The following is a 56205-nucleotide window of genomic DNA, read 5'->3' on the forward strand; positions in this document are numbered from 1 at the left end:
GTTCTCACAGTGATTTCTGTGTATTAATGGGAATGTCACACTCACACACAGAGCAGGGCAGAATGGTCCCTGAAGTGTTTTTACTCAATTTCTCCTGGTGGGTGAGTTTGTCCTCATAACCATAATAAAGCTGTGGTACTTTATAAAATGCAAAAGGTCTCCTGAAGGTTGGTACACACTCTAATTCTAACCCCCATTTGTGAAATTTCATCCAAATTAGAAAAATCCAGTAACTGAAACATATTCAGACAGTAGAGTTCTAGACTCCAAAGCACAAGCTATTAACTCTGCCCAGGCACTTTTTTGTTTGTTTGTCTTTTTAAATAACTTTAACAGCAAAAGGTATATAGGAAATTATTTGGAGGTAGGCTGCTTGTTCATCAAGGCAAAGTCATCATTTGGAAAAAATGCTCCAAGTTATATCATTGTTTAGTTAATCCTGCTCTTGCAAATGGTATTCTGGTTTCTCAACTAAACTCTAAGGTAACTGAAGTGAAAAACAGTACATGCTTCATATTTTCTGGTGTAAGATTCTCATTTCCAGGCAGTGAGAATCCCTGCAACCTTAACCTTCAAAAAACCACCCTCCTGAACATAACCAATATATTCCAAATTCCAAGGTGAGCAGATCCATTCTGAGTTTGTCCAGAATTATTACCCCAACGCATTGCTGAGAGACACTGCTGCAAAAAGCAGTCCTTTAAATGACATTTCCACAGTTTAGAGGTACTAATTTATCCCAAATGTTTGTTACAGGATTGTCTCTATCTTGATAGATATAGGAGCATCTATTGTTATGACAGAAGTCTTAACTGTTCTCTTACCTCAGGGTCTTTTCAGTCTGCAAGCAAATTGTGAGTCTTCAAAGCCATTTTCTATTGTTGTAGGTTTGTTATAAACTAACCCTTGAGAAAATTTACAGCAAGTGTAAAAAATTTATCCACTCTCTTTAGATCCAGATTTGAACAAAAATCCTTGAAGACAACAGACTTGGAGGTAAATGGAAAAAAAAAAAAAATTTATCATGAATTTAACAGAGTTGTAGGATGCAAGGGAAACCTTGAAGGGAGTTATGATAATTTAATTTTAGATAAATAAAATGCCATATATCTAGTTTAATCTATATATCCAAGCATTTATTTTGATACCACAGATATTTCCTTATCTCACTGGAGAAGACAAGGATGGTGGTAAGGAATGGCTGAGGAGTGAACAGTTGCACTTCTCACCAGTCAGTCCTGGCAGTGTTCAACACTCCCCAAAACCAGCAGTGGCAGATGCCAAATAAAGCACATAATTCTGGCAATCTGTGTTCAAAAATATTCACCAAAACTGCAAGGAGGGCTAAAAAGACAGGCAGAGGGGAGAAAAAAAGGACAGGAAGAAGCCACAGTTATTTTATGCCCACTGAAATGTCACCTGGATGAAAGGAGAGGAATCAGGGTCATCCTGATGAGGGACAAAACACACAGTTGAGAAATAAGATATAGGTATAATCAGGATATGAACTAGTTCAGCTTGGATATTAATATATCATCAGAGAAATGAGTGTCTGCAATTATCTTTGTTTGAAACTGTATGGAAAGACATTGCCACAGAGCAAGAGGATTATTCTCTGAACCAGGACAGGAGAGTGTCTGTCCAAACAAAACCCTGGGCGTGGTGATCCACAAGATTCAGCCCCACAAAAGCTGAACAGTGAGGACAGACTGAGGTGGAAAAGAGATGGTGAGGATTGCTGCCTACAAAAACTGCTCTTCTAGAAGCAGCAGTTAAACTGTCCCAGAGAGAACACAGCAAGGATCTGAGGCACTGATCTCTTACAGAGCAGCTGGCACAGATGATAATTCTGCTGCCTCTCAGCAGAAGGGCAGAGCTGGTGTCAGATGCCAGAAAACAGCATTGGAAGCAGCAGAAGTCCTCCAGAAAAACAGACAGGCACACATCACAGCATCTGAGAAATGAGTCAGAAAAAGCTGTAAATCGACCCAAGATCCTCTGGAACAAAGCTTCTTTAGGAATATAAAATCTCTCATGGGCTGGGCTTCTAGGAAGACAAGTCATTTATTTGGGCTGTATTTCATAATCCCATGCTACCAAATTTACATTGTAGTTTTCCTCTTTCCTCAGTGACAACAAAAGCACCTTCCAGGGGGCTGTTTCAGGGTTCCATCCTGCACCCCTTTGGGGTAGGACTGAATTAGAGAAGTTTTGGTTTTGTTCTCATTTCCACCACAAATCCAGTGTATGGCCACTGGAAAGTAACTTATTTTCTTTGTCTTTAGCTTCAAAAACTTTTCTATGAAACTCTTTTTTCCCCACCTAGAACATCTCAGCAATGGTTTCAACTAAGCATCACCATAGAGCACTTACCAAAATAAATAAATTCCAGTTATGGGTCAACACTGTAAAAATAGCAAATGAAAAGCAGCTTCCCTGATGGAACAGTGAATATATATGCAGATAAACAGTAGAAATAGTAAAGGTAATTTTAAAATTTAATCAGAAAATCAAAACAATGGAAAAATATTGGGAATGTAGAGCTCATTAGGGTAAGCAGAGTCTATTAACTGTTCAGCTGTCCAAGCACAGAGCAGAAAATCTCCTGTTTGCTTATCACTGAGTACAGTGACCACTATGATCCCAGCTATAACCAAAGACGTAATTGCAAGTGACCCAAACCAAGGAAATCAAAACCAAGAAACAAACACAGGGCCAGATCTTTCCACCACTGACTCTGGTGGAATTAACTGGCTGAATGCTCCCACTCACTCCAGCAAACCAGAAGTTAATAATTATAACCCTGAACAGCTTCCCACTGCTGATGGGATCTTTCCCATTCACTAGAAAGCTTATACACAATGAATTACATTAGTACAAGACACCATTTTTTTTTTTTTCCACCTTTCTGTCTATATAAAAATTGGATGTGCATTGTTACCCCAATATTTACATAAAGCATAACAATGACTTCTGTCTCTGGGTCACCAGCAGATCATCTGCACCACTGCACTTCAGTCTGCTGCAAGGTCAGGGGAAACAGACTGGCTACAGCTTCACCTCTACCCTCTATGCTATTTATGAAAACTGATGACAAAAAACTCAAACAGGCAAATAAGAAAAAAAGCATGAAATGCATCTACAATAATAGGGAACAATTATGTGTCTCAAAATGTAACCACTTGGAAATTCAGTCTGTCAAGGAACTGGACATTTAATTATTATAATCATTCTAAACAAGAACTAATTGAAACTGAAGATTCACTTTTATCTAGAATTTTGCTTATGAATTTTAAGTATGTTACCTATTAGGATATAACCAAAGCTATGAAAATCCAAACAAATTATTCTCCTTCCAGTAAGCCTTCCTTATGCAGTGCAAGCCTGCTCTCCTTTTTTTGAGGCATCTCAATGAATATTTCTAGCTAATGGCTAAATTCTTTTCCATATCTAGATTCAAAGAGGCAAGGAATATGTATACTTTGCTATTCCCCTAGAGAATGGATTTATTTTAGGACAAGAAAAACTATGCCTGCTTTCAAATTTTATCTCTTCCTCATGCTTTCCTGCCATCACTTATGAATGTAAAGGTTAAACTACCTCAAACTATCTAAGGAAATAAATCTAATTGCACAGCCATAACCAAAGTTTGCCCTACAATAATTGCTACTAATTCTATAAGTTCCTTCTTCTCACCTTCATACCACCTCGATAGGTACTAAATTACAGTTGAAAATACACTAAGACATAATTTACTAACACAGTCCCATCAATTCACTGGGATCAGCTTTGTATTTTTATGTTGTACTGTATGCAAGAAACACCTCAGACAAATCCATAGAATCATATAGGTTGAAAAGACCTTAGAGATCATCTTTACCAGTTCTAACATCAGCATTTTCTTTCTATGATCCCCTAAGTTACATTCATAGCCTAAACTCATTTAAAACAATTTTACATATCTTTGTGTCATTAAGAAAGTCTTATCCCTGGTGCACCACAAGAAGCTCAGGTGTGTTCTTCCACACTTTTCAGCCAGGTCTCAGATCCTTGGGAATCCAAGGTGCATTTCAGGTAGAACCAAATCTCCTTGTTTTTCCTTGTGAAATTATCATGTACCAGGGAATAGCAAAATCCAGGTTCAGGAACTGCAGCCGCAGTTGGAAGGAGAAGTGCTGTCCTTTTTCCCAGCTCCTTTGCAAGTTCAAAGGATTAAGTCAACAACATCATGACAAAAAAGGGTCTCTGTGTAAGAGCCAAGGAAGAGTTCCACATGCCATAGTTCTGGGAGTGACCCTCAGGTTTAGCCTTTGCTACCGTGTTACCTATAAAAGAAGAGGAAGGAGTTACTCACACAGAATTGACCAAAGAAAGGATGATAGCAGGTGCATTGTTACTGCAAAAGAACTGCACAAGGATAGACAATGAATGAACTTTTATACCACACTTTTATACCACACAGAGAAGCAGAATCTCTATAGAAATGTTAATTACACTGTCATTTGATAGCATGAGGAGGACTTGCAGATAAAAAAATGGCAGTTCACCATTAAATTTGCCACCACCATCTCCTATTTTACTTTGCCTCATGTCATTGCCAACACCAATGCTTCCAGCACAAGTGTAGGATTTACATCCCAAGGGGCCATTCATGCAAACTGCTGCCCATTCCCACTGCTCCATCCTATGGGAGGCAATCAGGAACCAGGCAGCACATGGGGGAATAAACTGTTCTTGCAGCAGAAATCTCCCCCCGACAGCAGAACTCCCACAGGAGCCTGGAGGGGCTGCAGGGATGTGTTCAAGCCTTGATGCACACACAGGGCACAAACCCAGCAGCTCTGGCTGCACAGTGAGGAGGCTCCTGTTGGATTTCCTGTCCTGGAAATGGATGAGAACAGGCAGCTGGAAGGAGGAAAGCTTTGTCAGCTCTGCTCTGCAGTGTCTACATGTGTCACAAAACTAAACAGACACTCAGCATAGAGAAGTTTTTATTTCCTTCCCTGAGGGAACTGATGGAAGATGCAAATTCCTCAGCTTTGCACATTTTACTGTCCCACTCAGACACTAACTATTCATCTGAGTGCTGAGTAGTGTCAGCAGTCTCCTGTGCTTCAAATATTTTAGTTACACGATTTTTACTTTTTTTTGTGGAATGAAAAGATAGAGGACTTAAAGTTGATTAAATGGCATTTCCTCTTTTAGTGTATAATTAACCTGTGGAAGCCACTGTCCCACATAGCACTGATCCCAGGGTCTTAAAAAGCTTTGAAAATTGATTACAAATTTAAATGGTAATGAGATCATATCTGCTGCATAACACAGAAAAAAAATAGCATCGAATGGATCTCAACTATTGTGTTTTAGACATAAGGCAACTATTAAATTGGAAAAAATTCATGGATGTGTACATTCTCTGCAATTGTCCCAAAGGGTTTTGCTGTGTCTGATTTGAGCATCCCCTTGCTGAGGCTCACAGGTGGCTGAACAGTTTGGGCTATGGGTCTGACAGTTCAAACAGTTCTCTTTGTGTAAAATTTTAATAATATACCTAAGAAATATTTTATTTATTGATCTGAGTCAAGTCTTTGGTTCATTTTCAAAATAAAAATATTAGTTACTCCACACTTCCCTTTTGCCTGTCCATTCTAGTTTCCTTCCAGCTGTCCAAAGGAAGGAAGAGGCAGATGTATGAATGAGGATTTGACACCCCAGGCCTTCAGTTATCAGTGCCAACATAAAAGTTTTTATTCTGTTCCCACCCCTAGAAGGCATCAAGGATAATTAACCCTCACTCAAAGGATAATTAACCTGACCAATAAGGTGCTTTTGATATAAATTGTCAGCTCTCTTCTGGTATGTCCAGAGATGAAGTTGTCTTGTACAATATCTAGAACTCCTAATTCACCTGTCTCACCCTTCAGAGTGATGCTACCATGCTACTCCTTGTCTATAAATGAGTATTTATAAAAAAGCACTGGGAAAAAAGCTGAAAGGCTGAGGGTAATCTTTATCTTATAATAACTGAGTCCCAGTTATCCACACTGATTGCAGAGTTTGCAGGCCTGATTGCAGGTGTGGTGTCCACCAGAGAACAGCAGGACCCAGGCATGCTGTAGACTACATCTTTGGTAACTGATAAATAACACTGGCCACAGAATCACAGAAAGGTTTGGGTTGAAAAGGCTCTTGAAGGTCTTCTAGTTCCAGCCCCTCTGCCTCGTGCAGGGGTGCCACTGTGCAATGTCTGTAGACCACCAGTATCACACCACAGCTGCCCAAAACATCCAATTTCCTCTCACCCATCCAGAAATTAGAGCAGTTTTCACTCCTCAGAACAGCCTTTACTAAACAACATTTGGTGACAGTATTGCTTATTAACTCAGACTGTAACCTAATGAACAACATTCTTTCCCAGCTAGAAGAGGCTGTAAAGGGAAAAGCTGAGCATATGTCTCTCCTTGCTATTGCCTGCTAAAGACTCCTGCTTTATGATGTATTTAGACATGCAGTTTGCTGAACTTCAATGCACTGAACTCATTTTAAATTGCCAAGCAGATAGAGAACATGATATTTTCTGTCCATTAATTAATAAATAAGATGACATAGCAAAGGTTTGGTTTAAAAGAAAAGAAATCAGGCCAGCTACAGGGTGGTCTGTAATTAGAAATATTCTGAACCAACCTGATTTCCAGCGGTGCCCAGTGTGGCACAGTGGTGTCAGTGCAGGCTCCCAACAACTCCCAAGCCAGGCTGGTACTTCCAAAAGGTAAAAGGCTGTCCAGCACAGGAATCTAACTCTATGTGACAATAAAGGGAAAGATCTTGGATCCCTGTACTCAGTCTGCAGATTGAAGGATTGGTTCTGGAACATGATTATCCCTCTAGCACTGAGCACAATGAAATAGTTTCTTTGGCTCACTGAAGGCTGAATCAGGACCATTTTCAGTTTGACTGCAAGAGTGAAGGGGCAGTTCTAACCTCATATTTCCTCTCTGAGAACAACTACATTAATCACAGCTTTCCAAAACTTTGAGAAGGCCAAGACTGGTGCTCAAACCCACAGACACAATGCAATAAGAGCAATCAGCAGACTGGCACCTTTAAATAGAGGTGATCTCTATACTTGCCTTTGTGGTTTTGACTTTATTTCCACTGCTGCAAGACCAACCTGAATAGTCTGGTAGTACTTTACAGTCCTCTCCATCCAGACAGGGGTTCATGTGACACCACCACTTCTGCAGGACAATGGAAGCTAGAAAAAAAGAAGCAGGAAAGAAAAACAATACCTTTTTTATCACTGTTGCTTTTTTGCAGGGAGGTTGTTTGTGCCATGTTCAACTGGTTGATTTCAAAAGGTAGAAACAACAATTACTGGTTTAACATGAATTACATGGAGAGTGTTAGAGGTTAAAAAGTGGCTAAACACTTCACCAGTCCTCAGAAGGATAAATGCCATATTGAAATGGTGAAGAGGCAGGCACCACCAGAGACTGACTCTGAGCTGACCTCTGGAGGTGCCTTTCCATCTCCACTGACTACAAAAATTACTTGTCTCCTTCATTTGCATGCTTCAGTCAAGTACCAGCTGTAATAGGGAATGAAGCTGAGGCTTCTTGTGTAACCCATATACACATATGAGAGACTGGACAGAGAAATGCCAGTTTCTTCCTTCACTGGGTAAGAAAATAGAATTACACAGAGATGCAAACCCATGAGGTGTGTCCATAAATACTGCAGGTAAGAATAGGAAACCTCTGGAAAACATTAGAATATCAATTAAAAATCAACTTGCAGTCACACTGCCACTTTTTCAATATGTTTTGGAAGGCTATAGTTGTACACTTTAACTAGGCAAATGTATTAATTTTCTACTCTTAAGCCAATTTCTTTTAAGACCATGGCTATTACTTTTAGAAATGTAGTCATGACTTTATAAACCTGCTGTTAACAACAGCACAAACCCCTGCATGCATTTCTCAGATTTGAACTGTTTGTGGCACTCATCAAATCCCATAAAATTATTATGAAATATATCACTACACAATCCTACATAATCTCTATTGGATTTCAAAATAAAACACGGCTTAAAATGATTCAGCTAGTCTGCATTATGCTACTATGTGCACAAACTATTGAATTGCATGCCTTAAAAGATAACACATTCAGAAGAGATGAGCAAAAATAATGGACTCTACTTCTTGTAAAGCACTTTTTTCTCCTTTTAATTTCAAGATATATTTGTTCTTCTGCAACCTTTAAATTAGGGTGTCAAGCAGGCAAGCTGACATCAGGATATTGCCAAAATGTTCATTCAATCACTTTTGTTTTGCACTCTTACTGAAGAGCGTTATGAAAAAAATACATTTCTGGAGCACTGCTTTGGCTTTTGTAAACTAATCTTTCAGTCTTGTAACATTACAAAATAAATGTATGAACTTCCACCAGTCATTTGGGTCTCAGATCATTTGCTTTGATACTGATTGATTGTGGACATCAGGTTGTGGACAAGAAATGGGTGAAACCTGACTGTGCTGCCTGAGAGGTGAGAGATCATTCCTGACAAGGTCAGTAAGGATGGAATGAAAAACACCCAGGGGAGATGGCAGCACCCAACAGGCACAGAGACAGACAAAACAAGGGAGTGTGGGATGGAAGGAGGCACCTTGATCCTTCCTGGAGGAGTGGGAGGAGGAATGGCAAGCCACAGGTGTGCTGGGCAGATTCGAGGTGGGAACACCAGGTACCAGTGACCACCAGCAGAGAAAATTGCTGCCCTGATGCAAATGAGCACCACTGCTGGGTAAGGCCTGAAGTTCAATGAAAATAAAAAACACCTACAAGCCAATTGCATTATAAAATTATTATTTTTTTTTTTTCAGTTGGACAAGTAACTCTGTGCTTTGGGTGTATCCCTCCCCTTAAACTCCGAGCAAATTAAACAGTCCTGAATTCAGGACAAAGGTGCTGGAAAAAAACCCTAAATGTCTGTATCAGTCTGTAATATGCAAATTCAAGACCTGAACAGTTTCTTGCTTTCACAGTGTAGGAGTCTACTGAAGGGTGTGTATAGAGTGGGAGAAAATACAGCTAATCCTGAGGCTAAGAAAAGAGAGTTAGAGTTTCTGTAAAGCAGCAGCTCACTGCAGCACAAATGCTTGCAAAAATAAGCAAAGCCTGCTAAAGCATTACCCTAAGGAGTGAGGGGGAATCAAAGGCTTCCACTTTAAAAGTCCAAATCCCACCTTCACAATATTTTGTTTCACTTAATTGTAACTATACTTGAAGAAAACAACAGCTATTAAATTATTTCAGCAGCTGTTGACTGAATCAAGCTTCTGCAGTATTTATGTATTTCTGCCATAGAATGACAGTGACACCTTTGCAGTCTTTAAGTGAGTTTAAAATAATGCCTGACTTCTATTATCTGTTATATGTAAAAGTATTTCTGCTATTTGTTGTGTCACCTAAAAATGCAGAAGATACTTCTGATGTAACAAGAAAACCGCCTAAGAAAATGCACAGTTCAACTTAACTGTATTGCTGAATTACAAAGCATAAAAACACAAGGCATGTAAAAAACTTTTAAAAAAATCTACTTTTTAAACATCTATTTTGACAGCTTCATAATAGGGAAAAAAACCCTCAAAAAACAGATTCACATATATTTAGAGTTTTATGTCTGACATTAAATATTTCTGAATATTAGATTAGCATTAGACTTTGAAGCTTTTTGTTTTATGTTTAAGTAAACCAGTTGCAATTTAACGTGCAAAAGAATGAAAAGAGGATCTTGCTTATGGATTAATGAAAATGAGGGATTTTGGTAGCTTTAAGATTAAAAAAAAGTCTTGGAGTAGATTTACTAACGTAACAAGAGCAACAACCTCTACAAAAAATAGGCACATTAAACGGTGAAATATTGATTTAGAGAAAAACTCTCCATACCAGATGTCCCAGCAGCACCTGCATGCCCAGGCTTAGGCTTGCATTTATTATCCAGTGAATTTTTAGCCAAGCTACTAAGTCTTAAGACATCTGGAAGCGTTAATATTATAATCATGAATTTCTTGGCTTATGGTGTTTTCAAACTAGTTTTAGAGGAGAATTCTTGTGAGAAAAAATTAAGAAGTTTTATTGGCACAGACACGAAATGGACCAGTACATATATTAAGAGGATTAATTACACCAAGATTTATGCACAGGCTCATTATCATCAACGCACAGAGATGTTCCCAAAATTAACAAAAGGAAGGATTATGCTTTTTGAGGCGGTGGGAAGTCAGGCACCAAGGAGACTGAACTTCTCAAACAGTTTTAAGGAGCCAGGAGCGAGCAGAGGCTCTCACCTTCCACGCAGGAGGGCTGAGCCCGTGTGGTGCCGGCCACCTGTCCCGGGAAGCAGGAGCACTTCACCGTCTGCGATCGCTCCTCGATCCGGTTCTTGTTGCAGCACCGGTGCACGGCCACCACTTCACACGTCCCCTGCTTCACTTGGTGCTGCCCTAATCATTCCACAGGTAAGGGGTGGAGAGAAAAAACACATCAGTGCCTCAAGAAGGAGCCAGGTTGTGCAGTCCTACAAGATACTGAATCTCCCCAGCGCCAGCTTAAATCCCGGGAATGCAAAGAAGCGAAGCGTCTTGTAGGATCTGGCTTGTTCCCTGAGTTTATATAATATTCTTTCTTATAAAATTAGTTTTTGTAAGTCAGTTTTTCAGTCTATGTTCCCTCAACCTTACAAAGCCACAGGGTGAAGAGCAGGTTGGAGTATTCAGTTAGATGATGAAGGCAAAAAGACAGAGCACACCCATCTTCCTTTGCCTTCCTGACATCCATTAGGTTTTATATTTCATTCTTTCCCTTCATAAATAGACACAATAGATAGGATAATATTTAATATAAGAGACACTTCTTTAATAGGAGGGAAACTTTTTAACACATCAACATGTAAGCACTGCTTGCTGTGCTTGTCATCACAGACAGGCTGAGAACAAAGTAGGCTGAAAAGTTGTCATGGATACTCAAGTTTTGTCCAAAAGGAAAAAAAAAACACTCCCAAACTGTATGGATTTCTTCAGCTGTCTCCCAGACCATTCTGAGCAAACCTCTGATAAATATTGTGTCCTCTTGCTTTTCTGATGATTCACTGTCCAAGTTTATTTTTCCCCTTCTCTTCCTTGCTCTTGTCTTCACGTCTCACTCCGCTGTTCCTTGCAGCTGATCATTTTCCTCCACTGCCAAACCTCCTCTCCATCCTGCCTAAACCCCCTCTCAGAAACTCCACAAGCCCCTCAGCTCCTTGCATAAGTCATTTCCATGTCCTCACTTTCCTGAACAGCCTTCAAGTGCTTCATCTGGCACCTGTCTTGTCTTATTTAGAGTAGAGCCTTGGATGGCTCTTATCTGTGTTTGTAAAGCACCTTGTAAATTAACAGCACTACAGAGAAGGGTGGGTTATTTCACAAGAGAGCGAGACAGAGAGACAACACTGAGAATAATAAAAATAGTCACCATCAAAGCAGCACAGAGTATGGGAAGGGAGACAGCGCAGATATTGGTGTAGGTGTGGCTGATATCAAAGGCACAGAGAATAAAGAGATGCAGGGGGAAGGGAGAGAACTCTCCATGAACAGACAGTCCTCCAAGTGACAAACCTGAGAATTTTCCTGCTTCCTTCTCACTTTGTGTTTGCCCTTTTTGGAGGTTTTTGTTTGGATGATCTGGGGTTTTTGGTTTTTTTACAGTTTTTGCTGCTAACTAACATTGGACACACCTTTATAAATGAAATTTTACTGAGGGATTAAGATCACTGTGATTTTTGTGCAGAAAGTGTTATGACTTGATTAGGTGTGAAATATTAACCTTCAAAAAGAGTTAGCAATGCAATTTAGGCTTCTATGTGGGTTCTTAAAAAACAACAGCATTAAATACATATCTATAACTTTTTTAAAAGTTGGCTTGGCTCTGTTCCTTGCTGTGTATGTTTTGGTTTCACAAGTATTTCAAGCACAGCTGAAATACTTGTGAAAACACTTGGCTGCCTGAATTTTTTTGCCAAATTTGTATTCATAACAACCTCAATGGACAAGAAACTATGCATATTCAATCTTGGAGTGGAAATGTAGTGTTCTACTTGAGCACTCAACTTTTAAAAAAATTATATATACAGAGAGATTTGGGTTTTTTTTTCATTTTTTCCCCCAAGGACAAAGCTATACTACTTTTAAGCAAAATGTGCTACAGTAGAAAAAATGCATAAGGTATTTTACAGCAAGTTGGCAAAATGCTGAAGATAACATAAAAGTACCTTACAGAGCCACTGTAATAAGTTTATTGGAAGACTGACTTTTCACCCACATACCTAATACCCATATAATAAAAACATGGAAAAAAAATGAGAACAGGTACTAGTCAGGGGGAAAGCAGATTCTCTGTAAGTCAATATAGAAAACAAACACACAAAAGAGAAAGTAAATTTGCCACTTCACCCCAAAGTATTGCTCCTAACAATACCTGACATGACAATGCTTGGAGAAAAAGTGGCACAAGTTCTGACAGAAAAGATTTTGTAAAATGGGATTGTTGCTTAAGAGAGGTTGTTAATTTATTTATTAAATGAATTTAATATTTATTTCATGATCTGTTTATCAGTGCTAAAGCCTGAATCAAAACTCTTTGGAGTAAACAGGAGAAAATTTCCATTGGCTTCCTGCAGTGCACACTGTGGTGGTCCTGCAGTCACAGGAATCCACAGCCAAGTTTCTGTTCACCTCAGGAGAGCAAGGTCAGAGTCTGGTTTGTCTCTTGTGAATGAGATTGTATAAGGGAAGCAATAAAAAGCAAAAATTTTGAGCTGCTCAGGCCACATATTTGTGTTTGCCATTTATCTCATCTGAAAGACCAAGTGGCCAGGTCTTGTCCTCAATGAAAGTCACCATTCACCAGACATCAGATGCTGAGATAAGAGAAGAAACCCTTTTTCCAGAAGGTACATCATAAAGATGGACAAGATCCAGCTCCAAGGATCAATATGTAGCTGCAAATGTCTATTTTCCAGCTCAAATCCTGCTGCCTTTAGGTGAACAGCCCTGTTAAACCAATACCAAAGGAAATCAAACACGCTGACCCTGAGCTTACAGCCCCAAAAACCTGGGGCTCTCTTTCAATTTTCTTGTTTGACTTTTAAAGCAGTGATAGTACTGCCCTGGAGTGCCAGGAGTCAACAGACACACTGCTGTTTGCAGAAGGTGAGATTAAGTTACCTGATGGAAGCAGCCCTTGGTTTAGGAGGTGTTTTATTGCCACTCTCCTGTTTGCAGCTCCACAAGCAGGGAAGGGAAGGTGTCTCCTCTTCCTCTCCTGGCAGGAATGGGACACCCAGGTTTGAAAACACCACTGCCACACAAGGGAAGGCAACACTCCCCTCCCTCATCCCTAATGCACAGTTCTTATGGAGTACAACAGTGGAGGCACTAAAAAAGCCACAGCCATCTGCATGCATCATTTGCATTAATTGGATTGCCCTTGTAATAGTCTTTCCCCTCCTACACGCTCACATCGATATTTCCTCCTGCTTGTTCACACACATCCTGACACTTTTTATGCTGTTGAGCACCATATGAATTTCTCCTTAATATTCAGACACATCTGTGAGCAGGTGCTGAACAAATGCTGGGGGTTAACGTGGTGCCTTTCGGTCCTGTTTTTGCCAGTGTTCAGAAATCTGGAGGATAAACACTCATTTGAAGAGTGGCTTTCACATTTAAGAAAACTCACAGAAAATCTTAACCAACCCTAACTCAGTCTATTCTTACCTAGATCTGTCATATCTGCATCTTAAACCTGTTGTATCTTTGTCTTAAACCCATTGTATCTGCATTCAGGTGCCCAACAGCAGCGAAAAGAAAGAATATAAAAATTCTCTCCTGCATGTTTTAACATTCATCTTGCACTAAATAAACCTTCATCTCAGGTGTAAAGTACACTTAACGTGCAGCTGAGATTATACTGACAGAAATACTCAAGAAACACCTTAAAATATTTTATAATTAATGGATTCTCTGGAAGCCAAGTCATTAGAGGAGCAGGGACTGAAGAGTTTCTAAAATGTGAAGATCACAGTAAGTGAATTCTGTGCTGGACACATCAGGAAAGCCATTTCAGGGAGAAATGATGTGGGGAGAAAAGCCCATAAATTCATAGCTCATCACCTGTAAACCTACTCAGATATGCAGCTCCAGGGCTGTCAGTATTGGGGGCTGAAATTCAGTTACATCTTCCCTTTTAAATAAGAAAACTCTCTGGAGGGAGAAACCTTTTATCAGGAACACCACCACGGAAAGGTCTCTGTCACAGAGCACCTTCCTCATATTAAATGGAGAACATGGGCCAGCCAGGCACGGTGGAGGACAGGGGATGGGTGTTAAAAACCATGTGGCTCTGTGTTTCCTCTTATCAGGAAGGAGTTTGGCACGTGTGTTGCTATCCATACCCTAATTCCTTTACAGCTCTGCTTCCCCAGAAACACCAGTGCTGTTCTGGTTGACTGAGGACTCTTTCTGTGTCTCCCAGTACAGGGCACTCAGTGGGACAGGGCTCCCCAATGAAGCCACCTCCAGGATACTCTCCCTGCTCTGAATGCTGCTGCCTTCCATAACGAGATAATATGTAATAATATATACAGATAACAGCCCTCGGGTGCCCAGGACTACAATGCTCCTTAATGACCTCAGGAAGTGGCCACATGAACGTTCTGTGACCATTTATTTGTTTTCTGTAGGATTTTCATCCCAGAAGGTGCTCTAAGACAGCCCCCTGGGATTTGAGAACACAGACATCTCTGGAGAACAAGAAAGCACAAACCAGGAAGTTATTAGGCTTGGACATTATAAATCAGCACAATTGTGAGTAGAGTTGACTCAATAATCACTACTGAACTGTTTATTCTCAGTGGTATTCTTAATATTCTCTGTATTATTCTTAATACTTTTTTCAACAAACATATTTGACAAGACCATATTTTCACTTTCTTCATAGAAGTCAGAGGGCAGATACTCAATTAATACTTCTAAAACTCTTTGAAATGCTCAAAAGAAAAGAGGGAAATACAATTATTGTTAATAAAATATCAGACGTGGTAGTGATGCACTTCAAAACCACAAGGAACGTATCAAAGAAAGAAGGAGGCTTTCAGAAGGCTGCTAACCAATTCTGTCCACATCCATTTCATCTCTGTGACTAATTCTGATCACTCCCAGGGAGTGCTCAATGCAATGTACATGCAGGCAGCACGCCTCTACCAGAAATCCTGAACAACCTCCTCTTCTTTCTTATTTCTTGGCTAAGAAACATAAGGAAAAGACAAATTTAAAGGGAGTTTTTATCTCTGTTTCATAATCTGAAGAGAGCTACTATGCTGTGGAGAGCAGTAAATCTGGAGTAGGATGAGCCCAGCTCAGCGCATTCCTCAGAAAGCCTCAAAACCAGCAAGCTTGGTCTGCACAAAATCAACTGCATCATTTATTTAAAGGGTAAGAGGATGGATGTCAATAGGAGGATGAACAGCTATGGAACTAAATATTGAAGACAACATTAAGAGAAACAAATGGGTTTAGAAGTCAGCACTGATGCTGTTTGGAAGAGAAGAAAGCTTGGTGCCAGTTCATCATCTGCCTTCATCTCGTGCTGGCTTTTGCTTATAAATACATGAGCATAGGAAGCACACACCAGAAGGCAAATATTGTTAGAAAAACACAAATATTAGAGGAAATAACACTTGCTATTTTTCATATTCTTTGCCAAACATATTTACAAGAACTGATCCAGCTCACACAGCAGGGTTTTTGGAGGGGTAAAAGGGGAAAAGGGTATTTCTAAAGATGACAACTGTTCTCGAGAGAAGATGCTAAAAGTCACTTGGAAAGTGAAATCTGCACACCATGTTAGAGACTGAGAATATCAGCAGAGCTTATTCTCTACTACCATTCCATCAGCCACTGGATTTTTTTTTTAATTTCACATTCATGTCACAAGGTTCTATCTTAGATGCTCTCCGCCCCCAAGGATATACAATATATATATGTATACACACATAGACTTTCTCAGAAATTGTCTCTGAATATACAAATCAGTCCAGTTCCACTTTTAAAGTTCAACCTTTTCACTTATGGGCAGTAAGGGAGTGCTCAGAGATAGTCGAGAACTGCCACAAAAGCCCAGTTCAGCTGTTCTAGGAATAACTAGACAAGAAATATCTTCCCATAATCACCTGCCCATGCTAGCAGGCAAAGATGTAACACACACAAAATATATCAAACAAAAGCAAACAAAAAAAGGGCAAAAGGAATCCTGTTTGCTAACCATTACTCCTACAATCCTCAAATACACCTCAGTATCATGATTCCTAGCATTAACACCTGCAAGAAAAAAGCAAACAAAGATACAACCACGTTTCAGATGCAGGAGGAGAGGTTGGAGCTTCCACAATGTGCAGGTTTCAAACCAAGGAGTTTTTCTCACCACTTAAAAAGTTGCAGATTTTGTTCTCATCAAGACTTTTTTCCTTGTGGAAACCAGCAGTGTGGTATGTGCAAAATCACAACCAAGATTTTAACAGGGGAATCAGGGAACCAGCCCTGAACCACTTTAACTTGTTTCAGGTGAGAAGCGACACGTGGGGTGAAAAGAAACCTCTCAAAACAAGCAACTAAGTAGAGAGGAGCACCAGGGGTACAGTAGGTGTACCTCTATATTTGAAAATAGGTGAGTGACCTCAAACCCTGATAATGAGACCCACAGAGTTAATGAAATCATAACCCTTCAGAGCAGGTGGAGGAACCTGCTGACACAGCTGGAGAGAATCATGTAACACAGTGAATTCTGCAGTGAGTGTCAGGGGTCACATCCATATGGAGATTAAAGTCCCCTGGAATAAGTAGCACAGGTGACCTTAGATCAGACACAAGCACAGAGACTTCTCCAAGGAACGAAGCATTAAATCTGAGTGGTCAATAAATCAAAACAGCTGAGAAGGTGCTGGAAATGCATGGGGGAGGAGGGAAAAGCTGCTGCAAATGGGAAGGTGGATGAAGGGCGACCTGGAAGCAAAAACAAATTAAAACATGAGTGCCTATATCTGCCAGGGTGCTCGCTGAAGTCCATCAATGAGGATTGCTGCCTTTCAGCTGGGCACAAATATTCATCCTGGCTCAAGCACACACATCACTGCACAGAAAAACTCAAGAGTGTAAAACCTCATAAAGCACCTCAGAATAAAGCAGGGTTAATAATTTCCTACAGGGAGCTTCCTACTGTGGGGCTATTTTAGGTGAGGCAGAGGAGAAAATGCAAGGGAAAGATTTGGTTTTCAATCATAACTTGTAGCAAATGAGCAACATTGTGCTCTCTAATATAGGAGTATTTCCCAGGTGTCCCATTAACATTCACTCTCGCTATTACACACAGACCACTATTTTTCTCTCATTTGTTCCTTCCTTCACAAATTTATCATGAGAGAAAGGGAAAGAGAATGAAACCAGTTCCCTGGAGAGATTTCTGCTTGCCTGAAGAAAGCAGGTACACACACATCTACACAGGCCAGGCTTATGGCTACTCACCACTTTGTAAGAAAAAATTAAATTTTCTTCCTCAAGTGTGAGAGCTGATTTCTTCTTAAAACAGGGTTGTTCTTGCCACAGGAAAGCAACAAGAGCATATTTGGGACCACAGAGTGAGAAAGGCAGTCCCATCCACATCAATAATGAAGCCATCCTGCCCGAGGTGTCACTAACACAGGCACCAGGAGCTCACTGCCATTTGCTCTCCACACCCAGTCTCAGGGCTGTGCTTGTTGTCTCAGAGCAGCTTATTGCTGCTCAACTATGGTATGACAGAAGTTCATTTAATAGTATCATAATCTTTAAGAAATTTTAAAAAACCAAACCTTTTAAGTCTGTCTCATGCATGCAACAAAATATATTTTGAGGATTAAGCCTTGTGCCTTTCTGAGCATTCCTCCATCACCTGAAATACCTAATGATCATTTCAGGCTTACTTGTGCAAAGCAAACATTTGTAATCTACTAAATACCCAAGGTATTTTTAACCCAGTTCAAGGTTGCTCATCAGGCAAGAATGATATTTGTTTAGAGAATATGAAATACTAATTGTCCTCTAAGTCATTAGGCTCTGCAGATTAAGTAAATGGAAGCTGCCAGAAAACAAAGTAGATGTTTGGGGAAAAGCATTCTCTTAATTTCAAGTGAAAATTGAATTTTTATTCTCATGTCCAAATAGAATCAGTAAAACTGAGGAGAGCAAGCAAGGAAATGTATACTGTGCTCCATTTCACTGCTCAAAACAGCTCACACAAGGCATGAAGAACTTCTGCTTTTCTGGGGTTTGTTTTTATAATGTAGAGGTATATTTCCCTCCTAAATTACTTCGATGGGACTATAGAATAATAGTACTTTGCCTGAATTTGACAGTTAGAGGTAGGCAAATAAATAATTATTCATTAATTAACCCTCATTTAACAATCTGTTCCAGAAATATCCAGACATAACTCTTATCATTGAATGGTGTGGTTTATGAAACTCTACTGGTTATCCTGCTTGACATTCTTAATTTAAAAGACTGGTAGTGAATCCTTCTTTCCACTAATTGCTCTGTGTTCATTAAAATCATAGAGCAGCATTTGTTGCCACTAGAAAAATTTTGCAAAAACCAGAACTGCAGATAAGACTGAATTGGAATGATAGATTTCACTGCTGAAGTGGGATGAGGTTTCCATGAGATAGGCAAATCAGGCAAATGGAATTCTGAGGAATGTTACAAGCAATCAGATCAGTTAATGCACCAGGCCATCAGCTCCTCAGCTGGTCTTTAATCCCTGGGAAAAGCCCTGTGTCTTGATCACCAATGATTACTTATTTTCAAAGTTTGTCTCATTTAATACCAAGTTTTATCCAGCTGTAATGATTGCCTTGGGTTTATCTGATGGAATAGACAAGGGAAGCATCACAGCAGTCCAAGGATAAGATGCAGCTGCCAGTTAAGCAATAACAGGTCATAAAACTAAATTGAACAAATGCATTTTTAACTATGAGTGGCATGATGACTTCTAAGTGGTTTCAGCATGTACAGACTCTACCCTGGCTGAACAGATCACTGAACTTGTTTTAACTGCTATATCCAGAAGTGCAAAGCACAAGTGAGGTTTCCAGAATGTCAACAGACATCTTTTTTAGTCAGCATTGTTGAAATACAGGGGGGTTTCTTACATGAAAAGAACCCGGCTGCAGACTGTCCACACTTTGTGCTCACTGTAACAGACACACAATAAAACATAATCACAATGAAATAAAGTCAGAATCAACCTGGTAATTGTTTCCCATAGGCCCACATTTAAACTCCTGACCCCAACTTACACTGCTAATGACAGAACCATAATTTAAAGGTCAGAATTCAGAAGCTGTCAGGGCCTGTACATTTCCTATCTTATACTGACGACTCTCTGTCAAAGCTTCACCATTAATACTTCTTTTTCCTTTCAATATTCTGCAGCTCTCTTGAGCCTCTCGACTTTCACTTTTTAATCTTCTTTACCTGAGAATAAAGGTGCAAGACTAAAATTTTAACATTGCAGTCACAGTCTACAACCCAAGAAAATCCCAGCAGGGTGCAGTTCAAAGAGCCAGATGTGGAGATCTCTGCTCTGTAACTGGGCATGCACAAGTGGGTGCTGCCATAACACACAAACTGTGCTCATCTCTCACCTTATTTCCTCCATGACATTTGTATTATTAACCCTATTATTCTATGCAACAAAAAGTTGGTTTTGAAGTCAGTATTCAGCTTGTTCTACACAATTTTTATTTTTTTTCATTTGGCAATATAGCAACAATAAAGATATTTCACCCAGGCTTGAAATATGAATTACTACACAAAAGCTGCTTGCTTGAATCAGTACAGACAGACCCTTCTCAGAAATGAAAGAATGGTCAGTTAAAACATTATATTTTTTGTTCCACACACCCCTTTCCAAGCATCCAGCTCTTCTTCCATTCTTATTAAAATTGACAGTCCTTGACAATGATTAGGTAGATTTTCCATTTTAATTAAGCCACTCAGCTTGAAGTGAAAAGTTAAAACATAATGGCACAGAAGCCACTGTATCCTGTAATATGTACCACAGGAACAAACTGGAGAGTAGCAACAAAAGCCTCCCCCCACACCATGTCATAGCTTTGACAGAAAGAGACCACAACTCTGGGAGAAAGTCCGAGAGTTTGATCCTTAAATCAAATTTAGTCCTCACTGCCATCACTCAAAGGACTAAGAGAGCTCTTGGCTCTTGCAGAGTATTGTATTTGGAAGGGGATTTTTGACCATGAGATGGAAATTTTCCCCCCAATAAGGGAGCACATTTATTTTGTGATGCAGGAGATGCAATAATAGCATTTCCCTGTGCCTGTAGGAAACCAGACAGACACTGGCTTAGCTCCAGGACACTTGACAAAGCATATTTGGATTAGAAGCTCAGAGGAGTTAGAATTGAAGGGGAAGTCTCAAATTCCCAAGGGCTTTTAAATGACTGGTTTTTATGTTAGCAATGAAATCCATTTGAAATCAACCGCAATTAGATGGTTAAATAGCAGGAAGACACTTGGATATTTTTCTAGATGTTGGCCAGAAAAAAATTAATCATGCATGTAATTCTGAAAAGGAGATTTACTTCATTGACCACAGAGGAGAGGGATTGCTCTTTTTAGCAGGAACACTTGTCACAACTGGGCAAGCTGCAGAAACAACGTAGTGAAATTGTCCCTTGAAAGTATCCCAGGCAGCTTTGCAGATTTGACAAAGCTTCATCCTTACCAGAAAACAACAGGCTTCCTCACCTGGTGAATTTTCCCTTGGCCCTAATAAGACTATCAGCAAATGCAGAGATGAATTAGAATACTCATTAAGGAGACAGAGCATAAAAAATGAGCCACAGGAAAGGTCAGAGCAGCGAGGGTGAATGAAGAAGAGCACGTGCCCTGTCACCGCTGCTGCAGATGTGAAGGAAACAACCAAGGGAGAGAAGCAGATGTTCCTCTTAAAGCTGTGCAAATTTCATGGCTGCTTTCAAGGATAATGGAGCAGCCATAGGTGGCAGGAGAGGACATGTCATTACCTTCTGCAGTGCTGGTTAGGCTCCCCCAAGAGCCATTGACTTTAACAGCAATGCTCCACCATCTCCTGTCTGAGGAAGTTAAAGGTGACCTGGTACAGTTGTCATTAGTTTCATTCTTTCCACAAGGATGGTACTCTAAATAAAGCAGTTGGGTTTTCCTCTAGCAGTCAACATATTAAAAAAAATTAAAACTTTTAACAGTTTTTTCTGATAATATTCTCAAAAAAAAAAAAATAAAATTCAACCCACAGTTCATGCAGAGATTTTTTACCCTTAAAAATTGTTTTGACTTTAACTCACTAGAAAACAGTTTCTGCCAGTGTGGGTGGCTTTTCTTGATCTCAAAACACACATTGCTTTGCAATATTAATTGTCAGAATAGTAGATAACTTTAAAAATCCATGGACATTGTGAGATTATATTCAGTGTCTTTTTGATACTTCTTTCATCTCAATGTCTCAGCAGGGACAGGCTGGGAGGCAGCTATGGTTTGCAATAGCTGTTCTTACAGAGCAGCAGCAGTTCCATAATTCCTCTGCAAGCCCCCTTGCTGGAAGGTGCTGAGAAGGCAGGAAAAGGTCAGTTTAGTGTGCAGTGAATCCCTGCAGCAGGAGACAGTGACAGCTGCATTAGTGCCAGTGTCTGGAATGAGCTGCCAGCTGCTCCACAGCCCCGCACAGCACACTTGTGGGATAGCCCATGGAAAAAGACTTCCCTTCCATTCACACCTGCTCAACTCCTGTTATTTTCAAAGCTTCTCAGGATGCTGTGTGGTGTTGGACTGCCTCCCTCACACTGTTCTTTGAGCCTTTAAACGTGGACTTCTGGCAGTCTCTGCTTTAAACAGGAGCTGCTCTCCTGCCTCCTGCTGCTGGGCTCCCTCCAGTGCCCAGGGCAGAGGACTCGTGTCCAGCAGCATCCTCACTGCCCAGCAGCAGGAACCTGCCTGCAATCACATTCATCTCCCTCAGTCAGCACAAGCCAAGAAAACAGCAGAAATTCTGTCTCCTGTCTGGATAAGAGGGAAGGAGACAGCCAGAGAGAAAACCACAGCCACGGCAATTTTTCTTCAGTGAATTTGTACTTATCAGCAGCCCTGAAAGCTCCAGCTCACTGCCAACCCAGCTCCTGTCTGAGGGCACTTCCCAACAGCAGCAGGCAGATCTGGCTTAGGAACAACAACCTTGAGGGAAAAAGCTCTATCCCATTACTAATCCATCGAGGCTTCTTGATCTTATGTGATTGCATCTCGTAATTATTTGTGAGCGCCTCTTTTGAGCATGAGAAATTACAAGACTTTCTTTATAGTGACTGTCCACCTTCAGAGCAGGCAAACCTGACCAGTTGAGATTAAACAATATAATTAACAGGCTGATTTCTGCACTACCACTTCCCTGCAGAGAACTCAATTGTCAGCACACTGACAGCTCTGGCTAGCCCAGTTTAATTCTACCTTGGCAAACAGAACTTTAAAGGAAAATAACTCACCCACTTGAACTGCCATGACTTTTCTTTAATGAAATAGTCTGAGTCTTGTAATGCAAAAATACCTGCATTTCTGCATTTAATAAAAATATGAGTTTTGCTTAACAAATATTATAAAATTTTATTGTTAGGGAAGAGGCATGGTGGTATTCAAGAAGACAATGCAGAAATAGAAATGGCTTTTCCAAAGTCTTTTGTTATTTTGTATGTGATTAAGTGCCTGCAAGCTTTCTGTTTAAATACTTCTTACAAAGTCATTTACTTTTTACTCCTAAATTACAGGTGAAATATGTAGTAATTTTAATTTCAGTCTCCAACACGCTGCTTCTGAGAATGCAAATATAGCAGCACAGAATCTAAGGTAAAATTTCCCTTTTATTTTTGGGCAAAGGTTGAGGGAGAGAGAAAATGTGGAGGGCTTAGAAGATTCTAAAATGAGTATAAAAAACTTAGTGGGTTTAAAACAAGAAAATACAGTAAAAGATACATTCCACTGTGAATCAGTGGCTGTGATAAGGCAGGATACATCTAGAAAGAATATTTTAATTCATCCTGAAATCGATGGCAGATGGCCTGAGGTTATCATAAATATGTACACTTTGGAAGTAGCCTTAGCTGAGAAGGGATCTGGCTTCAGCAACAAAGCCCCAGAAGAGTTCACTTACAAACAAGAAAACAGGTTTCTCTCTATCCTATTCCAAGCACTCTGTATGTTCTGTGAGGCTGCAAAATCATGATTTGTCTTTAATCACAATTCAAAACTACACAGCAAACCAGACCAATGAGCTGACAGTAAACGTGCCCAAAATTTGACCTGGCCATGTACAGAGTGTTACTAACTCCAAGTTATGCAAACCAATATTTACAAGGCTCAGCACCAGAGAGAATCAGACCTTCAGATATTAAAAACATCTGACACTTCATTTAGAGTGTACTAGTTTTACCTGAAGGAAATTTGCCATGCAAGTTTCCTAAAAAAAGGGAAGCACCAGAATCCACATCCATTGCCAGCACCCACAGTTTCACAGGGATTGTGAATAAGTGAGTAAATTTCAGCATCACTGGTTCCTCAGAGGCTCTTAACTCTAAAACATCCTAGAGACAAGAGCTGGACAAGTAAAATGTCACAAAGATGTGATTCCCCCAGGTACCAGGATGACTCCAAGGAAGGGAATGGCCACATGGGAGTCCCTGAGCCAAACATTCTTCCCTGCTGGTGGATGGGATAGCTGAGGAAAAGTATGATAATCATAAAATCATCTAATCATAGATAGGTTTAGATTAGAAGGGACCTGAAAAAATCACCTAGTTCCAACCTGCCTGCCATGGGCAGGGACTCCATTCTCTAGATCAGGCTGCTCCAAACCCCCTCCAATCTGGCCTTGGACAATTCCAGGGATGGGGCAGCCACAGCTTCTTTGGACAAGCAACCACACAGTCAAGAATTTCTTCCCAATATCCCATCTAAAGCTGCTCTCTTTCAGTTTGAAGCCATTCCCCCCTTGCTTGTCACTACAGGCCTTTGTAAATTAGTCTTTCATCATCTCTCTCATGACCCCCTTCAGTCCTCCCAAGGGTTTCTCTGCTGTCTCTCCACAGAGCCCAGTGCACAGTGTTCTGATGGACCCAGCTGGCAAATGATTTCCAGAAAAGAGCTTGGAGGTTTCAAGTATGTCTTCCAAACTGACTGCAGCAGTGGGGCACCTGAAGGCCTGAATTTCATATGAATTCCACTCCCTACATAAGTTTTAGGTATAATTACCTTAAATATCAAGTACCTTACTTATCAATAGTAAAATCTCAGACCACCAACACCCTCCTTTTGCTACAAAGGCTGCCCTTTTTCACTCCTCCTGAAACCCATTGAGCCTGTGAGCCAGGGAGGATTTGTTCCCAGTGTGTCCTGGCTTCACATTTATTCTTTCACACAGGCAAGGCACTGAGAGCACAGAATTGCCACCTGTGGGTATCTTTTACAAGCGAGTGAACAGCAGGGTGTGTCAAAAGAAGAACTCAGCTCCCTTCCTACTGAGAACTATTCCACTTTTCAGTTTGTACTCATTAAATTCCACTAACTATTAGACATGAAATCAGACATGTTATTTGGCAACTAACCTGACATCTATTTGCAATGGTCTAGAAAAAAACCCAGCATTATTTCTCCTTCAGGAAAGCATTTTGGTCTCTAAGATTAAAAGGTGCAGTCTTTTGAAAATCGTAACTCATTTCTCCTTTCATTTATTTAAGATTGTTGACATTTTATCAGGAACTTCAGTAATATATTGTTATTCAAAGAACACTGAAGTTGGGTAAGAAAGAATAGATTTCTATTTCTTCTAACATTCCTGTCAGCTGAAAAATAGAAAAATATTTTTTTAGGTAACTTTTTACATGTCCATCAAATTTCAGAAAAAAATCCGGTCAGTAGAGAAGAAAAATCTGTTAATCTAGATCACATAAAACCTGAAAATACTGCAAGTACAGAAACAAACATGTGCATGAAACAACCTTGTCAAAATTGGGACTACCCTCTTTAAAAGGGTTTCTCACCTCATATTTCTCCTTCCTAGCCTTATGAGAACAGAGCTATGACTGATCATGATTCACAGCTTAAAGAACAGGTGAGTTTCACATAAAGGGGGGATGGCAATTACCAGGATGAATAGATTCTGTGTTAGAGATCCAGCATGCTGCCAGTCCAACCCATTATCCTTTGTCAGCTTCTGAGTAATTTTAAGCATCTGTGTAGGGGTGGATTATGAGATAGTTCATGTTTTATGGCACACAGACCATTTGGGGAGTCTGTTAGGAGTGGAGAACAGCTTTGTTTGCAGGATTCTCTAAATGGTTTCCTCAGGTATCTTCACACTGCAAGGTGCTGCTCTCATGGAGCGTGAGCAGGGACCCTTTTCTCTCAGCTGGCGCCTCAGACCACACAACAACATGGAAAGTGATGAGTTAAAATACTGAAAGACAATCCTGGAGCAGGGAATGATCAGCTTCTGGCTAGAGGAAGAGAGAAAACACAGGACCTGTGCTGCTTTCAGCAAGCAATCAGGCCTGGGTGTAAAGGTAAATGCCACATGGTTTGTGTGCTGTCTTCAGAAGCACTGAACCAAGACAGGCAATTAGGCAAAATGAGAATGGACTCAGTGAAACAATTTGTTATTTGTTTATTATTCACTAACATCTGATAGAGACTCCACAGAAACAAAATCCCTTCCTGGAGGTCTTTGCCTTGCTTAGAACTCATTACCCCAGAGACTGGAGATATCACTGATGCTATTTTAATCCACTAAGCTGCTGTTGCTTAGCTATGTGGCAAGTCTTATAAAACTCTGCTCTGCACAAAGCAAAATCTCCTCTCTCCTGGCAAGAAGTCCTTGAACTTGGTTTGAATCTCTAGCAAGTCAGACTATGGCAAAATGACTAGTCATAATAGCAGTGCAGGATAATGCCTTATATTTCCAAATTTGAGGTTTTGCTGTAATGTATTAGTGCACATCCAGCAGCTCTTGTCACCAATAATTACTATCCCACAGCAACTACACTAAAGTACCCACCAATTAACTAATTTCATTTTGACAGTTTTAGAAGCAGGAGAGGAGAAATATTGATGTCTCCGAAGCACAGTCAGCAGCTGACACACATCTTCTCTCTATCCAAAGGAGCTGCTGTCAAATGAATTGCTTAAAAAGGTATTTGAGGTGGTTCTATAGAATACAGAAAGGATGCACTGCAGAGCCTCCTGCAAGTATTAATTCTTGGGGCGCTATTAAGGTTGGTACAAATGGAAAATACTCCTTGGTGGCAAGAAATGACAACCTGAGAAAAGCAGCATTTAGAGATGGCCAGTGTTTTAAAGGCAGAGCAAGTTTTGAGAATAGACATTTCCTCTAAAAAATAAAGCAAATCTTGACTTTTTCAGCAATATGCACTAAATATTTAATAAGGGATCCTGGAGCTCAGGAAGGTTTAAGACACTGTGTTAGAATATTGAACTAATAAGCTCCTCCAGTAAGCCTCTAAATACGTATAGTTAAGCATTACCTAGTTTATTTTAATTATTTAACACAGAGACTGAAGGAGGTTAATGTGACCCAGAGGACTTGTTTATGTTGAAAACTATTGCCTCTCCTTACTCAAAAATCTGCATGCTGAGCTGCATCAGAGCACAGAGCTACAAGGGAGCCATAAGGAACAGAGGTTTACAGCTGCCTTCCAACACCAGGATGGGAGTGTTTGCACCAGGGCTGTGCCTGCATGGAGACACAGCCCATAAACAAAGTCAGGCCCATTAATTTTATTTACATCACTTGGAAAACTAATAAACTTAAGTTAGAGGTATAGTTGAGAATGCCCTAGATGGATGGGGGTTATTCCTTGTTTCCAAAATTTAGTTTTAGAAATATAAAAGTCCCCATAATTTACCCTTCAGTTCACAAATCCTAACAGCTAGTGGTCCTTCTCTTTCTTCAGGCTATGGACAATACTTCACTTGGATCTTCAGCCAGGTCCTCCAGCTACCACAGGAGAGAAAGCTGCCTTCACTAAGCCACAGAAAACAAAGAAATAACTCAAACCACCCTGGAAAACCCAAATGATAGAGGTTAGGTACTAAACATTATGGAGAGAAAACCTGCTTTACAGTCTTCCACATCCATACAAAAAGAAGGAGATGAGGGAAAGGCAACTATTCATGGCCCTCATGAGGGAAGGGGGGGAATAATCCAGTTTAAGCAATGCCAGCTAAAACCCAGCATATTCACTTGGATATCTCTTCTTTAGAAAGACTAAAAGTTAGTCTTGCTTAAGTAAAAGGCTTGAGTTTCATTTTAACTGGGTATCTCATTTATCAAAAGAAATCTTGTTCAACATTTGTCCTTGGGAATGCCAGCACAAGCTGAGGCTTATGCTCCTTCTTGCACATGGAATACAAAAATCACCCATCTCATGCACAGGATAACGTGCCAGTGACCAACATGGCTTAGCTCTGCAGTGTTTCTGTTCCACAGCAATGTTCAGAGCCATCATTTTGATTCTATAAACTGGTATTTATAAAATAAAGGTTGTTACAGACTAAGGAGAAAAGCCACTGAGAGCAGAAGTCAGGGGGGCCTTGGAGAATCAGCTGGCAGAGGGAAGGCATTGGAGTTCACTGTATTAATGGAGTCATATGCACTCAGAAGAGAACATATAACGAAATTTTTGCATATGAGTTTCCTAGAAACAAAGAATCCTCTGTGCTACAGCAATCCTATCAGCAGATCCACGCACAAAGCTCTGTGCTGCTCTACCTTTGGAGATCTACTGGCTTAAAACTGCAGAATCCTGCCCAAAAGGATGGTGAACCCCTATTTCAGCTTCACAAGAGACCTGCTCTGCCAGGGGTGAGACCCCTTCTCACCACCATCACCTTCCTGGAGGTTATAAACCTGGGTGACCATGACTGTGTTTTGATTCTAACTCATTGCTCTGCTTGGGTGAAAGGTGTGGTATCCTTAAACCTTCAGGAGATCCAGGCACCTAAATTCCAAAGCTCTTCAATTTCCAAGATTTAAATAAGTTTGGGGTTGTGCTTTGGAGCTTTGCCCTCTAGAAAAACAAAGCTTCATGAAAATTACACAGTAATCTCACAGTAAAAACAACCTGATTTTCGAACAAAGCTGAGGTAAAATGATGCAAAACCTCCAAGTAACATCAACATCATCTTCAATCACCTAAAAATCTCAGTACTGAGGAAATCAATGGGGCAGAAACTCATCCACACAAAAAGAATAAAATAATTAGTGATTCAAATGTTTTATCTGAGAGTGAACCCAGGGGGTACTGAGTCTTTTTTAACCCCAGTCCTGAATAAAAATAGCATGCTTAAGTCTTAATTTTGTTGGCTTATTTTTCCTTTTCTGCAGGAATTTCATTAGTGCTTTCCTTTAAAGCTCTCCCAGAACTCGGTTATGTGCCCGGAGAGCTTTTAAAGGAAAAGCGCTTACTCGCTTGGCATCTCCCTCCAGCCCCTCCTAGCTCTAATTACAAGGTACAGATTAAAAATACAAATTAGTTCTATCATTGCATCCTTGGCCTTTTGGGAAAAAAAAAAAAAAAAAAAAAAAAAAAGGAAGAAAAAAAAACCTAAAAACACACACAGCAAAAACATAAACAAAACCCAAAGAAAAACAAAACAAAACAAAAAAACAACAGTGGAGCATCCAACCTAAGGTAAAATGTTGAAGTCAGCAGCTTGTACTGGGAGAGGGGGAAGAAAAGATGAAGTCCCATTTAAAAAAAAAAATTAGTACAAATCTCACATGCCCGTGGCAGTCTTGCTTGAGTACAAGGTTGTGCAGCATGCAGGTGACATAATTAGGTCACTGGGGGCAAGGCTTCTTAGAACTATTATATAAAGAAATCCATGAAAGTTCTCAAATTAAACACCTTCCAGGTTTCAAGAAGGTTCAAAAGAGCAACTCTGCAAGCAACCTGGTGTAAGTCCTTCCTGGCAGTACAAAGCATTGCAGTTCTATGATCTCGTGAACTAGTTGCTTTCCATCATTCTGTTCTCAGCTTGCAATTATTTATGGGATCCTGCTAAACATATTTTATAACTTTGTCACTGAACACAAAAGAACATTAAAAAAATTAAAGGTGAGCTACTATTGGTGTTTCCCTGTAATTTGAGGATGAGGAATAACATTGTTCATGTAACAAATGTGACTAATAAGAGACTTTCCAGGTGGGATTTTCAGAAGACTCTTAAGGGAGCACTGAAAGCAATGACCTTTTCCTGTTCAGCATTTGAGGATGATATCTAATAAATGGTATTTAATCCAGTGAATGATATCTGATTCATGATATCTCAAAGGGTTGATATCTAAAAATCAAAATTTAATGGAACCCAAGCTGGTGAGTTGGATGCTCACACCTGAGAACAGCACAAGTTGTGCTGGGAGGGACAGACCCCAGTGTTTGGGGCATGGTCTGCACTGACAAAAACCTCTGCTGGTCCAGCACTCAAAAATAATTGGGGAGTCACTTTAAAATAACATCTGTCCTGCTCCTTTAGAACTTTCAGTCCTTCAGGGCTAAGAAGTGTTTGAAATTCAAGGTGCACACATGGTTCCCCATTAGGAAAGCACTGTGAAATAGAGTCTCACTAAACTCAGCAAACCACAGCAATCTCCTGTTCTCTGCAGCTGTCCCAGTTCCATTTACTCTGAAGCATTTCCTAATCAATTCACAACATGCTGGACTGTTGGATTGACAAATATCAGAATAAACAAGAGCAAATTGAAATGGAACCAACTAAAGAGAAGAAATAACTTCCTTAGGACAGAAACCAAGTATTGTTCTTATCAACTGTAGCCAATCCCAATATTTGGAACAAGACACCAGCATCAGGATAAACTTAACAGCAGCCTGTCTACACCACTGTTACCACTGCATAAATCATCTCTTGATTACACTGCACCATTTCATAATGAATGTACAGGACCAGATCCCAATACACTTCTAAGCTGTGCCCTTAAAACTTCCAAACTCCCCTAAAACTCCCCAGTTTCATTTGAATTATTTTATGTGTCTGCCAGCTAGAGCTGTTCTGTCCTCTCCATGGATATTCCATCTTCTGTCACCTGGAGCATACACAGCACTCTCCCACAGGGCCAGGCACAGACCTAGATTAATAATGCTAATGAAATATCTTCCCTGGATGGCACAATTAACCCTAACTAAGGGAACCTCTTTATTTTTAAAAAATTCTCCTTCAAAGCAATTTTTCCTTTAGGCTTTTAAGCCAACCAGATAAATCCAACAGCTGGGAGAGTCATGTAAATCAAAGAGCCCCAATTTCCATAGTGCAGCATCAGATAATACATTCAGCCAGTGCTGGTGTTGATAAGTTTGAAAGAGTTTTGTGTCACTGTATCTGCAAGCAAGTTCAGAAGGAGGTGAACAAGTTGCCAAAATCTTGTTTCATTCCAAGATTAAGGGCTGTAACAGAGGTCTAACCTGTACCACCTCCAAGCCTGCATTTTTTTTTTTCCATATAGCAATTTTCCTCACTTCATTGTCTCCATACTCTTGCCTAAAACCATCATAAAGACCTGTGGCTGGGATTAAGTCTCTTCTACATATCCAAAAGGAAATACTGTGGATTTACTGTTAATAATTCAACATTTATAGCCCTGCTGTTCTAGGGAAATAATCTGTTCTGATCTCATATTTCCTGCTTGCAACAAACACCACCATCCTTATTGCAACCACTTAATGCCATATTCACACCCTAGTAAACACAAGTATTTTCTCTTAAACTTTGAACCACCCCCAGAGTTCTAAGTTGATACTTGTTAAAATATATCTTGCTGTCAGCTACAGTATTTACTAATTAGCCAAGAACAACTTTAAAAAATGCATTGACTCTCAACATTTATTTGCAAGAGACCAGATGCTAAAAATTAAAAGGCTCCATTTGGTTGATTGAAGTTGAGGCTCTACCTAGATACCCAAAATGTTACTAACATTTGAATTTTAACTTTTGTGAGATTTTTATCATGTAGAAGAGAGAGCCTTAACTGCACAAATCTCTTTTCTGTTACAGTACAGAGTCTGCACACAAATAGCTAAAAAATACAGCAGTGACACTGAGGTGAACTGCCCACACTTTCATCCTAATAAATTGTTAGCCTTGGAGTTGAGCTAGATCTCATTTAAATACTGGCACACATATAAAGTATTGCAGGTCCAAGCACTAAGCATAAAATCATGACATTTTGTTATGAAACATTTAGTTATTATGTACGTTTATAAATGCTACACATCTTGATGCTATACAAGATGCTGTTACAAATTTTAAGAAACATAATTTACATTTTAAATAGACTCAGAAATTCAGATATGGCAGGATACTAACATGAGGATTGTGGGACTGCTCAAGGTCAAACCTAATTACAAACCCAGCTAAGATGAGGATCATTTTTTAAGCAGCGCAAAATTAAATTATTTGTCAGCACTATCAGGCAGTAAATACCTGCCTGTTTTAATTGCTATTGATACAGGCTAATAAAAATTGGAAAGGAAATGCTCAGGCTCAATTTCATTTCCCTTCCCAGGCCAAGATCAGCCTGCCAAGCAGAGGGTTGGGTTGGGCTGGTCCTTCTGCAGCACAACCCACAGCAGGGACATGTCCCCTTCTCCCTGCTCCTGGAAAATCTGCACAGCAGCACAGCTCTTGGACACCCAGCAAACTAAAGACCGAGCTGTGCCTCTCCTGGATACACAGAGGCAAATAAAAGATTAAGCAGGGAGAAAATCCCATGGAAAGCCAGATGTGGGGATGCGCTCCAAGGGGAGCTGCTGCCATCCAGCGGGGCTCAGAGCTGGAGAGAGAGCCACAGGCACAGGGATGCTCCTCCTGCACCTCCCTGGCCGTGCCCAGCTAGGCTGAAGCTCACAGAGAAAGTAAAATAAAGCAGGTGCTGAAAAAGAGGCCCTTGTAAGAGTCTGCTCCTTCTGCACGAGGGTAAAAGAGGCACCTCCTGCCCAGACTCGCTCCTGGTGCTGCCCGAGAAATCGCTCCATGGACTCCATCCACTTCCATCCTGCAGCTCCTGAGCTGCTTTAAGATGCTGGAGCTGAGAGAGGAATGGTGACACAGAGCTCTGTAATGTGCAGGATCCTGTCTATCTCACATCAGCACAAATTCCAAGTCTTCAGATTCTAGAATTCTAGAATTTCATTGCACTTAAAATGGAAGTTCAGCGCATACCTTGCATAAACCCATTTGAAAGATCATACTGGCTGCTAATCTGTTGTGATAGGTATCTAAATATCTTGTTAAATCTAGCTTTAAAAGCCTGTATCTGCCTTGTTTCAGTACTTGGGAGAATATATGTGGAGCAAAATGAGACTTTGATATTCTGCTATCTACTTATCATCTCCTCATAGATAACAGAGGGGCTAAAAACTTGTAAATTATAGCATAACATTTTCATTATCAACATCATTACTTGTGGATGATGAAGCAGAGACAGTGACAACAATTTAAAGCCAACTGAAATTGTCAGGGTACCGTCTACAGGGAAATTCATGAAGATAAATTTCTGATGCTAATAGGACTCCACAGCAAGACATCAATGGCACAAACTCCTCCAAACCAAGGAGAGTGGGAGGGGAGCAGAGGGAAAGTGAGCTGACTTGGGACCAGGAAAGAGGAAAAGACAAAGCTTTCCTGAGCAGTTTAGCTGCAGAATCAGTACTCTGCTCTGTGAGAATGTGAGATGCTGCTGAGACAGAGGAACAAGTGTCAGTATTTTCTTATACCTTCATATTTCCTGTAAAATTGCTACAAGAAACATAAAATGATAATTTGTCCACTTTTAATTCAACCCATCTTTAAATCCCACTACACAGAATTCTCCCAAAGAGTGGCAGTGGTGTAGCAGTCAACAAAGAAGTGGATGATGCTTTATTTTTGGTGTATGGGAGGACACAGGTGAACTGTGACTCATAAGCAACACTTACCAGTACCTGATATTCAACTACACCCCTGACAGAATGGGAGAATTATAATTCACATTTCATCTGGTTGGATTATCTTGGGGTTTTTGTAACAGTTGGAAAGCCTGACATGTCCTCCCTGTACCTCCCAGAAAAGCAGGGGCACAACCAGAACTCCTCCACTCTCCAGAAAATCCTGAGTGCTATAAAAACCACTCCAGTGGAGCCACAGGCAACAGCCAGGGCTGCCCTGTAATTCCAGGCTGTACATGGCACCAAGTCAGCTTTTACAGGGAGTCTGCAAGGGTATCTGCCTTGATTTGCTGCCATGTGTTCAGTCCAGCTCAGTCTGAGCGAGACACCCAGTGACTGAGTGCTTAATTTCAGGAGGACTCATTTAGGATAGCTGTGTTTTGTCAGTAAAGAGGTGTCCCTGATTTGCCTCTGTACCGAAACACAGTGAGCCCACTGACCTGTTAAAAAAGGTAACTGGAACATTAAAGTCCTGATAATTCACACACCCCTACAAACAAGACTTGCACAGCACCTAACATGAAGAATAAGCTGAGCTTTGCACATCCCTACTGTGTTACTTCTCAAGTGCATTTTAAACTTTAACACTTATTTGGATACAGGACCAAAAATTAACTGAAAATGTACAATATATTATTTGATTCTAGTCAAGAGGTTATGTAATCATTAGTGCAGACCTATTTATCTCCCCCTCGTTTCATCATTCTGAAATTTAAATGTATTTTTTTGAATTTCAATTGGCTTATCAAGTGTTCAATGACATCATGAGATCCTCTCTGGACTGAAAGGGATTTCTGCCTTTTTTCTTCCTTGAAGACTCACGTCCTGTTCACTCTATCATGCAGTCCTTTCACAAAGCAGATAGCTTAACTCATCAGATTTATGTAAAAAAGACTAAGTAGCTCTCATTGCCCCAGAGAGCACTTTGCAATTGGATGCTGTTTTTACACACACTCTTACTGAAGCATGGTGTTTATCCTTGTGATTTTCATAGTGATTTCTTTTTATATTCAGAATTACTTTGTTCCATGTTTTATTTAGCCTGTGTTATGATGTGAATGATCCCTTCCCTGCTGGAGGCCAGCACATGCTGCCCCTCAGCTCCAGGCACACAGGTGGTCCCTGTGCTTCACACTGCATGAAACAAGGGTCAGCCAATGGGCACACAATGCCTGAGACTCTAGGACCCCATTTCTTCTCTCCCCATCCCCAGAGCCACATAGAAAACCAGTTTCTCCTCACCATGCTAATATAAGAGCAGTGGCAATTAGCAATATTCACTCAGTGCAACCATCTGCTGAGGCTGCCACAAACCAGACATCTTTCCATGGCTTGTCCCCTGACTGAATTCATCATTGCACAACAGGCAGCTTTCCCTTGGTCAAGGAGTGACCCTGCTAATAATATTTATCATCTAACAGATCTCAGACTGAAAGGTCACGTCATATCTCACAAAAAAATCACAGTGAACAAAACCTAATAAATAAGAATAAATGTCCTTTCTTTGCAGTGCCTTTTGACCAACTCAGCTAACAGACTGGACTGAGAAATGCTGGAAATAGGTTCAGGAAGGAGCTCCCCAGCCCCTTGCCAGCTCTGACAGGTGTCTGTGCTGGCCAGCACAGTGCAATGATGGTATTTGGGGGGGTTGTTTGCACAAATCACAGCCCAGCCACCAAGTCCCAGGCAAGGTAATCTAAACCTGACCCCTGGCTCTGTTCTTTAACCTATTGGCTCCCAAGATATGGAAGTGTTCACCATGCACACAAGTGTTTCATCCCCCATCTCTTCATAATCACACTTCCTTTGTAAAGCAGTTCATGCTGCTGACAAACACCTTAGATTGCTTTGATTTGGCTGCCAGAGGAGTTACCCCAGCAGATCACCATTTATTTAGGCTGCAGAATTTGGGGCAAAGACACTTCTCTTTTTGGAGAGATGATACAGAGAAAATGCTGAATCACCTTTATTCTCTGATAAACTGGTCCTTCTGCAGCCATAGTTCTTTTTAATGCTGCTTTGATGCCATTCTTGCTACAACCAAAAGAAAAATAGAAATGATTTTGCAAAAAACCCTACTCAGGTTCTGGGTTTGATCCAGAATTCAGTCAATCCAAATCCCTTGATACTGGGGAAGGGGCAGGAAAATTCTTTCACAGTCACTGCTGGATTAGATTTGTTGCCCCAGAAGAGGAAGTGTTTTCAGAATAAACTCTCTTTTGTCTCTAGCTTGGCACAAACTACCATGTGATGCAGTCTGATAAAAGGATGTTTCATTACATTAGCATAGCAGACTTATTTGTCAGTTGCAGACTAATTATCTTGGCTCCTTGTTTGGGGACTGTGGCATCCCTTGCAGTAAATTGCATTTTGCTGAGGGCAGCAATTTTACTCCATTTCTAAAGAATGTCAACACAAGGTTGTGGGGCCTTTTGTATTTCAAAATAAAATATTAAAAATGGGGGAAGAGAAAAATAGCCCATGTGTCACAGTATTTCTGAGTGAAACATCAAGCTATTGCTTTTCTTTATATAATTTAAACAACAAACATCATTAAACATGTGTCTGATAATAAAACCCATCCTATTGTCTCCATATTTCTGAAACCTTGGAAGAAGAACAAAAGCTAAAAAATTAACTCTATGCAAGTAAATTATTAAACTGTATTGTCAGCAGCCATTCCTAAAAACAGACAACAGAGTTGGACACCCAGCCAAGCAAGTGACAATCCTAAAGAGCAACTTGCAGCGCAATCAGACTTTGTTTTAAAAATATCCATTTAGAAACACTGAAAATAAAATTATCAGCTGCATTTCTTTCCCCTCAATGACACAACAGTACCAATTTCCAATAGGGTGCATGTAGAGAACAGCAAGAATCTCTTTCTGCATTCAAGCTCGTTTAGATGAGAAATTTCAGTTGACTTCATTTTGGTTGGGGTTCTTTCTTGTTTTGCTTTATTTTTTCCAGTTGGAGGAATACCAGCATCTGCTGAAAGGACTCAGTGGACAGAAATCATTAGCACAGCCACAGTTCATGCCAGACTCAACTCTTGTTGCTGGGGTGAGTTAAGCCAACTGACATCATATGCTCTTTCCTCAAGTTACATTCTGACTTGATGATAATATTTTCAATAAATTATGTTTTCTAAAGACAAATCTGAGGAAACTTAGAAGTAACAAGTGTCAGTGCTAACACACAGTGCTGAGATTTTCCTGTTTGGTCTCCTCTGGAAAAGGCATCTCCTCAACATGGCAAGTCAGGAGACACTTTATGTCCCTTTCAGAGACAATCCAAGGACACCACAAACAAGGTCAGAGCCTGCTCTTGATCAGCCTTACTTCCTGTTATGCAGAAGGAAATCTCCTTAGAAAAGAAAGGAGTTGAAGAACGGATATACAGAGCACAAAAGATGCTTTAAGGTTTTACACCCAATCTGAAAATAAAACAAACCCAAAAGACTACCTTGGTACATTTAGATTTTTGGTTTCCAATCACTTACAATTTTGTTTTTGCTATCAGGCAAAACCAGCCAACATGATGCAACACCCTACAAACAGCTGTTAACACACCCAGGTCTGCTAAACACAGATCCTGCCATTCCACCCCAGCTAATTTGCAATAGTTTATGCAGAAAAAGACATCAAAATAAATCTGCCTGTTCCAAAATCACTGCATCTTAAGATGCTACTTGAAGGAAGTGCAGGTATAAAACAGAACTGGTATCAGGAGGATGCAAGCAGAAAATAACAGAAATCTTTCCTCACACTTACCTGGTCATTATTTCTCAAAATAACAACATAAATCAAAAGACCATTCAAGGACTGCAAGGCATATGGATGATATCCATAAGGAAAGCAATGGGTGGAAATAAAGAAAGGGAATAATAAATAAATAAAGGCCAAACTCTAAGCCATGGAACTGTTGATCCTAGAATTTTCCACTCATAATTTCTGGCACTTCTGGAGTTATTGTTAAAGATTGCCACCCTGGAAGATAATGAATGTCAGGTGTAGCTTCCATCTCCAGTGTGATGAGGAGAGATTACCCTGCTGAAGCCTACAAGACATCTTTAATCTCCTGATTTAGAATCCATTGTCTGCTATCAGTTGTCACTCTCCTGAAGGAATGGAAGAATGCCGCCAAACGCTGAAAAACAGCTGCAGCAAAAGGGCTACCAGCAGCAATTCTGAGGTGCTCTGCCAACAAAACACTTAAATGTTAGTAAGGAAAAAAAAAAAGAAAGAAAAATTCCATCTCCAGGTTCTTCCATTATTAATTAAATGTTCACTGGTTTCCAAGAAGAAATGCTTGCTCAAATGTGTCCTTGAAACCAGGCATATCAACAGCACAAACTTTCAAAGTTAAAGTCGAGGGGCAGCTCTCTGGAGGGGAGAACACTGTGCTTGGCACGAGAGCAGAGCTGGGCACTTCTTGGAGTCAGAGTGGAGCAGGCACAGCTGGGCCACGTTTGATGTCACAGCCAAGGATGACAACAGATTTCCTGCTCTTAAATACAAGGTGAGTATTTTGTACCCACCCACAGCCAAGTGGGCAAATGAAAGCCACCATGGAGCATCAGCCTGCCCTAGGCTGCCTCTGAGCTACCCTTCATCAGGGAGCACAGACAAAACCAGACAGCCTAAACCACCAGAAGCTGCTACCCATTTCCAGGGACATGCATTCAAGCCTGTGCAGCCACTCATTTGGGATGAAAGGCCTTACAATTATGGTGAAATGGGACTCTGAGCTCAGGGCAGGCTCTGCACTGCTGTCACAACCAATGGAACTGAAAGGCAGCGCAGCCCAGCCAGCGAGCAGAGACATGGTGATCAACAGAAAAACAGGAGCTAAAATAGTTCCCATCCTTCAAAACAGCAGTGATATGCCAAGCACTAACTGGTGAATTCTGTGACAATGTCTGGTTTAAGTGTTAGTGAAATCATAACTATGAAGTTCAACTTTCCTGCTGAGACATATCCAGAGTGGGCTGGAAACTAAATCACAGAAGAATCACAACCTCCCACTTTGGTGAGGTCAGGACTTCATCTTTGGCAGGTCTTTTAATCATTTCAGAGCAAGGAACTCGATATAAGTCCTTTACATGTCAATCTCTTGCCTTCATCACTCTGGCATCCATCCTCCCAAGGACTTGGCGTGTTGACCTCCACAAAAACCCAGAACAGAGCACATGCTGCTTTTTGTTGCATCACTTCTCTCAAGTGAACACCAAGGACAAGATCTTCTCCATTCTATTTGTGGATTCACGCTTATCCAACCATTTATTTCTCACACTAGCACAAGGCTATCCATTTGCAATGTAATACCTTTTTTCTGTTACCAGATCTAAGTTTGGGAGAAGTAGATGTAAAAGAAAAGACACAGAGTAAAGAGAGCTTTCCTGCTTAGAGCTTTGGTCAATGGAATATAAAGATTATCTTTACGGCAGGCAGCAGCCATGTAAAAACAAATGATGCTGTCAATGTAAAATGAATAAAATAAAGACAATATTTTCACAAGCTTTCCCCAATGGCTTTAAAATAAGGTCATTTTGGTGCTGCAGGAAAGAGCTTGGTATCAGCCTCCTGCTCCACAGTTTGACACACTTGGCTTGGCCATTTGTATTAAACGAGATTCTGTCTTCTTTTTATTACAGAATTCCTCCCTCCCACTTTTGATACAATGATATTTGATACCTAAACCTGCACGTTTACCAGTTTGTCTGTAATTCTCCCCCTCCCACCCCTCAGCTCCCAGGAATACACCAATCTTTTCACATGCAATCACATTCCGTGCAGTTAAAGTGTACATTCTTGGAAAATGACACCAGAAGCTACATTTTACCGTAAAAAAGAATAAATCAACACTGAATTGTTACTTACTGGTACCATAGCTATGCATCTAATTTGAAGTCATTGTCAAAGTCTGTAACATATATTAAAAGCTCTCATTTTTATTTAAGGAAAAAATTAAAAAAGGAAAATATTTCTTATGCTTTTTTTTTTCTCCTCAAAAATAAGTATACCAGCAAACTTCACACAGAGAATTCTGCTCCTTTTTGTCTTAAAGGGAACCTATTTCTCAAGTGAATTGCCTTCCCTACCTTATTACTTGAAGAGATTACAGTCAGGGTTGTATATTGTAGCCACCCTATATTTAGAAGCTGGGTAATAAACCACATAAATAGCACACTGAATAAAACATTAAGACATAAAAGGAGTTAAATAGAAGGGCTAAAGCTTATTGTGCAGTAACCATGTCTGACCCGTGGAAATACAAAGGGCTCATAATTCAAGTTAGCAAAATGCGGAGTTGGGATTTAAATCAGGAGGGAGCCGGCGGTGGCTGAGTGCTGGATCCCCATCCACAGCCTTGCAGGGCCCTCTGCTGGAAACGGGAATCCATCTCACAGCTGCCCAAAAGCACTGCCAGGAAAAATGATGCTCCAACCCCAAAATAAGAGAAGAACAAGCAGCATGGGTTTTCCCTGTTTTCTTGAAAACAGCAATATTTCTCATACAAAGCTGCGTTTTTCAGCTCTCTCAGAATTTTTCCTCTGACTCCAGTGGGGACAGAGTCTGTCCAAAAGCCCTGAAAGCAGAGAAAGGAAGTCCTGAAAGTTGTGGAAAACTGCAGTTGATGTGGAACATTCTGCCTGAAAATTTAGATCCTCCAGCAGAGCTGGAAGCATTTCAGGTGAGCACGACCACACAAAAGAGTCTCCAAAAAGCCAAGATGCACCAGTAACTCATGGCAGAAACTGCTCAGCTGGCTGTGCCAGCTCAGGGTCTGCAGGGCCAGCCCTCACACCAGCTGACCTGACAAAATGTCTTTTCAATTCTTCTTCATTTGTGACTTGGAGCAGCGAGGTGGAAACAAATCTTTTCTGCTACCGAATGTATGTTGCTTCATCCAACACAGCATGGAATTGATCATTATGTTGGTATAAGGTACTCAAGAGCCTGAAATACTGCCTGGTTTTAAAAAAAAACAAGTAAAATTGAAGTAAAATTAGTGCTTATGGTTCCCTTAGTTATTGTCAGGGCAAAAGGGAAACTCTCCAGAAGGGAATTCACAGCAACAAAGTCAGATGAACATTCTCATGTTTCTTCTCCACACAGATATACAAGAAGGCTGCTAAAATAATCTGCACAAGCAGCATCTTTAATGCTCTAATGGTGATGAGAAGGGAAATTTCTCCTCTGCCTTTTGACTCTGTCATTCAGGACAATTGCAATGTTCCAATGAAAAACAGTCTGTGGCCTCCAAGCTGGATTCGAGATCCAAACTCTCCAAGGCGAGGGCAGGATTGTCTTGCAGGATTGAACATCTCTCCCCTGACAGGTATCTGATGGTGGTGAATATTTCAGAGAGCAGAAGAAAGGACCAGGTCCATCTTGCATTTCATTACAGTGAAGAGGCCTCTACTGTAAGAGAGATTGCTCAATGTCATTCTCTCCCACTTTTCAGGAGCTATTCAGGGTGGCTATTGGGTCCATAAGATCCAGTCTCTGTTCCTGCCTGAATAGGGCAGACAGCTGTCAAATGTCATTTTTTTCAGGCACCATCTAGGTCAATAATTGTATTTTCCCAGATTGGGCTCCTTAAAAATGGCAGTATTTTGAAAAGAAAAAGTCAATTCCCACTTTTCATCTTAAATTCTCTTGTCTGCTCTTAGTTACTAAGGTTGCTTAGCTGTACCAAGCACACATTTATTTAAAGATGCTGATGATGTCAAGTAAATCACTGGAAACACACTGATTGTCAGGAGCAGACACAACCTGTTCTGAAAAAGCAGCTCCTCTCAAAGCATCCCAGGCTGGGCACCTCATGCTTCCCAGCTCAGCTGGTACCTGTCAGGTGACAGCTGCTGGACCTAAAGGACAAAGCCTTTGCTGAACCCAAAGCTTGGAGTCATTCCTCTAATGTGCTTCAGGACATTTTACTTTGCAAAATGTGAATGCTGCCTATTGACTGCAAAAATTTTATCTCAATTGCTATCCAAGAACATGCTAATTTGTATGAAATAAATGAGGCTAATTATTTGCTTTCCACAAAACTGGCTCTGCTAAAAGCTCTGAATTATTTGCTTTCCTGATGAACAAGGCAGCACCTTGCTCACATAATAGATTCCATCAGAGATTTGATTATCCATTAGAAGGTCAATCTATGTGTTGTGTCAAGCAGCAAGGATAAGATGAGGCTGGGAAACACAGGTCCCTTGAGGACAGACCCTAAACCTTCTATATCCTCTACAGTGCCAGGATTCAAATGTAGGGAGCTGGAGAATCAAAAATGGCATCACTGCTTCATCTACCACATGGAATCAAAGTGGGATGGGGGACACTTCAGTGTACAAAGGAGGGAAACTCACATTTGGGGAAGAACAGGACACCACAGTCTAAAAAGGTGCCTGAAGGCTCCAGCTTCAAGGACATTGAAACCCAAAGGCATTGTCTATTTGTAAAACAGCTCCAGAGTTGGGCCAAGTTGAGGATTGATGAGGAGCTGAACCTTCTCTTAGCTCACCAGAGAAATCACAGCACACAAATATGCTTAAAAATCAAACAACTTGACTGTGTTTGTGGTACCTCTTTGATAGGGTGGAAAGAGCTCCTGGTGTCAATTTAAGGTATGATCTCCAGCATTCTGAAATTTTATGTAAAAAATTTTATCTTGGTTTACATAATGCACTGTGCTCATCACACAAGGCCACAACACAAGATCACTGCTGCCTTATTACAGGTATTTCCCTTAGGTGCACAGGCAAAGTGCATCTTGAAAGGACAAAAATAACATTTCTTCTGACAAGGCTGCTCCCCAAATGACAAAAGCTGCAGAAGGCTCTTCTCCAGGTTTTTCTGCAGAGTCAGCTCAGAGATGCTCTGCAATTAATCTGTGATTGTGCATAGACCCCACTTCTTCATGAAAGGGATACAACTAATTCCCAGAACAAGTATGGGTCATCCCCCATCACTGCATGCACTGGAACCACTCCTTTGGATCTGCCTCACAGTGCAGTTACTCTCCATCAACTGTGGCTGTATTTTATAGCAAACATGAGTGTTGCACAGCCAGGGAAAGCAGAACTGGTGATGGGGGAAGGCAAGGAGGAGGTTCTGCAGCTCTCAGAGACACAGCAGCTACGTGCAGGTCAGTCAGCCCTGCTTGCCAGCTCTGAAGATATTTTGGTGAGCACAGGAGGAGCCTCCAGCTCCACCTAGACAAGCACTGGAAGCAGCCAGGAAAGAGATCAATAGTTTGTCTCCTCTGGAGGATGGAGCCTCTACCAGATGCATCCTCACTTCCCAGCCCTGAGGGGAGTGGATGCTAACATTAGACCTGGGCCCACAAGAGTCTGGCTCAGAGCTAAGAACATTGCACACGGATTTGAGGATTTACACCTAATTTAAGAACAGGGCCACATCACAAAGAGTTACACTTGCAGAAATCCCCAAGCCAGCATGAAGCTGACCATGGTGCTGAGAACACAGACCCATAGTGGAGTTTGTAGCCAGAGTTTTGACCTCCCCTGAAAAGCAGCACTGACAGGATCTTTTGTTACCTCACCTTTCTCCCTAGTGGGATTGAAGGTGGCACAGTCTTAGCACAGCTATCCCATTTTATTTAGGACAAACACCTTTGCATTAGCACTGGTACATCTTCATCTCTTTCTGCTTTCAAGCTGATGGCTGCATGATCCTACCAGAGATGTTGCTACAAAAATCCAGTCTGGAAGTCAATCCAGCTTGTTCTAAGCTTTTTCTGACATTTATAATACGGTAACACATCGTGTCTGGTAGGTATTTCCCTACTACAATAGTGCATCCCCTTAAATGCAAGATCTTTGTTTTCCTCACTACTCCAGTTAGGAAAAGGAGAGTGTCACAGGCTGATCTCAGCACAGGTCAGAATTTGTGTCAGTCAGTGAAAGAGCTGGCTAACATGAGTCTGAGGGCTTCGATTTATTGCCCACCAGAGCAAGTGATACCACTGTAAAGTCAGTTGATAACGACAGGATTAAGAGAGTGAAGGTAAGAATACATCTCAGAAGGTCTTTGGATAAGGATAAAGCAAAATGACACCAACAAATCCCAAAGTCCAAGCAGTCATGAAGTCACTCCAAAAAGCTCCTGGCAAGCTTCAGTACATAAATAACTAGAGAAAAGCCATGTAAATTTACAATAACTCTTTTTTTTTCCTTGGTGGTGGTGTATTTTTAACCTATTTCACTGATTACAACATGCTGTCAACAGCCTCATCAATTATCCATTGCTAGAAAGTGGGCTCTAACATGCTGCAAGTGGTATTAATTGGTCTCAGTAGCACATAATGAGTTTAAAAGCTCCTACCTGTGTGCCCCCGGGGATGGTGACTAGAGGCGGACAACAATTTACAGCAGACCATTAACACATAGACCAGAAAGAGCCAGTCAGACAGAAGCATTGATTTGGCACAGAATCTCATCCTGGAGGCAGAAAAGGAAGCAGTTGAGTGAAAGAACAATGTGAGTAGGGAATAACATAAAAATGATGCGGGGAAGGAGCAGCTGAAAGGACGCTGAAGAATAACTAATGTGGTTTATTGCAAGGCAACACTCACAAAATCATATTCATTATTTGGTTGGGATCAATTCTTTGTTAAGGACATTTTATAATTAGAAGCAATGTCTAGCACACATCACATTATCCACAAACACATGTCTATAATAACACATTACGAGTGCAATACAGTTCTATAAATCTGAGATTCATAGGGATGGGTTCTTTTGTCTTTTATTAAAATCCTGCCACACTCAAATTTAAACATACATATTTATGAATTGTGCTGCTATTTTTAAGCTCCCCCAATGACAGAAAAAGAAAAAAAAAGTAATTTTTACTTAACACTTCTCAGGACATATTGCTAAAGCTACCATCTCCCCTGTTGCCATGCACAGGACTTGGCTGGGTCTCCCAAACACACAATATTTGGGAGATTTCCTGGAGATCAGCCTGTTTGCTGAGGGGAAAACACTCACGAAGCAGCACCTCCATCAAACATGCAAGGACTCACTTCTCTGCCAGGGTACTGGAAACTGCATTTCAGAAAACATTTGCTCTGAAGAAGGTGTTGTTAATCTTATTCATGTTATTCTCAGAACTAAGATCCCAAATACTCCGTAATTTTTCTGCAAATATCTACAATTAAATCCCTCAATAGCTTATGTTATGCCATTCATCACATAGAAAGGGAATCTAATCATCTTTTTAAACTCAGTTATGATGATTTATTGCTTGCATGGTACATAAATGGGTGTTATGTAGTTGAACCCTTAGATACCATGTTCCACACTTTCAGCAAATTCTGCAAGCAGGAATACATCAAATTAATTAAAGGCAATTTATAGATTTGCATAAATTGAACCAAATACTGTTTTCATGGCAGTGACGTTAGTCTGCAGTTAATCAGCATGCTGGGATTTGGGCAAGCCTATCACAAATTTATTTGCACAAAAAGGTCCTTTGGGAATTATTTTCCCCCTTCAGGTTCCAGTTCCGAGTCCTCCAAGGCTTTTCTAAAAAAAATTATCTGTGGATCTTGAAAATACCTAAGATTATTCAGCTAATCCAATGTTCTAGTAATGAAGAGACAAGTTTATAAAAAGAAATCCCAAGCAACAACTCTACTGTCATAACCAGGTGACACATGTGGGTGTTTAAATTTGATAAACATCTACCAATGAAACCAAAACAGGCACCATGTTTCCTCATTTAAAATTCCTTGCACAATTTCTGTTTTCACGCTTTGCAAAACCATATTTTTTTCTCTAATTGTAAATGTTGATAATGCCCAAACAAAAAATTCACTTATTAATATCAAAAGTTAAGAAACCAGAGGCTTGCTGCATAAAAATATATTTTAGCAATAAATACAAGTTTACACTTCAGAAAGAAATCCATCAGTGCAAACCCCAGCACCTTCAGCCTACAAGTTTTGGCTTTTTTTAATTACACAAATATTGTAAACAAAAAACAAACAAACAAACAAACAAACCAAAAAAAAAAAGCTCACCATGCCTACAGATTTCAGGGAATTAAAATTTCTTTACATGTAAAGAAGCCACATTTTAAGCACTGATTTGGCAAAATAGTACCTTTTCTGGCTTTAAGAAGATGCTCTGTTTTGAGGCAAATATGTTGCTACTCCAAACACAGGAACAAACACCCTGATGGCCTTTTACAACGGTGTATAGGAGATTCTGTGAGCATGAATCAAGCCCAGAAGATAAAGACATCACTGCTCCCTACCTACCCTATGAGTACCCTCTTCTGGAGCACTCCCAGACTAATTTAGAGCAGCTGAACCTAATTCACCTCCTGCAAGCAGCTGAACCACATAATGTCACTGCAGCTAATGGGATTGAGACTGTGAAACCAGCATAAATGTCACTATTGCTGTTGATCCAGTATTAGCCTGGTAAGTTCTGAAATCAGTCTACCATTTCATGTTTTGGTCCTACAAATCTTTCCCAGGTGACTGAAACTCTTTTTTTTTTTTTTTTTTTTCCAGGAGAGAGCTGAATTTAACCTTCATTTCCTTGGTCTCTCTGTGAGAAACACACAGATTAGAGCTCAGGCACCAGTTATCACTGAGCAGGATGTCATCATCTGCTCATCTTCCAATCCCATCCTCCTGTTGCTCTTAATGCAAACACCCAGATCTGATCCAAGTATGGGTGGGTACCCAGCTCTGGGGTTACTCTGACACATCACCATGAGGACAGAAACCTTCCTCCAGTTTTCCTGGATTTAGCCTGTGGAATTCAACGCCGCAGCTCAGGCATTCTGAACGTGCCATTTCTGGTTGGAAGGGACAGGTGTGATGATGGATAGGTCCCAAATCATGCACCATATGCTCAACAGCTGCTGTTCCAGCACTTAAATGGACCCAGGTGTTCCCAACGTTCCCAGTGCAGCAGCAAGACTGGTCCCAGTGGAAATGGCCAGCTACTGACCTATTCTCAAAAGTTTTCCCCAGTTGAGTTTGACTCTTTTGAGACATTAAACAAGGAATGTGAAAGCAGGGCTCATCAGGTTAACAGGGTAACCTTACCCCAGTGTAAGAATATTTGAGTCCAGGAATGAGTGTATCACTACAAAGCATCCACTTGGTCATATCCAAACTGAAAGGCTGCTAAAAGCATCCAGTACCATCCAAATGACACAGCTGCAGACTTTAGTCTGCCTTGCAGGTAGACAGGACACAAGTTTCAGCCTGCTAATGTAAAGAAATACAAGAGGATCTTTTTGAAAAGGCAGAGAAAAAATGATATTTGGCAGACAGATGCAGCAAGGGGTGCTGAGCCCTTCAGCGTCAGTGGGCTGCCGCTTTCAGAAATGTCAAGCCTTCATTCTCTATTGGATTCAAGTGGATATTGTTGCTAACCAGAACAGCGAATCTTCAGTGTCATTTGAAAGATAAAAAGTGCTCTTACCTTGGGGACTTTGCAAGAATTTTGTTCCAGTCAAACACAATTATTTCAGTGTGTTTTTCATAGTTATTCCAGATTCCCATTTGCGGCAACAAATAAGCCTTTCTGCATCTCAGAATTTCTTCCTTCACTTCGGGGACCTAGAAAGAAAGCCACATTACACTGCAATTAACGTCTGGAAAGGTGCTGTAAAATACATCTTTGTTACCCAAATCTTAGTTTCACAGTGCCATCTACAGTGCAATCCGGGGCAGAAGGCAGCAGTTGTACTGTTCCTTTCTTTCTGAGAACACAGAGAAGCTGTGGTGAGGCAGCTCTGAGGTATCACTACGTTAACCAAAGGCAGAGTTTGCTGCAGTAGGGGCTGCAAACAGAGTGTGTGCAGCTCACTGGGGCATCATCACCTCATGCCCTCTCACCACCCAGCTGCTGGGAAAGCTGTAAGGTGCAAGACTGCACAATAGTGCAAACACATTTCCACATGGCTCCAAGAAGCCCCCAACAGTGTGAAGCAGACATTATTAAAGATAATGGGGGAAATCTGTCATTGTCTTTATAAAGCTTTGGCCCTGGAGCCTGCCTGAGCAGCAGAGGGTGACATCCACAGGAGTGTGTCTGGGATCATGCATCTCTGCACCCCCTGACCCTGCTGCCTCTCCTCGCTTCCAGCATCACCTCTCGCACCCAGCACACCCACAGCCAGGAGCTACACCCTGGAATCTCCACATGGAAACACTTTCACAGCAGCACTGGCACACCTTCTGCAGAGCAAGGAGCTCAAACACACCATTTTATAGACATTCAGACCTCTTTGCTTTTGTTGTTTTTATTTGTTCTCTCACTTCCATCCCTGGGCACAACTTGACCTTCTGCTGTTGAAAACGTGACACAGAGCAATTTGTGAGAGTAATAATAATGTGGTCTTCACCTACACAGTGATCACAGTAACCTTTTCTCATCCACCCTTCTTTTCATTTCACTCCTCCTTTGATCAATTAGAAATTTGCTTTTGAGAAACACAGAATTACGACATTGGAGGGCAGAGCACGTCTGGCATCACAAAACCACATAGACAGACACTTTTCAGCAGCTCAGGGCAGGAAACCCTCTGGCTCAACAGGCTCAACAGGCTCACAGAACCTTCCAATCACAGGTTGGAAGGGACCTTAAAGCTCATCTTGGCCCAAACCATGGGCAAGGACACCTTCCACTGCACCAGGTTGCTCGAAGCCCCATCCAACCTGGCCTTAACAGCTCCTTTTTATTCAGAATGCCACGAGAAAATAGAGTAATTGCTGGAATTAAAGAGGTGCCAGGCCAGCAATCTATAATTAATCACATTTTACTCTCTTTGCTTTCCAAGGTGGAGCTCCAGGGTGAGCCAAAATCAGCAGTTCTCTCAAATCAGCAGTGGAAATCAAAACAAAACATAGGCAAAGAGCTGTCTTCAGAAAAAGCACAACCATCCTGTATTAATCCTTTCTTCCACAAATACACGTGAAATAAAAAATAAAACTAAAACAACAGTGTGCCTCAAAAGACCTATTAAGAAGAAGCAAACAAACAGGATTTTCAATTTAGCATTGACTGACTGAAATAGTTATGTGGTACATTTTTACCCATTTCATAATAGGACAGGTAGATAAATATATTCTTACAGTGCTCTTGTAGAAATCGATACTGCAATACACTAACTTGGGTTTTAGTGCTTATCTGTTCCATAATTTTTATTAGAGAGGAAAATAAAGTCCCGTGCAGATGCATCTACAGGTAAATCCAAGCATCAGTGTAACCTGTTCTGTAAACACATGTTAAACACTGGTAAAAGGCAAGGGAGTATTGATTAGTCCAACTCATTCTAATTAAGTGGATGCAGAGAAAGTGACAGATGATACACCCACCTGCATATCTCCAGGTTTTCTGATGCCTTCCAGGCAGTGATATTTCTTTAAAAAATAGACTTGTATTAGGGGAGATTAAGGCAAACTCCTGAAACCAGCTTTGGCTGGTTTATGTCAATAAAGGAGACAGATCAGAACAGAAACAAGAGGCTCACCTGGTTAATAACTGTAAAAGGAATTCCAGGCTTTTCATGGCAAAAGTGTGCTTTGTGTGTGTTTTGTGAACAGTGGGTTTAACTGCTGGCCCCTGTCTCGTCCCAGGGTGACACATTAATTTGGGAAACAGAGCTGCTTGTTTATTTTTATACAATGAGCTCTGGCCAGTGAGCAGCTGAACTCCACCTCCAGAAAAGATACAGAAAAGAAGGAAGAGGGAATGGGAGAGGGGAAGGGTTCCATTTTCAGTATTTATTCATGGACTGGCCATGAGCACCTCCTGCTTTGCACAGGAGATCCCCAGAGGCTACACCACTCCCCTGGGTCAGAATTTAGGGCAAATGGAGATTGTGGGTTCTGGGATCTGGAGGGAATTGCAATGGGCAGCTCTGCTGCACCTCGGTCCCAGCACAGTCTGTGCCTCTGCACTCAGGTAAAATGGGTATAAACAGCATTTCCTTGTGTCAGGGAAGTTTTTCAACAGAAGCAATAAAGGTCCAAAGTTATTTGAAAACTGTATAGGCACTGTATAATTCCTTTTGACAGATGGAACAAGAGAATATTTTAAATTAGGTGCATTTCCTACCAATATTTACATGTTGTAAAATGCTTTTTACAGCTACTTTCTGCAAAGTATAAATTACCAAACCATTTTGTGCCATCTTTTATAATAAGCTATTAAATAATTTAGAAAACCTCCTTTCATTAAATATTTAAAAGGCCTTAATTCTCCATTCTAAATAATTCCTCACTTAAAATACAACTGTGCATCTCTTAAAGACTCCTCTTCTGTAAAGCAAAGGGTGAGGAGGAAAGAGATTTGGGGTCCATGTACTGCTCAGGGGATTTGCCAGCCTGAATTTAACCCCACTGTCAGTCTGGCCAAACTCTTTTCTTATACTGAATAAAGTATACTTTATTTTTTCTTATACTGAATAAAGGACAAAGGGAAAATATCTGATATTTCTTATCAGAGGGGGGAAAAGATCTGGTCAGGTCACTGTGTGTGTTTGAAAACTGCTGCTGTTTGAGGGGAACTAGAGACAAAAGAGAGCCAAGCAAACACCTGCACACTGGCTGACCAACCCAGAGCCCCATTTTGGGGCTAAATCACTATACACAGGGTAAATATTCAGTGACAGCACTTGAAGGGGACATATAAAATAGAGGAGGAGCAACTTTTTACACAGGCAGGTATTGACAAGACAAAGGGGAATAGTTTTAAATTAAAAAGGAGAGATTTATATGAGATGTTATATAAAAGTTTTTCCCTTTTCTGGTGAGGAGGCACAAGCTGCCCAGGGAAGCATCCCTGGCCCATCTCTGGAAGCGTTCAAGACCAGGCTGGACTGGACTTGGAGTACCCTGGGATAGTGGGAGGTGTCCCTGGCCATGACAGGGGGTGGGGTGGGATGGGCTTTAGGGTCCCTTCCAGCCCAAACCATCCCTGACTGTGCGCTCATGTTGCCCCATGGCCTGGGGTGACATCCCTGAGTGTGTCACAGCACAGGTGACTGATGTCCCTGTCAGGATCCAGGCCACTTATGTCCCTGTCACAACTGATGTCCCTGTCGGGATATAGGTCACTTATGTCCCTGTCACGACACAGGTGAGTGATGATCCTGTCACAACACAGGTCACTGATGTTCCTGTCCCGATTGATGTCCCTGTCACGACACAGGTCACTGATGTCCCTGTCACGACACAGGTCACTGATGTCCCTGTCCCGATTGATGTCCCTGTCACGACACAGGTCACTGATGTCCCTGTCCCAATTGATGTCCCTGTCCCGATTGATGTCCCTGTCACGACACAGGTCACTGATGTTCCTGTCCCGATTGACGTCCCTGTCACGACACAGGTCACTGATGTTCCTGTCCCGATTGATGTCCCTGTCACGACACAGGTCACTAATGTCTCTGTCCCGATTGATGTCCCTGTCACGACACAGGTCACTGATGTCCCTGTCCCGATTGATGTCCCTGTCCCGATTGATGTCTCTGTCACGACACAGGTCACTGATGTCCCTGTCCCGATTGATGTCCCTGTCACGACACAGGTCACTGATGTTCCTGTGCAGAGGTTCCCTCGGGGCGGTGCTGCCCCCTGGCGGCCAAAACCCCTCTCCATGAGGATCATTCCCCATTCCCCATTCCCCGTACCCCGTTCCCCACTCCCAGTTCCCCATTCCCTGTTTCCCGTTCCCCATCCCCCCCTCCCCGTTTCCCATTCTCCGCTCCCCACTCCCCGTTCCCCATTCCCCACTCCCCGTTCCCTGTTCCCCTTTCCCCGTTCCCCGTATCTCTCGGCAATCCCGTCCATCCTCTCGCTCCCGGCTGTGCCTCCAGCCCCGCTCCCGGCTCCGAGGGAATCCTTCCCCCGCTGCAGCAGCGCTGCTCGGTGCCGGGGCTGTGTCCGGGACAATTAGCGCTGTGGTTAATCACATTAACGCCTCGCAGGGGTGGTGCGGGCACGGCAGGGACTTCACCTTCATCTGCCAGAGACCGCCGGGCGCTGCGGGTGCCCCGGCAGCGGGCGGGTACCGGGAAATAACGCGCCCCACTTTCTGCACCTGCTCCCTTAACCCTCGCCCAGAAATCTCTGCATCAGCTCACGTAACTGCAGCTTGTTCTGGAGGCTTTGAGTGTCAGTAAATCCACCTCGGCCGAGTTATTCCAACAGTTAATTAACCTCCCCTTAAGCACTGCACCTTCCTGCTTGTGCCTCCTGATACATTCTGCTTGTTTTCCCAGCTGGCACATCCCACGGGGATGTCAGGCCTTTAAAGGCCTTACTCACACCAGGCATGGGTTACACCAGGTAGGAGGGCACTGTGCAAACTGAGAGGACATAAAGTTACCCATGTAGTACAATCAGAGAGTCACAGAATTACAGAACAGTTCGGGTTGGATGGCACCTTAAAGCACATCCAGTTCTTCCCCCTGCCATGGCAGGGACATTTTCCACTATCCCAGGCTGCTCCAAGCCCTGACCAACCTGGCCTTGGACACTTCCAGGGATGGGGCAGGCACAGCTTCTCTCTGCCAGGATCTTGTCACCCTCACAGTAAAGGACTTTTTCCTAATATCCAATCTAAACCTACTCTCTATTAGTTTGAATCAATTCCCCCCCTGTCCTGCCACTTCATGCACTTGTAAAAAGTCCCTCTCCATCTTTCCCATTGGTTCCCTTCAGGTACTGGAAGGTAGCACAAGACTAAGCTCACAGTGCAAGAAAATAAAACTTTTGTTGGGCCCATTCCCTCCTCCCTTTTCTCCCAGAGTTGGCATCAGCTCTTCTGCTTCCCTACAGGAATCTCTGAGGGCTGGAGGTCTGGTCACATCGAGCTCCCCACGGCAAAGTGAAGTGAGAAGGCTCTTTGGACCACACAAAAATCATCCAGGCAGGTATCCAAAAAAACCACAGGGTCACTGCAGCAGTGCCCAGCCCTCTCAGACCTCAGCAGACTCCCTACACGCCTCATGGGCAATTTTTGAACTTTATTTTTATGACATCACGTTCCATTTACGACATCAGTCTCTGCTGGCAGCAGCTCAGTCTGCCACCCCTAGTCAGGCCTTTCCACAGAAATATTTCAAAATCTCACTTAACAGGAACTGGGGGCAGTGGGGAGGAGAAGAAAGCAATGCCAATGAGAGCTGGAGGAAATAAACCCCACACACATCCTCCTGAGGAGGGAGAGCTGAACTGTGTATATCCACATCACAGGAGGTATTGACCACACCAGCAGCCAGACCATCCCCACACAGACACATCCTCTGTGCCATGGTCCTGGAGAGAACCAAGACTGTCTTCAGCAGCATTTGGAGCTCTCAAGGGTAAATCTGTCCTCACCCCCCCCTTTAAATATGAGAACAAACCTTTTATCTGTTGAGGGCATGTAAAGATGATGCCATGGGAGGTTATCCTGTAAAACATGCCTAAATCACCCTAATTTTCCAGCCCAGACTTCATTAGTTAATAGTGCCAGAGTCACAGTAGTGATCTGGGTGGATCATCTGATGAAAAGGCTTTTCAGATGGACTCATTTGAGTGAGAGTCTGCGGCCCCCAAATTTGGGCCAGCAGAGCTCAGGTCACACAGGAGCAGAAAGAGCAGTGCACAAGATCAGGAAACAAATTCAAGCAAGGAACTGAGGGCAAGGAACAGAGGACTGACTGCCAGAAAACCCAAAGTCCACACAGAGTGAGGAGAAGTTTAAAATCAAAGCTGTTGCTTCCTCTGCTCTCTCAGCACAAAGTGAGTTCTCATCTTTCCTCCAGGATAAAGTCCACCAAGACCAAGAGGACTGCTCAGAAAGCAAAGTGCAGCTGTTCTTTCTGTCAAGTGGAGGCAGAATAGACCCTTTTCTCCTTACAACATTATTTATTATTCATCACCACCCCACCAAGGACCATTCTGCCAAACTCCAGAAAAGGGAGGTATCACCATCAAGATTTCATTTTAAAGGTTGCACAGACTTACTGATGTGGACAGGCAACACAGGAGATCTCATTACAGTACAGAATTTCAGCTCTCAATTACCTGTATCAGAAAGAATTTCTCCTTGTGATTATGCAGGTTCTTTCAGTCCCTCACTGCAGCCCAAAATCTTCTCCACTCCCCTGTGTAAGCCCTCCTTAAGAGATGTGCCGGCTTCAGGCACTTTGTTCAAGGGAGAGCAGGAATTCCTCCAGCCCTGTTCAAAGAGGACACAGAGCAGACTGTGCCCTGCTCCACTCCCAGCTGCCCTCCCAGAAGCAGAGCTGTTCTCATCTAAAGCAGGCAGCACACCAAAAAAAAAGGTGGAGAGAAATGTCTTTGAAGGAAATCTCCTCAGCAGAATGTTTCAGACACAGCAAAAACACATTTTCCCCTACTGTAAACTTTGCCTGCCAGGTAGCAAAGCATTAAAGTTGTTGAGCAGGTTATCTTGAGCCATAAAACACTGTTTTCTAGACCCTGAACTGATGGAGGAATTTAATTTCTCCCATGGAAGGCAGAGATAACTGACCTGCTACAGAGCAGGTCACTCACCTTCCTTTCCTCTCTCACCAGGGACCCAGCTGAGCTGGTGGTTATTTTGCAGAGGTTGCTCAGAGGAGGGAAGAATGGATGGAAGGGATGGAGGAGGAAAACTCTTGTCCATTTGTCCCTCTGGATAATGCACTGGGAGGCCCCAGCCCTATTCTGGGTGTGGTGGGCAGCTCAGGGCTCACATGCAGGAAGCAGGTGATGCCTAAGGGTGGCTGTTCAAATTAAGAGCAAGAGAAAATCCAAGGGAAATAACATGAAAACTAAGAGAGTCAGCAAATGCAAGTGGTAAGGAAAGGTGGAAGTAAATGTTTAGTCAAGAAAAAAGAGTTTGTTGGAGATATGTCAACTGTCTCCTTGAAGAGGCTTGCTTTCAAGAAGGGCAGGATTTAAAGTGGTTCTTCATAGCACTACAAATAACATAAAAATAAATTCAGTGTCCCACAAAGATTAATTGTTGTGTGAACGAAGAGAAACTTTCTGTATCTAAGTGGGGGAAACTAGTGGAGCAAACTGCTCAAAATCTCATGGAGCCTGTTTCATGGAGATTTCTTTAAACTGGATTCACACTTGTGGGATGCTCGAGGCTCCCCTCTCCACCCACAGGGCTGGATTGCTCAGGGTATGTAACAGGATGACATATCCTTTATTCCCTGGAGCAAAACAACCCTGGGTTATAAATGTGAGGTAATCAGTCATTGTTCAGTGTCATCCTCAATACTCTGAATCAAGTCAGAGGTTACTGAAGGAAAATCCTAACAGAAAGAGACTGAAGCTGCCTCCTGCACATGGGGATTTCCATGTAGGTGGAGTCAGGGTGTGTTGTATTTAGATATCTTTCTGGAGGTTCTTAGGGTCCTCATGTAACCAAATTTGGTTCTTTCTGGTCCTACTGCATTAGAATATTTTATTATCTTGTTATTCCAAAGAGCACCTCACAGTTACAGCATCCCTAAGCTGTGTTAGGCCCTTACAGCAACAGGACCCGTCCATTTCTCTGTTACCAACATAACCTGGTCCCTGCTTTTGTTTCAGTTCCTCAAACACTCCAAGAGGAAAGCACAGAACAGCCAGCTTTGCTTTTAGAACACAAGCATGTTTTATGAGTACTGGATGCACGTTGGCTGATGAAGAATCCCGACTGTCTGGGTATATGGGATAATTGTTCCACTTGGGACTCATTAGCTAATTATTTAAAGATTCTAAGGAAAAGCATTTCACAAATGCAGCACTAAATTTCCAGAAGTGTAATTACAGGCTGAACACACATTTTTTAGCACCTGTGTTATCAACTACATAAGCCAATAGCAAAGTACCTTGTGCTGTGCTGCCCCTGCTCTCTGGCAGGCTTGGGGCAGGACAAGATAACTACTAGGAAATTGAAAGGGAACGTTTTAATATTCCCATTTTGGTAACAAAAACAACACAGTCATCTTGGGGTGGTTTAAAATTCTGCCCCTAACATACAGAATCTCAATAATGAAGGATAAGACTTGCACAGGATGAGGGAAGCACAGACCAAGCAGCCATAACACAGATTCTTGATCTGGTTTTGTCACTTGACTTTGATGCTATGGGATCAGCTTCTTACTCAATCTCAGAAAACATTGTTGGCTTATCAGTAACTTCCTCAAGTTACTCTGGGAAAACATTGCTCTACTGAGCAGGAGAATTACAGAGCAGGATTCCTGACCCAGCAGTTTCGGAATTGTTACTCAAAAGTAAAAGGTGTCACATCATAGATTGACAAAAATGAGGCAATTGGAGTCCATGGAGACAATAAAATAAAATAAAATAAAATACTCGATAAAAAACTTCATTTAAAGGAGAACCCAGTCTTGTTCAGTCTGGATTCTCATATACTGAGCAAAAGCATATTTAGAACCAATCTCAGAGTTGTATTTGCTTTTCTATGGTTTGGTAACTCATCCTGGATGGGACCCCTGCCCATCCACTTTCTTTTTGTGTGTGGATTCCACATCCCTCCAGCAGGTCCTGCCTTTCTCCAGGTACCCAGAAAAATTCCAAATCCCAATACGAGTACATAAAGCAACACTCTCAGCTATTTTCATTTCCAGACCCACCAGGAACTGCATTACCTTATGAAAGGAAAATTCAGAAGTCCCATAAATTTTGCTGCTCACTTCCAGAAGGAACTTCCTCCATCCTTTCCTCTTCCTGCCCAATCCTCCATGACTCCTTCCCTGTGAATCTCAGCCCTCTGTTTCTTGCTTTCACAGCCCCTCTCCTCTCCCTGCCTCCTCTGGGAAGTTGTCCTGCTTGGCAGCAGCCCATGTGTGAATCCCCAAAAAAAGGGCTGGGAGGCAGGGGAAGAGATGTCCATGAGGTACCTATTGATGAAGGTAAAGGTCTCCTGTGGCAGGTCAGTCACCTGCTGGATGCTGTTTTCATCCCTCCACAGGCTCAAGGAAGCCACACAGAGCTCTG

At 41.6% G+C, this 56205-nt stretch overlaps 1 protein-coding gene across 1 annotated transcript; it reads right to left on the minus strand.

The window, feature by feature from the left end:
* Positions 1-7103: 7103 nt before the first annotated feature.
* On the minus strand, positions 7104-53232 carry TAFA4 (TAFA chemokine like family member 4). Its single transcript, XM_058844587.1, has 5 exons — positions 53209-53232; positions 46670-46806; positions 43545-43660; positions 10350-10505; positions 7104-7255 (listed from the first exon to the last, which is right to left on the minus strand). Exons 2-5 carry the CDS (start codon positions 46747-46749, stop codon positions 7104-7106), a joined length of 504 nt encoding a protein of 167 aa, XP_058700570.1. The 5' UTR covers positions 46750-46806; positions 53209-53232.
* Between the last annotated feature and the right edge of the window lie 2973 nt (positions 53233-56205).

This window comes from Poecile atricapillus, chromosome 9 (genome assembly GCF_030490865.1).
Source record: "Poecile atricapillus isolate bPoeAtr1 chromosome 9, bPoeAtr1.hap1, whole genome shotgun sequence".
Classification (NCBI taxonomy): Eukaryota; Metazoa; Chordata; class Aves; order Passeriformes; family Paridae; genus Poecile; species Poecile atricapillus.

Bases quoted from the DNA above. Each gene is read 5' to 3' on its own strand.
- TAFA4 (XM_058844587.1), bottom strand. From the start codon at position 46,749: ATGGGAATCTGGAATAACTATGAAAAACACACTGAAATAATTGTGTTT. The intron at 43,661-46,669 runs GTAAGAGCACTT...TTCTGCCTCCAG, and splicing joins ATTCTTGCAAAGTCCCCAAG to GATGAGATTCTGTGCCAAAT. The intron at 7,256-10,349 runs GTGAGAGCCTCT...CTTTTTTTCTAG, and splicing joins TCAGCCCTCCTGCGTGGAAG to CTTCCATTGTCCTGCAGAAG.